General features: G+C 48.0%; 2 protein-coding genes and 2 pseudogenes across 2 annotated transcripts; all 4 read left to right on the forward strand.

Annotated features, from left to right (window-relative positions):
• The first annotated feature begins 19650 nt into the window (after positions 1-19650).
• LOC141161124 (histone H2A type 1-like) lies at positions 19651-20042 on the forward strand (annotated as a pseudogene).
• Positions 20043-36437: 16395 nt separating this feature from the next.
• Positions 36438-37136, forward strand: LOC141161125 (histone H1.01-like). The gene has a single exon (XM_073645898.1). It carries the CDS (start codon positions 36480-36482, stop codon positions 37134-37136), a length of 657 nt encoding a protein of 218 aa, XP_073501999.1. The 5' UTR covers positions 36438-36479.
• Positions 37137-38263: 1127 nt separating this feature from the next.
• Positions 38264-38666, forward strand: LOC141161126 (histone H3-like; annotated as a pseudogene).
• Positions 38667-40975: 2309 nt separating this feature from the next.
• On the forward strand, positions 40976-41375 carry LOC141161127 (histone H2B 1.1-like). The gene has a single exon (XM_073645899.1). The coding sequence runs from the start codon at positions 40995-40997 to the stop codon at positions 41373-41375; it is 381 nt and encodes a 126-aa protein (XP_073502000.1). The 5' UTR covers positions 40976-40994.
• Positions 41376-72089: the final 30714 nt, after the last annotated feature.

Below are 72089 nucleotides of genomic sequence, written 5' to 3' on the forward strand. Positions count from 1 at the left end.
GTGGCAATTCCTCTCCATCTGATGCCCGGTGGGATCCTCAGGGCCTAACCGGGCTTTCCCGTCCAGGACATAGAGTACAAGGTCGGATGTCGGAGGCCGGTACCCCTATTGCAGCCGGAATCCCTCTGAATAGATCAGGTAGGCAAGGACAGGTGGCGTGCTCCGCTCTGTCTGCATCCTCCCCGGGACCCATTTGCTGGGGAGCCACACTCTAAAGCTCCCAGGGCCTTCTTGATCCTGGTCCTTGGCCGGGTTGAGACTTTCCTTGTCTACAACCTACCTCTCGTCCCAATGCCAGGGTACGAGGGCTGCGTCCCTTACCGGCGCAGGCCCACACAGGAACTGCGCTCCCAGAGGGAGGTCACATTATACACAGTATTTTGACTGCACAGAGACTGTCGACAGACTAGCAAAGGCTAGACAAAGGACCAGAGAAGAACAACAGACCAAGATCAAAGATGGCTTTCTATTAAATAAGAAATTAAAGGTGTAACTAACTTGTAAGTCCTCCACCCACACCCACGAACTGGTTCCTACCACTTTGTGTTCCCCAGTCTCCCTGTAACCAGGGGAGCAACACCTAGTGCATACTAGCTCCCTCTGGTGGAGAAGTGAGGTGTTGGATACAAGGCTGGGTCGCGACCATCACACCGGGCTTACCTCAGAGGAGGAACACTACACTCCATTAGAGAAGTGCAGCATTCCTGAGGCCAGGTTCGGTCTGTGCTGGCGGGATACCGGGAATTTTCCCGGTGTGCCCCGCCCCCTGCTGCAGAGGAGAGGGGGGAGAAGAGAGCAAAAAAAAAAATCCTGCGGTTTTAAGGGGCACGGGCCCTTTAAAAGCACAGGCACAGTGTAAGCAGGGACGCGCGCAGGCGGCGTTCATTACCTGAACCACCGCAGCGCTCGTCCCAGTGAAGCAGCTGAAGCTGCGCGTCTCCCTTCGCCGGCCGGCATATGACGTCATCGTCATGCACCTGCTGTGATGGAGGCGCGCAACTCAGGAGAAGGAGGACACCGCACGGGAGCGCAGGAAGGTAAGAGGTGTGTGTGTGTGTGTGTAATGGTCTGGGCCCCTGGCTGGACACACAAGGGGGGCCCAGCTGGACACAGAAGGGGAAGCCCAGCTGGACACACAAGGGGGGCCCAGCTGGACAGACACACAAGGGGTTAGCCGACTGGACACAAAAGGGGGGGTCCTGGCTGGACACACAGGGGGGGAACCCTGGCTGGACACACAAGGGGGAACCCTGGCTGGACACACAAGGGGGACCCAGCTGGACACACAAGGGGGTAGCCTGGCTGGACACACAAGGGGGAGCCAAATGGACACAAAAGGGGGGGTCCTGTCTGGACACACAAGGCGAAACCCTGACTGGACACACAAGGGGGGCCCAGCTGGACACACGAGGGGGAACCCTGGCTGGACACACGAGGGGGGGCCAAGCTGGACACACGAGGGGGGGCCAAGCTGGACACATGAGGGGGGGCTAAGCTGGACACACGAGGGGGAGCCCTGGCTGAATACACGAGGCGGGAGCCCTGGCTGGATACACGAGGTGGGAGCCCTGGCTGGATACACAAGGGGGGCCCTGGCTGGACACGCAAGGGGGAACCCTGGCTGGACACACAAGGGGGGGCCCGGCTGGACACAAAAGGGGGGGCCTTGGCTGGACACACAAGGGGGGGCCCTGGCTGGGCACACAAGGGGGAGCCCTGGCTCGACACACAAGGGGAGGCCCTGGCTGGACACACAAGGGTGGACCCTGGCTAGACCCAGGTAAAGGGGGGTGGGCAGGATGCGTATATGGGGGGCAGGCTGGACACATGGAGGCCAGGATGGATATATGGGGGGGCTGGCTGGACACATGGAGGCCAGGATGGATATATGGGGGGGGCAGGCTGGACACAGGGAGGTCAGGATGGATATATGGGGGGGCATGCTGGACACATGGAGGCCAGGACGGATATATGGAGGGGCAGGCTGGACACATGGAGGCCAGGATGGATATATGGGGGGCAGGCTGGACTCATGGAGGCCAGGATGGATATATGGGGGGCAGGCTGGACATATGGAGGACAGAATGGATATATGGGGGGGCAGGCTGGACTCATGGAGGCCAGGATGGATATATGGTAGGGGGCAGGCTGGACACATGGAGGCCAGGATGGATATATGGGGGGGGGGCAGGCTGAACACAGAGGCCTGGATGGATATATGGGGGGGGCAGGCTGAACACATGGAGGCCAGGATGGATATATGGGGGGGCAGGCTGGACACATGGGGGCTAGGATGGCTATGTGGAGGGGCAGGCTCGATACACGTGGGCTAACATAAATATATGGAGGGGCACGCTGGATATATGGGGGTGTCAGGATGGATATATGCAGGGGGTAAGGGCAGGATGGATATATGAGGAGGCAGGCTGGACACATGAAGGCCAGGATGGATATGTAGGGGGAGCAGGCTGGACACATGGAGGCCAGGATGGATATATGGGGGGACAGACTGGACACATGGAGGCCAGGATGGATATATGGGTGGGGCAGGCTGGACACATGGAGTCCAGGATGGATATATGGGGGGGCAGGATGGATATATGGGGGGGGTGTCAGGATGGATATATGCAGGGGGAAGGGCAGGATGGATATATGGGGGGGAGGCTGGACACATGGAGTCCAGGATGGATATATGGGGGGGCAGGCTGGAAACATGGAGGCAAGGATGGATATGTGGGGGGGCAGGCTGGCCACATGGGGGCTAGGATGGGTATATAGGAGGGGGCAGGCTCGATACACGTGTGCTAGGATAAATATATGGAGGGGTCACACTGGACAAATGGGGGCCAGAAGGGATATATGCAGGGGGGTGTCAGGATGGATACATGGAGTCCAGGATGGATATATGGGGGGGCAGGCTGGAAACATGGAGGCAAGGATGGATATGTAGGGGGGGCAGTCTGGCCACATAGGGGCTAGGATGGATATATGGGGCGGAGGGCAGGCTCGATACATGTGGGCTAGGATAAATATATGGAGAGGCCACCCTGGATATATGGGGGCCAGAAGGGACATATGGGGGTGCCTGGCTGGACAAGGGACTTAATTACTGTTTGGGGGCCAGATTGAGGAACATACTTTATTAGTTTATGGTGGCCAGTGGGGAACATTATTACTTTAGATTCCAATTATTATTATTACATTATTACTTCTCTAATATAATTTACTTTTTAGGAAACTGTTTTCCATGGGATGGGACAAAAGAGGAGTCCTGTTACGGTGCAGGACGGCACTATGTTGCTTTTTTTCTACAACTGGTGTAGTGTAGAAATCGGGGGGGGGGGGAGTGGGAATATTCTCTAGAAGAGATCAATTATTGGTAACTGTGTGTTATTTTCTGCAGAGACGATTCCTGGCTGGAAGAAGTGATGGCCGTCTGTGCCAGATGAAGAAGAAAAGTGAAGATGAAGGACTTCACGTAGAGACATCACTGGTGAGTCAGTGTATTACATGTACACTTACACTACACACGTGGTCAAAATTGTTGGTACCCCTTGTTTCATGAAAGAAAAAACCACAATGGTCACACTAATAACTTGAATCTGATAAATTACAAATTTTTGAAAATGAACAAATGAAAGTCAGACATTGCTTTTCTGCTTCCACAGAATTTAAAAAAAAATTAACCTCATGAAATCGGCCTGGACAGAAATGATGGTTCTTCTTCTTCTTAACTTAATATTTTGTTGAACAACCTTTTTAGGCGATCACTGCAATCAAACGATTCCTGTAACTGTCAATGAGACTTCTGCACCTCTCAACAGGTATTTTGGCCCACTCCTCATGAGCAAACTGCTCCAGTTGTCTCATGTTTGAAGGTTGCCTTTTCCAGACGTCATGTTTCAGCTCTTTCCAAAGATGCTCAATAGGATTTAGGTCAGGGCTCATAGAAGGCCACTTCAGAATAGTCCAATGTTTTCCTCTTAGCCATTCTTGGGTCATTATCCTGTTGCAAGACCCATGACCTGCGACTGAGACCAAGCTTTCTGACTCTGGGCAGCACATTTCTCACTAGAATCCCTTGATAGTCTTGAGATTTCATTGTACCCTGCACAGATTCAAGACATCCTGTGCCAGATGCAGCAAAGCAGCCCCAGAACGTAACAGCCTCCCCCATGTTTCACAGTAGGGACAGTGTTCTTTTCTTCATATGCTTCATTTTTCCATCTGTGAACATAGAGCTGATGTGCCTTGCCAAAAACTTCCATTTTTGTCTCATCTATCCATAGTACATTCTCCCAGAAGCTTTGTGGCTTGTCAACATGTAGTTTGGCAAATTCCAGTCTGGCTTTTTTTTTTTTTTCAACAATGGTTGTCTCCTTGGTCGTCTCCCATGAAGTCCACTTTGGATCAAACAACGATGGATAGTACGATCTGACACTGATGTTCATTGAGCTTGAAGTTCACGTTTAATCTCTTTAGAAGTTTTTCTGGACTCTTCTGTTACCATTCATATTATCCGTCTCTTTGATTTGTCATCAATTTTCCTCCTGCGGCCACGTCCAGGGAGGTTGGCTACAGTCCCATGGATCTTAAGTTTCTGAATAATATGTGACACTGTAGTCAAAGGAACATAAAGCTGCTTGGAGATGGTCTTATAACCTTTACCTTTAACATGCTTTTCTATAATTTTCTTTGTAATCTCCTGAGACAACTCTTTCCTTTGCATCCTCTGGTTCATGTTAAGTGTGGTACACACCATGTCACCAAACAGCTCAGTGAGTACCTGTAGCCCTATATACAGGCCCACTGACTGATTACAAGATTGTAGACACCTGTGATGCTAATTAGTGGACACAACTTGATTTAACATGTCCCTTTTGTCACATTTTCAGGGGTACCATAATTTCTTTCCAGGCCTATTTCATGAGTTTAACTTTTTTTTAAATTCTGTGGAAGCAGAAAAGCAATGTCTGACTTTCATTTCTTCATTTTCATAGATTTTTAATTTATTATTACTTTTGTCAGATTCAAGTTATTTCTGTGACCATTGTGGGTTTTTCTTTCATTAAACGAGGGGTACCAACAATTCTGACCACGTGTGTATATAGTATATACAGAGCTCCTGTGAATGTCACTTGTGAACACTGTATTACGTATACACTATATACAGAGCTTCTGTGTATAATGTCACTGGTGATCACTGTGTTACCTGTACACTGACACTATATACAGAGCTCCTGTGTATAATATCACTGGTGATCACTGTATTACCTGTACAATGACACTATATACAGAGCTCCTGTGTATAATGTCACTGGTGATCACTGTGTTACCTGTACACTGACACTATACACAGAGCTCCTGTGTATAATGTCGCTGGTGGTAATAACAGTGTTGTTAGTATTGTGGTTTGTATTCATGATCAGTATTGTAGTATTTGGTCACTTTGGGGTGGTAATATGTGGTCTGGTCATGGTGTGGTGGTATTTGTTCCTTGTATGTGGTATTATTCGGTCACTATGTGGTGGTAATATGTGATCTAGTCATGGTGTGGCGATATTTGTCCCTTTTGTATGTGGTATTATTGGTGTTGATATAGTGAACTGTGTTGTGTATGGCGGTCATTTTGTTCTTGCTGATATTAACTAGGAAAAGATTTTTTTCCATTAGGCCACAGCCCCACCATTAGTATTTGGTTAGTATTTTTTCCAAGGAGTCGCTGCCAAAACAAGTAGTGGGTGATAAATGCAGAATTGGTGACTTGTTTCTATTCTACCTTTTCTCTGATTGTTCCTCACCTGGTTTTGGCTCCCACTCCTGAAAAATAATACTGACCGGATATTGACCAAATACTGATAGTGGGGCCGTGGCTTTAGAGATTAAATACTTGGACCAGAACGGCAGAGATGCACTTACAGGGGTTCTCCGGTGAAAACAAATAATCACCTCTCCACAGGATCAGTGATAATATTGATTGGTAGGGGTCTGACTGCTGGGACACAATTGGCAGAATGTGGAGCTTTTCTCCCCATTAGACTGGAGCGGCATGTGAGATGCGACCACTGATCCATTCATTCCCTCAGTGGCTGTGAGCGCTGCTCTTTTTTGGAAGCCCCCAAGAGAATGAATAGAGCTGCGGTCAGACGTCCCACCTGCTGCTGCATTTTAAAATAGGGATAAGTGTCCTGTCAGGGATAAAAGTTCCCCATTCTTCCATAGGTGCGTTTTCCAATGTTCGGACCCAAACGATCAATAAGTTATCACCTATTCTGTAGAGCCCATGGATCGGTGATAACTTGTTTTAACCAAAGAACCTCTTTAATGCAAACTACAGTAATTGTACGTCCCAGTTAGTGTCGCACAGTAGATGTGCAGGAGCCGCCAGTCAATGCTCCACTATAACAGGGATAGCGGATAATAGATATTTGCATATGGCTGTAGGTGGGCCCCTAGAGTCAGTTCTCCCTGTGGGCCCCAGACACCCCAGTCCGGCCCTGCCTGTGGCGGTCGAACCCTCAGGGGCGCCACACATGCATGGCACTGCATATTGTGGGGAATTGCATAGGGAAATTATGTTGCATGTTGGGGACTTGCATATATAAGTGGGTGATGTTGAGGGTCTAGCAGAGGGAAGGGCGTGATGCATGCATGGCACTGCATATTGTGGGGAATTGCATAGGGAAGTGATGTTGCATGTTGGGGACTTGCATATGTAAGTGGGTGATATTGAGGGTCTAGCACAGGGAAGGGGGTGATGCATGCATGTGTTGCATGTTGTGGGGGCTTTTACAGGGAATGAGTTATGTGCACACCATCTGTACTGTCAACGCTTTGAACGCAGTATACTTTATGCTGCGTCCAAAGCGCTGCACGCAGGTGAATCCGCATGTGTTCATTGAACCATGCGAATTCACCCCATCCTATACATTGCACTGATCTAATTTCTCTTGCGGAGACTAGCGACTCCGCAAGAGAAATTGACGGAAAGAAGCGCCGCATGTCCGTGTCCGCGGGTGATCCGCAGGTGCCTGGAGATGCATAGTGGGCATGGGATTTCTTCAAATCCCATCCACTTTGCTTGTATTGTCGAATGCTGTGGTTTGCACGCAGCGCAAGTGTGCTGCATCCAATCAGCAGTGTTTACTGACCGTGTGCACATACCCTTTATGTTTCATGTTGGCGCCTTGCATATGTAAGGGGGTGTTGTTGCATTTCATTCCTCTTGCATATAGAATTTGACTGATGCTGCATGTTGGGGGGCTTACACACTTAAGGGGTGCATCTGGAATCATAATATCTGTTAAAGGGGCCCAATGAGACTCTTTCGCCCGGGGCCCACAAAAACCTGGAGCCGGCCCTAGTGTGTATATACGATGAAGTGGGCGGATTAGCTTGATCCTGTGTTGGAGTTTGGGTTTCCTTTTTTATGTAATATTTTTTGAGAGCCAATTTTCTCATGAATTGTTTGATTCCAATAAAGGCCTGAAATTTGTTAAGGCCTATCGAGGGGGCAAACTTCAGGCCCTTATTAAGTAGGTTGATTTCATTGGGTTTTAGGTTGTGTTTACTTAGGTTAAAAATAGAGTCACCTTTACTGTTTATCTCTTCTGATTGTTTCTTCATTTTGGAGAATTGCCCTCCTCTACAGCCCCTTTGGCGCCTTTTCTTTGGGCCAACTGAAAAAAAATTGAGTTGCTGGCCCTTTTACTAATTTGTGGGTGTTGAGAGTTCGATCTTGTTCTCAAGCAGTTGTCTTGGGAGGCGGTAGGATATTGATTATTATTGCTAGGGTATTCATTAATTTTTTTCCAGTGGGTCAAAGCGGTTTTGTGTGTTAATGGGCGTAAGTATTGGGGCGGTAGCTTCAGTGGAAGGTTGAGGGCTGGTTGTTGTGCCTCTATGGCCATCCAGTTGTGTTTGATGATAATAGTCTGGTGTTGGATGGGTGGAAAATCTGTCCTCTGATATTTGGGTGTCCGATGGTGGTGGACTGGCTATGGCCTCGTCCACAACTTCAAAAACTAATCCTTCCCGTACGTGATATTGTGTGTTAATGTCTGGGATAGCGTGACGTCCAAATTTCCATCTTTTCAAATTTCTATACCGAGCAATGATTTTTAACTTCTTGTAACCTACATATTTAATAAAATTGGACATTTTTAACATCTTCATTGTTATTTCTTGCCACATACCCTATACACTAGCGCAAGTTGTTTTATATATTTTTTATACTAACAATACGTTAAATAACATCCGCCTGGAATATAATCATATACACCTCTTGTAGAAAAACGATGCCCCCTGGAATGTTTGGTGGCCAGTGTGAACATGGGCCTAGACAGTGCATGCACATGCATTTATTTTCCAGTTTTTCTCTTTAGGCTTCTGTTTCAGGATTTTTGCACTCTTTGCAAATAAAGGAGTGGTTTCCTTTTTCCTTGAGCTGGACATTACATTTGTATATTTCTCCATGGCTGGGTGTCCATTAGCCAGGTCTCAGGCCTTCTCATCCCTTATTAACATTACGTCACTTTACATACGTAAGGTTTTAATACTAGAGGTTAGGATTCCTTACCTTTCCATGGTTCCCAGGACGGCTTTAGCTCTGCTACATTGACATGACAGGCTGGATCGCAGCAGAACGCTGCCATCCAGTTTGCCATGCCGCAGACACTGAGAAGCTCCTCAGTGAAGCTCCTCAGTGTCTGGCTGTGACGGCATCCAGATGAGCCGAGTTCATGTCCCCCATTTTAATAGCTAGTAAAGGCTAGGTATTCAGCTGGGGGCTGATATTAGTAGCCTGTGAAGCTCCGTGGAAATTACCCCCTTCCCCGGCTTCAAACATCTGCCCCAGCCATCTGCTTAACCTCCGCTAGAGACTAAAATTACGGGGAATCCCACGCCAATTTTTTTTTAAATAAATCCTTTATTTTAACACTAAATGACAAGTACAGTAACCAACACTGTCACTGTACTTATTATATATGTGACTCACATGTTTCTATCTGTCTAATCTATGTGTGATGCTCTATTCTTTCTGTTCTAAATTGTCGGATACCGGTGTATGCCGCTGCTGAATTGCCGGCTTTTCATGTTTCACTGTGAGCACTGTTCCCATCGATTTGGGCAATCACTGTAATGCCACATCTACCATGGCTGTGACATTACAGTGAGTGGCAGACAATCCCTGTATGATTGGTGCTCTAAATAGCGCCAAACATGCAGTATTCGGTGAGCTCCCAGCATCTCGAGTACTGAGATGCTCGGGCGAGTACCGAGCAGTGGCAAGCATGCTCGCTCATCACTAGTGTTCCCACATTCCACTGAGGCTGAGATCACCGAGGCTGATCAGCTTATCTTCAGCTTATGAACCCAAGTGACCTCACTCTTGTAGCTGCAATGTATACTGGCAGTAGTGATTACACCCCTGTCAGTGTACATTGCTGTCTTCTACAGCAGTGACATCAGTGAATGCTGAAGTCACTGCTGTAGATGTGACCCGGATCGCCGAGGGACAATCTGGATTGCGTCATGATAGCGGACATGTGAGGGATATGGTTGTTTTTTATTTTTAGTTATTTTACAGACGATCCAGGGCTTCGAGGATTGAGCATATAATAAAAAAAAAATATTAAAACAGCTTTCAGATGCCCCAGAATTTACATTAATGGGAATGCTGATGAAAATTGGGTGAATTGGATTAGCTTACACCTAGCTCTTTTGTTTGGTGATGACAAAATGTCAATCAGACCCTGTCATTACCAAGAGAAACCAAAGACAAGAAAAATACCCAAATCATTAAAAGTAAATGTAAAAATCGCACAGTGCAAAAATAATAATAAATAATAAAGGGTATTTAGTTAACATAATTTTGATCAAAATAATGTAAAAGCTGTCCCGCCACGTCACGGCATCCCTTGTGGGACAGTCCTAACTCTAATATTAAAAACCTTACCATTTGTCAAGTGACATACATATGGACAAGGACAGAGAGACTGGATCCCTAGTGCAAGCATAAAACCGAGGCAGGATCAGCGTCCCAGCCCAGACAAAGGGCGGCCACACCCTTTTATATGCACTCAAGCATACTAACTGCAAAGAAAAAACCTGAAGGTGTGAACTGGAACATAAATTGATGTGCATGCAAAATGTAACTGCATGCTCACACAAGGCCATTAGACAAAGAGAAACCAAAGACAAGAAAAATACCCAAATCATTAAAAGTAAATGTAAAAATCGCACAGTGCAAAAATAATAATAAATAATAAAGGGTATTTAGTTAACATAATTTTGATCAAAATAATGTAAAAGCTGTCCCGCCACGTCACGGCATCCCTTGTGGGACAGTCCTGTCATTACCAAGCCTAAATAAAGTAAAGTAAAGAGTTAAATAAACACACAGACACAGAGTAAACACTTTATTTGAAATACAACAGACACATTCTGTTAAAGGAATCTGTCACCCCCTAGGAGATATCAGACCTCTACTATGAGCATACAGGTTGTAGAAAAGAAAATCTATACATACCTGTATGGCTCATAGTAGAGGCTTGATTGCAGAGAAAAGTGTTTTCATCTACTCTATTTTCCACAGGCTTGGCATCCCCCGGATGCCAATAAATCCCCACCTAACTATATTGTTCCCCAAAATATCCGCCTATATGGTTAGTTACCTTATTACCCCACTGCCCTACACGTCACACGGCCCTGTGATGTGCTCTGTTCTACCTCACTTCTCGGGCATGCGCAAAGTGCCGATCACATAAGGCGCGCTTTGCTTCATCCTGGCCCCGTCTCTCTCTGCACTGCGCCGCAGGGTTCCATTGCACAGGCACCGGGAAGTGATAGTTACTGCATACGCAATAACAGTATAGGACAGGGGTCTCAAACTCGGCTGGGTATATGGGCCGCACATGGAAAAAATTTGAATTTGGGGGGCCGCATTCTTTGTTCAATGTGACATTTTTAGTGATACCAATTTTTTTGTATACACCTTTTGAACATTTTTGCCGTGTTTATTTTTTTATGGCTTGGATCGTTATGGATGTGGCGATAATAAACGTGCACTTTTTTGTGTTTACTTTAGTTTACATATAAAACAGCATTTTTAGTGCCCAATATTTTTTCATGCTTTATTTTATTTTTTTTACAATTTTATTTCCCCCAATTGGCCACATACAGTAATATTGTCTTACAATTAGCATCATATAGTAATAATGGAAAACATCTTGTAGTAATGTTCCCCATCCAAGTCCCCATCTTGTACTAATGTGCCCCATCCAGGTCCCCATCCTGTGGCTATGTGCCCCATCCAGGTCCCCATCCTGTAGCAACGTTCCCCATCCTGGCGCCCATCTTGTACTAATGTGCCTCATCCAGGTCCCCATCTTGGGGCTATGTGCCCCATCCAGGTCCCCATCCTGTGGCAATGTTCCCCATCCAGGTCCCCATCCTGTGGCAATGTTCCCCATCCAGGTCCCCTCTTGTGGCTATGTGCCCCATCCAGGTCCCCATCCTGTGGCTATGTGCCCCATCCAGGTCCCCTCTTGTGGCTATGTGCCCCATCCAGGTCCCCATCCTGTGGCTATGTGCCCCATCCAGGTCCCCTCTTGTGGCTATGTGCCCCCTGTGTTGTTCTTCACACACATAAAATAGAAAAAAAAAAAGATTCTCACCTGTCCTCCGTTCCCTCGGCGTCCTTCCTGCAGATGTGGCCCGCAGGCACCACAGAGTCCGACCCCTTGACGATCCCGACCTGGTCCAGGAGGAGCTGCCGACAGCAGCGCTGAATTGCCACACAGAGACTGTCTCCCAGCACTGCATTTCCAATGCCAGCCGCTGGCCAATCAGAGGCCAGCAGCTGACATCTGCATATGGCAATGACGTCATACTCGCTGCGCCGACATGCAGATATAGGCTGCTGGCCTCTGATTGGCCAGCGGCTGGCACTGGAAATGCAGTGCTGGGAAACAGTCTCTGTGTGGCAATTCAGCGCTGCTGTCGGCGGCTCCTCCTGGACCAGGTCGGGATCGTCAAGGGGTCTGTCTTGCGGGCCGCATAAAGCAGCCTCAGGGGCCGCGTGCGGCCCGCGGGCCGCGTGTTTGAGACCCCTGGTATAGGAGAACCACTCTTTAATAATGGGAACAACAAAGCATAGCCGGCTGATGGCTGATTCACTGTTTATATCCATGAAAGGAAACCGAAGCATCCCTGACCCCGGGTCTTGTATTACAGAAAGCGGAGACTTCTCAACTAAAATCTCCAGACTCCTGTATGGGATGTAAATGACCAATGATCGCTGAACACAAGCTGCTTTCCCGATATAGGTCGGTTATAGAACCACGTGTTATATGGAGACAAAGAACAAACCAGGGATTGAAGCTTGAAGAGGACAATTTGCATATTCCAGGTGCCTTCTGGGAAAAGCGAAGAGTCTCCTTCAGCTAGAAGATCGTTGGGTACAGCCGGGACCAGCTGCTTGGAAAGCATCACCAAACCAGGGATTGAAGCTTGAAGAGGACAATTTGCATATTCCAGGTGCCTTCTGGGAAAAGTGAAGAGTCTCCTTCAGCTAGAAGATCGATGGGTACAGCCAGGACCAGCTGCTTGGAAAGCATCACCAAACCAGGGATTGAAGCTTGAAGAGGACAATTTGCATATTCCAGGTGCCTTCTGGGAAAAGCGAAGAGTCTCCTTCAGCTAGAAGATCGATGGGTACAGCCAGGACCAGCTGCTTGGAAAGCATCACCAAACCAGGGATTGAAGCTTGAAGAGGACAATTTGCATATTCCAGGTGCCTTCTGGAAAAAGTGAAGAGTCTCCTTCAGCTAGAAGATGGATGGGTACAGCCAGGACCAGCTGCTTGGAAAGCATCACCAAACCAGGGATTGAAGCTTGAAGAGGACAATTTGCATATTCCAGGTGCCTTCTGGGAAAAGCGAAGAGTCTCCTTCAGCTAGAAGATCGATGGGTACAGCCAGGACCAGCTGCTTGGAAAGCATCACCAAACCAGGGATTGAAGCTTGAAGAGGACAATTTGCATATTCCAGGTGCCTTCTGGGAAAAGCGAAGAGTCTCCTTCAGCTAGAAGATCGATGGGTACAGCCAGGACCAGCTGCTTGGAAAGCATCACCAAACCAGGGATTGAAGCTTGAAGAGGACAATTTGCATATTCCAGGTGCCTTCTGGGAAAAGCGAAGAGTCTCCTTCAGCTAGAAGATCGTTGGTTACAGCCGGGACCAGCTGCTTGGAAAGCATCGCCAAACCAGGGATTGAAGCTTGAAGAGGACAATTTGCATATTCCAGGTGCCTTCAGGGAAAAGCGAAGAGTCTCCTTCAGCTAGAAGATCGTTGGGTACAGCCGGGACCAGCTGCTTGGAAAGCATCACCAAACCAGGGATTGAAGCTTGAAGAGGACAATTTGCATATTCCAGGTGCCTTCTGGGAAAAGTGAAGAGTCTCCTTCAGCTAGAAGATCGATGGGTACAGCCAGGACCAGCTGCTTGGAAAGCATCACCAAACCAGGGATTGAAGCTTGAAGAGGACAATTTGCATATTCCAGGTGCCTTCTGGGAAAAGCGAAGAGTCTCCTTCAGCTAGAAGATCGATGGGTACAGCCAGGACCAGCTGCTTGGAAAGCATCACCAAACCAGGGATTGAAGCTTGAAGAGGAAAATTTGCATATTCCAGGTGCCTTCTGGGAAAAGCGAAGAGTCTCCCTCAGCTAGAAGATCGATGGGTACAGCCAGGACCAGCTGCTTGGAAAGCATCACCAAACCAGGGATTGAAGCTTGAAGAGGACAATTTGCATATTCCAGGTGCCTTCTGGGAAAAGCGAAGAGTCTCCTTCAGCTAAAAGATCGATGGGTACAGCCAGGACCAGCTGCTTGGAAAGCATCACCAAACCAGGGATTGAAGCTTGAAGAGGACAATTTGCATATTCCAGGTGCCTTCTGGGAAAAGCGAAGAGTCTCCTTCAGCTAGAAGATCGTTGGGTACAGCCGGGACCAGCTGCTTGGAAAGCATCACCAAACCAGGGATTGAAGCTTGAAGAGGACAATTTGCATATTCCAGGTGCCTTCTGGGAAAAGCGAAGTGTCTCCTTCAGCTAAAAGATCGATGGGTACAGCCAGGACCAGCTGCTTGGAAAGCATCACCAAACCAGGGATTGAAGCTTGAAGAGGACAATTTGCATATTCCAGGTGCCTTCTGGGAAAAGCGAAGAGTCTCCTTCAGCTAGAAGATCGTTGGGTACAGCCGGGACCAGCTGCTTGGAAAGCATCACCAAACCAGGGATTGAAGCTTGAAGAGGACAATTTGCATATTCCAGGTGCCTTCTGGGAAAAGCGAAGAGTCTCCTTCAGCTAGAAGATCGTTGGGTACAGCTGGGACCAGCTGCTTGGAAAGCATCGCCAAACCAGGGATTGAAGCTTGAAGAGGACAATTTGCATATTCCAGGTGCCTTCTGGGAAAAGTGAAGAGTCTCTTTCAGCTAGAAGATCGATGGGTACAGCCGGGACCAGCTGCTTGGAAAGCATCACCAAACCAGGGATTGAAGCTTGAAGAGGACAATTTGCATATTCCAGGTGCCTTCTGGGAAAAGCGAAGAGTCTCCTTCAGCTAGAAGATCGTTGGGTACAGCCGGGACCAGCTGCTTGGAAAGCATCGCCAAACCAGGGATTGAAGCTTGAAGAGGACAATTTGCATATTCCAGGTGCCTTCTGGGAAAAGTGAAGAGTCTCCTTCAGCTAGAAGATCGATGGGTACAGCCGGGACCAGCTGCTTGGAAAGCATCACCAAACCAGGGATTGAAGCTTGAAGAGGACAATTTGCATATTCCAGGTGCCTTCTGGGAAAAGCGAAGAGTCTCCTTCAGCTAGAAGATCGTTGGGTACAGCCGGGACCAGCTGCTTGGAAAGCATCGCCAAACCAGGGATTGAAGCTTGAAGAGGACAATTTGCATATTCCAGGTGCCTTCTGGGAAAAGTGAAGAGTCTCCTTCAGCTAGAAGATCGATGGGTACAGCCGGGACCAGCTGCTTGGAAAGCATCACCAAACCAGGGATTGAAGCTTGAAGAGGATAATTTGCATATTCCAGGTGCCTTCTGGGAAAAGCGAAGAGTCTCCTTCAGCTAGAAGATCGTTGGGTACAGCCGGGACCAGCTGCTTGGAAAGCATCGCCAAACCGCGCACCTGACGGCGCGCAAGTTTGTTTAATTTGTTTGTCCTAGGGTATCACAAGAAAGAAGACAGACATCAAGTCAGCAGGGACAAGGAGCAGCATGGCAGATGTGACAACCTACATGGTGAGCTGCAACATGTGCTACATGTTCACAGATCGACCAGAAGCTGAAACCAACTTCACCTGCCAGAAGTGTAGACTACTGGCTCTTTTAGAAGAAAAGGTGCGGGGACTGGAAGAAAGAATTGCGACATTAAAACTCATCAAGGAAAATGAAGACTTCCTGGACAGAACAGAAGCGTCACTACTGGTCACGGAAAGTCAAGGAAGCATCAGAGAACCTCCAGAGGCAGACAAGTGGAGGCAAGTGACCAAAAGAAGCAAGAAGACCATGGAGACACCACCAACCACACAACTGAGAAACAGATTCCAAGGACTAGTGGAGGACGAAGATGGCACACCTAAGGATGAGGAACTACCAGCAATCAAAAAAGGAAAGAGCACCCAGAAACACCCAGAAGCGACAAGAAAAAGGACAGCCAAGAAGGGAAGAAGAGTGGTGGTGGTGGGAGACTCACTACTGAGAGGAACAGAAGCAGCTATCTGCAGACCGGACATAACCGCAAGAGAAGTATGCTGCCTCCCATGGGCGAAGATCAAGGATGTTACCGATAGGATACCGAAGCTCATCAGTTCCAAGGATGTGCACCCATTTCTTCTGATACATGTTGGCACCAATGACACGGCAAAGAAGGACCTACCGACAATCTGCAAGGACTTTGAAGCATTGGGGAAGAAAGTAAAAGAACTGGATGCGCAGGTAGTTTTTTCTTCTATCCTTCCAGTAGACGGGCATGGCGTCAGGAGATGGAACAGGATCCTTGAGGTGAACAACTGGCTGAGACGATGGTGCAGACAACAAGGATTTGGATTCCTGGACCACGGTGTGAATTACCTCTATGACGGACTCCTTGCCAGAGACGGACTACACCTCAACAAACCCGGGAAACACACATTCGCCAGGAGACTCGCAACACTCATCAGGAGGGCGTTAAACTAGAAGAAGAGGGGATGGGAAGAAAAACGCCGGACACGAACATGCAACCAGAGAACATACTAATGAAAGATATGAAGTGCGACAAAGAAGGTCCAAGACAAGATACTTGGAAGGGAGGTAAGAAAATTTCTAATACAATCCACAGGGAGAAGATTGGAACAAAACAAAATCGTGTAAACTGCGTGCTAGCAAATGCCAGGAGCCTGACAAACAAGATGGATGAACTGGAAGCAGAAATATCTACAGGTAACTATGACATAGTGGGAATAACCGAGACATGGTTAGATGCAAGCTATGACTGGGCAGTTAACTTACAGGGTTACAGTCTGTTTAGAAGGGATCGAAGAAGTCGGAAAGGGGGTGGAGTCTGTCTATATGTAAAGACGTGTCTAAAGCCTACAATATGGGAGGATGTATGGGAGGGAAATGAGGAGGTCGAGTCCTTATGGGTGGAGATACATGGGGCAAAAAACAATAATAAAATTATCATAGGAGTCTGTTATAAACCACCAAATATAGCAGAAGCCACGGAAAGTCTATTAATGAGACAAATAGACGAAGTAGCAAAAAATAATGAGGTGCTTATTATGGGGGACTTCAACTACCCCGATATAGACTGGGAAACCGAAAGCTGTAGATCTCAGAAAGGAAACAGGTTTCTGTCAATTATCAAAGACAATTATTTGTCACAACTTGTGCAGGAACCAACTAGAGGGACGGCCCTTTTAGACTTAATATTAACTAACAGGCCAGACAGAATAACTGAGATGAAGGTCGGGGGGCACCTGGGAAATAGTGACCACAACATTATACAATTCCACATGTGCTTCAGTAGGGTGCCCAGCAAGGGAGTCACAAAAACACTGAACTTTAGGAGGGCAAAGTTTGATCAGCTAAGAGATGCCCTTCACCTTATAGACTGGGATAGTATCTTTAGTAATAGGAGCACGGATAGAAAATGGGACATTTTCAAAACAGTCCTACATAGTCACTGTAGAAGGTACATACCTTATGGGAATAAAAGGGCTAGGAATAGGAGGAAGCCAATGTGGCTAAATAAGGAAGTCAAGAGGGCAATGAAAAACAAAAAAAGGGCTTTCGGTAAACTTAAACAAGAAGGCAGCGAGGAAGCGCTAATATCTTATAGGGAAAAAAACAAAATCTGTAAGAAACAAATAAGAATAGCAAAAGAGGAGACAGAGAGATTAATTGCCAAGGAAAGTAAAACGAATCCCAAACTGTTCTTTAACTATATAAACAGTAAAAGGATTAAAACTGATGGCGTTGGCCCATTGAAAAATAACCTGGGTAAAATCATAGAGGGCGATGAGGGTAAAGCAAACCTACTCAATAGCTTCTTCTCCACTGTTTTCACAAAAGAAAACAATTTATCGGAGGAAATGCAGAGTGATAAAGTAAACCCTCTGCTAAATATCACCCACCTAACCCAGGAGGAAGTTCAGAAACGCCTAAATAATATCAAAATAGACAAGTCACCAGGCCCAGATGACATACACCCCCGGGTACTAAAAGAATTAAGTAATGTGATAGACAGGCCGCTGTATCTTATATTCAAGCACTCTTTATGGACAGGGACTGTCCCACTAGACTGGCGCCAAGCAAATGTGGTACTAATATTCAAAAAGGGGTCTAAAAGTGACCCTGGGAACTATAGACCAGTCAGCTTAATGTCTGTTGTGGGTAAATTGTTTGAAGGATTTCTTAGAGATGCTATTGTAGAATATCTTAATGATAATAACTGTCTAACTCCATATCAACATGGATTCATGAGGGATCGCTCCTGCCAAACAAACCTGATCGCCTTCTACGAGGAGGTGAGCTCACAGCTGGACCGGGGAGAGTCAGTGGATGTTGTATACCTTGACTTCTCCAAAGCGTTTGATACCGTGCCACACAAAAGGTTGGTATATAAAATGAGAATGCTTGGTCTGGGGGATAATGTGTGCAAGTGGGTAAATAGCTGGCTGAGTGATAGAAAGCAGAGGGTGGTTATCAATGGAGTAAGCTCAGGGTGTGTCAGGGTTACTAGCGGGGTGCCTCAAGGGTCTGTCTTGGGCCCTATATTATTTAATATATTTATTAATGATCTAGTGGAAGGGTTGCATAGTAAAATAGCAATATTTGCAGATGATACTAAACTTTGTAAAGTAGTTAATACAGATGAGGACAGGGCACAGCTACAGGAGGATTTAGATAAATTGGGGAGTTGGGCCAAAAAATGGCAAATGGGGTTCAATGCCGATAAATGTAAGGTCATGCACATGGGAAAGAAAAACAGCAGTCACCCATACATATTAAATGGGAAACCGTTGGGGAAATCTGACATGGAGAAGGACCTGGGCGTCTTGGTTAATAGCAAATTAAATTGGAGTGCCCAGTGTCAGGCAGCAGCTGCGAAGGCAAATAGAGTCATGGCATGCATCAGAAGAGGAATAGGGGCATATGATGAGAAGATTGTTCTTCCTCTGTATAAAGCGCTGGTAAGGCCGCACTTAGAATATTGTGCACAGTTCTGGGCTCCGGTGCTCAGGAAAGACATATTGGAGCTAGAGAGGGTACAAAGGAGGGCGACTAAGGTAATAAAGGGAATGGAGGGACTAGAATACCCAGAGAGGTTGTCAAAATTAGGCCTATTTACATTGGAAAAGAGAAGGCTTAGGGGAGACCTCATAAACATGTATAAATACATCAGGGGGCAGTACAGAGATCTCTCCCATGACCTGTTTATACCAAGGATGGTGACAAAGACGAGGGGGCACACTATGCGTCTGGAGGAAAGGAGGTTCCTGCACCAGCATAGAAGGGGATTCTTTACGGTCAGAGCCGTGAGACTCTGGAACTCTCTGGGAGAGGAAGTGGTGATGTCCAACTCACTTAATGAGTTCAAGAGAGGCCTGGACGCCTTTCTTGAGAACAATAAAATTACATCTTATGCTTAGTTAATTAATCCAGGGATTTAATCTTACTGCCAGATTGGTGTCGGGAAGTGAATTTTTCCTCAATGATGTAAATTGGCCTATACCTCATGGTTTTTTGTTGCCTTCCCCTGGATCAACGCTGCGGAATAGCTGCAGTGCACAAGAAATAGGCTGAACTGGATGGACGCTTGTCTTTTTTCGGCCTTATAAACTATGTAACTATGTAACAGAAAAGCCATCAGCCACTGAGCGGGAACTTCAAACTCATAAATCAAAAGTCACGCGACCTGTGTAAGCTTTGCCCGCTGCGTCTTATTGGTGTTTCAACACGTCTGCTCTCCATTGGCGGCTTCAGATCCATCCAATGATAAGGGGCAGCAGCGATAAAAAACGACTGGGGAGAAAGAAACGGTATCACAAGAGAGTATATTTCTTTCTGTGCTTTCCACTTTTTGGAGAAGATTACAGCGATGACTGGACGCGGCAAACAAGGAGGCAAAGTCCGTGCTAAGGCAAAGACCCGCTCATCCCGGGCAGGACTCCAGTTCCCAGTCGGCCGTGTGCACAGGCTTCTCCGCAAGGGCAATTATGCCGAGAGAGTCGGCGCCGGCGCTCCGGTCTATCTGGCCGCTGTGCTGGAGTATCTGACTGCTGAGATCCTGGAATTGGCCGGCAATGCCGCCCGGGACAACAAGAAGACCCGCATCATCCCCGTCACCTGCAGCTGGCGGTGCGCAATGACGAGGAGCTCAACAGGCTGCTGGGTGGGGTGACCATTGCCCAGGGAGGCGTCCTGCCCAGCATCCAGGCCGTGCTGCTGCCCAAGAAGACCGAGAGCAGCAAGGCGAGCAAGAGCAAGTGAGCGCCGCTCCTCCACATCTGTCCGAACAGCCAAAGGCTCTACTAAGAGCCACCACATCCTCCTCATAAATGAGAGCTGGCACCGCTGATAACAGGCGATGGTCCACACTTCTCTAAGGGCTTGATGTATAACGGAAATCAGGCGATAAATATATATAAATGCACGATCTATTCTATTTTCTACTGTATCATTTACTATAGATCGGAAATGTAAAGCATTGAATAGGTTGATTCGGCTACATTTCATAGCGCAGAGACTACTCTTACCATGCTGGACAGTGATGTGGTATATACAGTAAAGTACAAGGGATGACTGACATATTTCCTTGGAGAAGGGTGAGCACTAAGCCTTTGCTTGGTTGAGCTAACTCCATTTTTCATACAACTATAACACGTTATTTCATAAAGCCTAATTAGATAAATATTGTGGCCGTTGGTTCTACAACCTCCGTTCAGTCCTCAAGTAGGGGATGGCGGGAGTGCCATCAGTGCCGTTATCTGTATATTCAGCAGTGATCTGATGCTTCTACTCCGCTCCATCTACACATCCAGGAGGCTCCTCATTCACCCACTAATCTACATTGATTCCCTGTGGTGTTCGCGCTGATCCGATCACAGACTTAGGAGAAGTCTCACAGGTTCTACAAGGAGCCTGATCGCCTCCGGGTCTGGGGAAGACCCCGCTTCTGTAAAGCATGTGTAAGTGTGGAGGGGGCATCAGCAGACACACGGCTACTAAAGAGTTAAACGGTGGAAGAAATACTTCTATCCGGTAATGATCGGCGCCTGAGGATGTCTGTCTGTCATTGGCTGATCACAGATCCGTTGGTGGTTTTAAATTTCCTGCTCAATCGTTCTTTGGATTATTACCGGCTCCTCTGCTTGTAGGGAGATCGCAATCTGGTCTGGGGGAAGCTCTACCCCACTGTACAGCGCAGAGACGCTTGCCCCAGTCACGGTGATCGTAGAAAGGAGGGTGGGCCTCCATTATTAATTATTTTCGCGAGGTTATGAACCTTCCGAGGCCGCCATATGTATCGTACCCTGCAAATACACTGAGCCTGATACAAGCCCCATCCTCAATCACTGGATTTTGTTTCCATAGAGAACAATCTTCACCACCTTCATTCAAGGTTTTCTCCGAGCAGCACTCGGAACATCGCTACTGATGGGAGCAGTTATGTACCTTGAATTACAGAAAGCGGATACTGCTTCCATAACTCGGGAGATCTACAGATTCCTGTATAGGACGTAATCGGTGATTGACTAGAAATCATTCCAACCATAAGAAACTGTTAACCCGTCAGTGTCAGTATTCTCAGAGTTTGTTCTGAAAAATGAGTGAACATTTTAAATCCTTGTGAACAGCGTATAAAGCTCGCACTGACATTCACACAAGCACAAGGATTATTATTCCACAACAGGAAAGTGTAACCTCTCACTTAGAAGATGTGGTGGCTCTGAATAGAGCCTTTGGGTTGTCAGGATGGAGCAGAGAATACAATTAACCTCCGAAGCCGTAGAGAGTGCGGCCCTGGCGCTTGAGCGCGTACACCACGTCCATAGCGGTGACTGTCTTCCTCTTGGCGTGCTCGGTGTAGGTGACGGCGTCACGGATCACGTTCTCCAGGAAGACTTTCAGGACACCGCGAGTTTCTTCATAGATGAGGCCGGAGATTTGCTTGACGCCTCCTCTGCGAGCAAGACGGCGGATGGCAGGCTTGGTGATGCAATAAAACCGTCTTGTTAAGCTACTACGACCTCCACCACTTTTCCCAGGGGCATAGATATTGTCTTTTTATTCCACTGCGACCTCCACGTCTCTTCCAAGGAGCATTAAAACCGTCTTGCTTAGCTACTGCGACCTCCACCACTTTTCCCAGGGGCATTGATATTGTCTTTTTATTCTACTGCGACCTCCACGTCTCTTCCAAGGGGCATTAAAACCGTCTTGTTAAGCTACTGCGACCTCCACCACTTTTCCCAGGGGAGTTGATATTTTCCTTTTATTCCACTACGACCTCCACGTCTCTTCCAAGGGGTATTAAAACCATCTTGTTAAGCTACTGCGACCTCCACTTCTCTACCAAGGGGCATTAAAACAGTCTTGTGAAGCTACTGCGACCTCCACGTCTCTTCCAAGGGGCATTAAAACAGTCTTGTTAAGCTACTGCGACCTCCACGTCTCTTCCAAGGGGCATTAAAATCGTCTTGTTAACCTACAGCGACATCCACGTCTCTACCAAGGGGCATTAAACCCATCTTGTTAAGCTACTGCGACCTTCACGTCTCTTCCAAGGGGCATTGATATTGTCTTTTTATTCCACTGCGACCTCCACATCTCTTCCAAGGGGCATTAAAACCGTCTTGTTAAGCTACTGCGACCTCCATCACTTTTTCAAGGGGCATTGATATTGTCTTTTTATCCACTGCGAACTCCACCATTGTTCCAAGGGGCATTAAAACCATCTTGTTAAGCTACTGCGACCTCCACCACTTTTCCCAGGGGCATTAAAACCATCTTGTTAAGCTACTGCGACCTCCAAGTCTCTTCCAATGGGCATTAAAACCGTCTTGTTTAGCTACTGCGACCTCCACTTCTCTTCCAAGGGGCATTAAAACCGTCTTGTTAAGCTACTGCGACCTCCATGTCTCTTCCAAGGGGCGTTAAAACCGTCTTGTTAAGATACTGCGACTTCCACGTCTATTCCAAGGGGCATTGATATTGTCTTTTTATTCCACTGCAACCTCCGCGTCTCTTCCAAGGGGCATTAAAACCGTCATGTTAAGCTACTGCGACTTCCAACACTTTTCCCAGGGGCATAGATATTGTCTTTTTATTCCACTGCGACCTCCACGTCTCTTCCAAGGGGCATTAAAACTGTCATGTTGAGCTACTGCGACCTCCACCACTTTTTCAAGGGGCATTGATTTTGTCTTTTTATTCCACTGAGAACTCCACCATTCTTCCAAGGGGCATTAAAACCGTCTTGTTAAGTTACTGCGACCTCCATCACTTTTCCCAGGGGAATTGAAACCGTCTTGTTAAGCTACTGCGAACTCCATGTCTCTACCAAGGGGCATTAAAACCGTCTTTTTAAGCTACTGCGACCTCCACGTCTCTTCCAAGGGGCATTAAAACAGTCTTGTTAAGCTACTGCGACCTCGACGTCTCTTCCAAGGGGCATTAAAACCGTCTTGTTAAGCTTCTGCGACCTCCACGTCTCTTCCAAGGGGCATTAAAACCGTCTTGTTTAGCTACTGCGACCTCCACTTCTCTTCCAAGGGGCATTAAAACCGTCTTGTTAAGCTACTGCGACCTCCATGTCTCTTCCAAGGGGCATTAAAACCGTCTTAAGATACTGCGACCTCCACGTCTATTCCAAGGGGCATTGATATTGTCTTTTTATTCCACTGCAACCTCCGCGTCTCTTCCAAGGGGCATTAAAACCGTCATGTTAAGCTACTGCGACCTCCAACACTTTTCCCAGGGGCATAGATATTGTCTTTTTATTCCACTGCGACCTCCACGTCTCTTCCAAGGGGCATTAAAACAGTCTTGTTGAGCTACTGCGACCTCCACCACTTTTTCAAGGGGCATTGATATTGTCTTTTTATTCCTCTGAGAACTCCATCATTCTTCCAAGGGGCATTAAAACCGTCTTGTTAAGTTACTGCGACCTCCATCACTTTTCCCAGGGGTATTGAAACCGTCTTGTTAAGCTACTGCGACCTCCATGTCTCTACCAAGGGGCATTAAAACCGTCTTATTAAGCTACTGCGACCTCCACGTCTCTTCCAAGGGGCATTAAAACCGTCTTGTTAAGCTACTGCGAACTCCACGTCTCTTCCAAGGGGCATTAAAACCATCTTGTTAAGCTTCTGCGACCTCCACGTCTCTTCCAAGGGGCATTAAAACCGTCTTGTTAAGCTACTGCGACCTCCACGTCTCTTCCAAGAGGCATTAAAACCGTCTTGTTAAGATACTGCGACCTCCACGTCTCTTCCAAGGGGCATAGATATTGTCTTTTTATTCCACTGTCACCTCCACGTCTCTTCAAAGGGACATTAAAACCGTCTTGTTTAGCTACTGCGACCTCCAGCACTTTTCCCAGGGGCATTGATATTGTCTTTTTATTCCACTGCGACCTCCATGTCTCTTCCAAGGGGCATTAAAACTGTCTTGTTAAGCTAGTGCGACCTCCACCACTTTTTCAAGGGGTATTGATATTGTCTTTTTATTCCACTGCGAACTCCACAATTCTTGCAAGGGGCATTAAAACCGTCTTCTTAAGCTACTGCAACCTCCACCACTTTTCCCAGGGACATAGATATTGTCTTTTTATTCCACTGCGACCTCCACGTCTCTACCAAGGGGCATTAAAACTGTCTTGTTAAGCTCCTGCGACCTCCACCACTTTTTCAAGGGGCATTGATAATGTCTTTTTATTCCACTGCGAACTCCACCATTCTTCCAAGGGGAATTAAAACCGTCTTGTTAAGCTACTGCGATTTCCACCACTTTTCCCAGGGGCATTGAAACCGTCTTGTTAAGCTACTACGACCTCCACGTCTCTACCAAGGGGTATTAAAACCGTCTTGTGAAGCTGCTGCGACCTCCACGTCTCTTCCAAGGGGCATTAAAACCGTATTGTTAAGCTACTGCGACCTCCACGTCTCTTCCAAGTGGCATTAAACCGTCTTGTTAAGCTACTGCGACCTCCACGTCTCTTCCAAGGGGCATTAAAACCATCTTGTTAAGCTTCTGCGACCTCCACGTCTCTTCCAAGGGGCATTAAAACAGTCTTGTTAAGCTACTGCGACCTCCACGTCTCTTCCAAGGGGCATTGATATTATCTTTTTATTCCACTGCAACCTCCACGTCTGTTCCAAGGGGCATTAAAACCGTCTTGTTTAGCTACTGCGACCTCCACATCTCTTCCAAGGGGCATTGATATTGTCTTTTTATTCCACTGCAACCTCCACATCTCCTCCAAGGAGCTTTGATATTGTCTTTTTATTCCACTGCAACCTCCACGTCTCTTCCAAGTGTCATTAAAACCGTTTTGTTAAGCTACTGTTACCTCCTCCACTTTTCCCTGGGGCATAGATATTGTCTTTTTATTCCACTGCGACCTCCATGTCTCTTCCAAGGGGCATTAAAACCGTCTTGTTTAGCTACTGCCACCTCCGCCACTTTTACCAGGGGCTTTGATATTGTCTTTTTATTCCACTGCGACCTCCACGTCTCTTCCAAGGGGCATTAAAACTGTCTTGTTAAGCTACTGCGACCTCCACCATTTTTTCAAGGGGCATTGATATTGTCTTTTTATTCCACTGCGAACTCCACCATTCTTCCAAGGGGAATTAAAACCATCTTGTTAAGCTACTGCAACCTCCACGTCTCTACCAAGGGGCATTAAAACCGTCTTGTTAAGCTACTACGACCTCCACTTCTCTTCCAAGGGGCATTAAAACAGTCTTGTTAAGCTACTATGACCTCCACGTCTCTTCCAAGGGGCATTGAACCGTCTTGTTAATCTGCTGCGACCTCCACATCTCTTCCAAGGGGCATTGATATTGTCTTTTTATTCAACTACAACCTCCACGTCTCTTCCAAGTGTCATTAGAACCGTTTTGTTAAGCTACTGTTACCTCCTCCACTTTTCCCTGGGGCATAGATATTGTCTTTTTATTCCACTGCGACCTCCATGTCTCTTCCAAGGGGCATTAAAACTGTCTTGTTAAGCTACTGCGACCTCCACCACTTTTCCCAGGGGCATAGATATTGTCTTTTTATTCCACTGCGACCTACACGTCTCTACCAAGGGGCATTAAAATCGTCTTGTTTAGCTACTGCGACCTCCAACACTTTTCCCAGGGGCATAGATATTGTCTTTTTATTCCACTGCGACCTCCACGTCTCTTCCAAGGGGCATTAAAACAGTCTTGTTGAGCTACTGCGACCTCCACCACTTTTTCAAGGGGCATTGATATTGTCTTTTTATTCCTCTGAGAACTCCATCATTCTTCCAAGGGGCATTAAAACCGTCTTGTTAAGTTACTGCGACCTCCATCACTTTTCCCAGGGGTATTGAAACCGTCTTGTTAAGCTACTGCGACCTCCATGTCTCTACCAAGGGGCATTAAAACCGTCTTATTAAGCTACTGCGACCTCCACGTCTCTTCCAAGGGGCATTAAAACCGTCTTGTTAAGCTACTGCGAACTCCACGTCTCTTCCAAGGGGCATTAAAACCATCTTGTTAAGCTTCTGCGACCTCCACGTCTCTTCCAAGGGGCATTAAAACCGTCTTGTTAAGCTACTGCGACCTCCACGTCTCTTCCAAGAGGCATTAAAACTGTCTTGTTAAGATACTGCGACCTCCACGTCTCTTCCAAGGGGCATAGATATTGTCTTTTTATTCCACTGTCACCTCCACGTCTCTTCAAAGGGACATTAAAACCGTCTTGTTTAGCTACTGCGACCTCCAGCACTTTTCCCAGGGGCATTGATATTGTCTTTTTATTCCACTGCGACCTCCATGTCTCTTCCAAGGGGCATTAAAACTGTCTTGTTAAGCTAGTGCGACCTCCACCACTTTTTCAAGGGGTATTGATATTGTCTTTTTATTCCACTGCGAACTCCACAATTCTTGCAAGGGGCATTAAAACCGTCTTCTTAAGCTACTGCAACCTCCACCACTTTTCCCAGGGACATAGATATTGTCTTTTTATTCCACTGCGACCTCCACGTCTCTACCAAGGGGCATTAAAACTGTCTTGTTAAGCTCCTGCGACCTCCACCACTTTTTCAAGGGGCATTGATAATGTCTTTTTATTCCACTGCGAACTCCACCATTCTTCCAAGGGGAATTAAAACCGTCTTGTTAAGCTACTGCGATTTCCACCACTTTTCCCAGGGGCATTGAAACCGTCTTGTTAAGCTACTACGACCTCCACGTCTCTACCAAGGGGTATTAAAACCGTCTTGTGAAGCTGCTGCGACCTCCACGTCTCTTCCAAGGGGCATTAAAACCGTATTGTTAAGCTACTGCGACCTCCACGTCTCTTCCAAGTGGCATTAAACCGTCTTGTTAAGCTACTGCGACCTCCACGTCTCTTCCAAGGGGCATTAAAACCATCTTGTTAAGCTTCTGCGACCTCCACGTCTCTTCCAAGGGGCATTAAAACAGTCTTGTTAAGCTACTGCGACCTCCACGTCTCTTCCAAGGGGCATTGATATTATCTTTTTATTCCACTGCAACCTCCACGTCTGTTCCAAGGGGCATTAAAACCGTCTTGTTTAGCTACTGCGACCTCCACATCTCTTCCAAGGGGCATTGATATTGTCTTTTTATTCCACTGCAACCTCCACATCTCCTCCAAGGAGCTTTGATATTGTCTTTTTATTCCACTGCAACCTCCACGTCTCTTCCAAGTGTCATTAAAACCGTTTTGTTAAGCTACTGTTACCTCCTCCACTTTTCCCTGGGGCATAGATATTGTCTTTTTATTCCACTGCGACCTCCATGTCTCTTCCAAGGGGCATTAAAACCGTCTTGTTTAGCTACTGCCACCTCCGCCACTTTTACCAGGGGCTTTGATATTGTCTTTTTATTCCACTGCGACCTCCACGTCTCTTCCAAGGGGCATTAAAACTGTCTTGTTAAGCTACTGCGACCTCCACCATTTTTTCAAGGGGCATTGATATTGTCTTTTTATTCCACTGCGAACTCCACCATTCTTCCAAGGGGAATTAAAACCATCTTGTTAAGCTACTGCAACCTCCACGTCTCTACCAAGGGGCATTAAAACCGTCTTGTTAAGCTACTGCGACCTCCACTTCTCTTCCAAGGGGCATTAAAACAGTCTTGTTAAGCTACTATGACCTCCACGTCTCTTCCAAGGGGCATTGAACCGTCTTGTTAATCTGCTGCGACCTCCACATCTCTTCCAAGGGGCATTGATATTGTCTTTTTATTCAACTACAACCTCCACGTCTCTTCCAAGTGTCATTAGAACCGTTTTGTTAAGCTACTGTTACCTCCTCCACTTTTCCCTGGGGCATAGATATTGTCTTTTTATTCCACTGCGACCTCCATGTCTCTTCCAAGGGGCATTAAAACTGTCTTGTTAAGCTACTGCGACCTCCACCACTTTTCCCAGGGGCATAGATATTGTCTTTTTATTCCACTGCGACCTACACGTCTCTACCAAGGGGCATTAAAATCGTCTTGTTTAGCTACTGCGACCTCCACCACTTTTACCATTGGCATTGATATTGTCTTTTTATTCCACTGCGACCTCCAAGTCTCTTCCAAGGGGCATTAAAACTGTCTTGTTAAGCTACTGCGACCTCCACCACTGTTTCAAGGGGCATTGATATTGTCTTTTTATTCCACTGCGAACTCCACCATTCTTCCAACGGGCTTTGCATTTCCTCCTAATTTTAGTCAGCTTTTCCTTTTCAATGCATAGGCGAACACTAAGGCAGAACCACTCTCCAATAATGGGTAGAAGGTTTTTAGTATGCTGTAATCCACATCTGTTTCAAGGGGCATTGCAGTTCCTCATAATTTTTGGAAAGCCTTCCATTCACTGCTTAGGCCAACAGTGCACAGGAGACCCAGTTGCTATAAAATGAAAAAACGGTTTAGTTGGTGCCCTCTGACCTCCATGTCACTACCAAGGGGCATTGGAGTGCCTCGAAATTTTTGGTAGGCATTGCACTCACTGCATGCCCTATAACTGTGCAGCCGAACCGCTCCTTTTGGTACAGAAACATATCCTACAAGACATGTGTGGTTAACTGGCTTGATGTTGATGTGAATGGTCCCTGTTCCTCCTGCTCTTTCTCCTTTGCCACCACCTCATCCATCATTCATCACCTGAAGCTTTGTTTTAATGGGAGTCATAGAACTGGGACAGTAGCAGGAAACCATCCAGCAATCCTCGGAGGAAGTAGGATATACGCCAAAACGCTGACCACCTCAGGCCTAGCTGTTACTACATACATGCGCTTGCATTCCAAGAAAACAGCAGATGCTAACTTCTTTCATCATCATCATGCTCCTCACCTTGGCACTCTCAACTCCATGATGGAGCGTGGACACCCGGACGTGGGGCGGCTGGGGACCGAGTGTGGACACACGGCTGCTGGGCGGCTGGGGACTGGGTATGGATACCAGGCCGCAGACGCAGCCATGACATGGTGACCGGCGTCTGCCTCCACATACCTAAAACGCCCAATTTCAATTGCAAGCAAGCTAGCAGTATGGTATTGCAGCCTGGGGGTGGGTGGGTGGCACGTTGCACACTTACGCTTGCATTCCAAGAAAACAAAGCAGAAGCTAACTTCTTTCATCATCATCATGCTCCTCACCTTGGCACTCTCAACTCCACAGATGGAGAAGCCAGGGCACACCGGAGGAGTCTTGTTCTCTGGTGGGCTCGTCCAATGCTGCCCTAAAACAGGCCGGGCTAAGAAAAGTGTGGGGGGAAGTTCCAAGGAGAAATAGGGGCGGCTGGGGACCGTTTATGGACACCTGGCCACCCCCCAGGCGGCTGGGGACCGTGTGTGGACACCCGGCCGCGGGGCGTCTGGGGACCGAGTATGGACACCTGGCCGCCCCCTGACGGCTGGGGACCGAGCGTGGACACACGGCCGCCAGGCGGCTGGGGACTGAGTATGGATACCCGGCCGCCGACGCAGCCATGACATGGTGGCCAGCGTCTGCCTCCACTTACCTAAAAGGCCCAATTTCAATTGCAAGCAAGCTAGCAGTATGGTATAACAGCCTGGGGGTGGGTGTGTGGCAGGTTGAACACTTACGCTTGCATTCCAAGAAAACAAAGCAGATGCTAACTTCTATCATCATCATCATGCTCCTCACCTTGGCACTCTCAACTCCCCTGATGGAGAAATAGGGGCGGCTGGGGACCAAGCGTGGACACCCGGCCGCCGGGCTGCTGGGGACTGAGTATTGATACCTCGCTGCCAAAGCAGCCAGGAGGTAGTGGCCAGCTTCGTCCTCCTTCAAACTAACTGGCCCTATTTCAAGTGCAAGCTAGCAGTATGGAATAGAAAAAAAGGAAAAGGAAGTCTTAACAGTTGGTACAAAAATATAACAACTTTATTGATACAAAAAATACACATTTAAAAGTCTGCAAGTGCAAGGGATGTGTGTACAAAGGAATGGCAATACCGAAAAGCAGCAGGGACACATAGAGGTAGAGAATCGATCGATCAATCCTGCGTTTATCAGAATGCATGGGACTCAATAGGGATAGATGGAGAGGAACAGTAGTATATCACAAGAGATGAATATATAAACAATATTGTAAAGCTTAGTGCTCTATCTCCTGCATGATATAGTGCAATCATATAGGCAGTAATGCTCGTCTCCTAGAGCCCACAGCTCAATGATATAGCTGTGCCTTATCATAATCGATCCCCCTAAGTACCCCATGAACATCCATGTATATCTACAAAATAATTACCTCAAAGTATAAAAATGTGCTCCACCAGGTGGTAGGAAGGACTAGTGTCTATCCCTCCCGACGCACGTTTCGCAGGGAACACGTCCAGCTTTCTCAAGGGAATTGCAGCCTGGGGGTGGGTGGCAGGTTGCATACTTGCGCTTGCACTGCAAGGAATGGGGAAGGTACAATTGAACAGTGCCCTGGGACAAGGACTTGCATGGGGATAGTTGCAAGTCTGCATCTTCTGATGCTGCAAGGATTACTTCTGATGGACACACTTTTAGGCAGTGACCTGGGTGTCAGAGATGCTTCCAGGGGTCTTCCCAATGCTGTTCCCATGTCTTTTCAGCACTGTATGCATATGTCACACAGCACATGGCCAGATAATATTGTAAAATGTTAAATGACATTTCCCGGTGAATGCATTTGTCACGGTTGAAAGCAATACAAAAGTGCAAAACCGCATAAAAAATGCTACTTGTGAACATAGCCCAATGTGAGGAGGAGTATTTTTGTTTTTGTTTTTTTATTTTACATTATACACAAGTCTTTACCCTGGAAAGGAAGTTCCTAAACATATTTCACAGGAAAACTGTTTCAGTTTCGTTTTTGAACGTTTTATTGTGAGCCCGTAAAAGTGGCTTAATACCTTTGACCACATTGTTGACAGCAGTGACCTGGGGCGATGTCCAAGGTGTCCCCATGCCTTTTGAGCACTGTCACTATCGTTTTGTGCACTTTTTAGGCTTTCTACAGACTGCCGGCGGTGCCGCTGCAAAAATGCTCAGGCCTCCCATAGACTAACATTGGACTCGTTGCTTGGGTCGAGCACCCGAGTATCACGGTGAGCTCTGCCTGAGCATCGAGCACCCGAGCATTTTAGTGCTCGCTCAACACTAATGTGTATATATATATATATGTATATATATATATGTAAATATATATATATATATATTTGTGTATGGACTTGATAAAGACTTAGTTTTCTAGCATCCTGTAGTGTGAACTGTGCTTTACAGACTTCTCTGCTGATTGCATTTCGCCCTGAGTGTTTATGGACTTTGAGTTTTCGTCTGCGCTTGTTTGAAACACCGTGTGTTTATAATATAAACTTTGACACCTATAAACTTTGTTCTGTAGTATCTTTGTTCCACTCAAAGAGACTCCTGGGGTATCCATTATAATTATTACAAGCTGTCTGCTTTGCCTAAGCTGATTTAAAAAAAATGAGGGGGACAACACGCCATTTTTTTCTTTCTTTATTAGCTAAACACATGTACAGTAAGCTACACATGCACTAACTATATCAAGGGGCTCTGATATATACCATGGACTTGTGGCGTATATATGCCAAGTGACTTGATGCTAACATTGATGGCATTAGAGTCTCACTTCAGCCTCATTTGATACTACTGTTCTGACTTCTACAGCATTGATCATTTTATGAACTAGAGTTATATGATATTTGTATCATCTGATCTCAGTCAGCTTATATGCACATGCCTTATACATATGTGGTTGTTGTTCGGGGCGGCTTATAGGGATATTGTCTCCTTCTTTTGCTTTTTTTCCATCTGCCTTATCTAGTTGTGCTTCTCACGGAAAACACTTTTTACTAGTAGCAATTTTATACTTTGATACCTGTTCTATTTAAGATTCAATAAATTGTATAATTATTTAATGGCTTCTTTCTCTGGCTGCCTTTTCTTGGGATTGGGTATTTACCATTTGGCTTGTTGATATTTTTCCCATACAATCCCCTTTTTCTTGGTTCTATGTTCTCATTAAGAGAAAAATTTAATAGGTGTTGCACTGCGCGAATTATATATCTCACTGACATCTTTCTATCTTTTCTATTCTGACGGGTCACACTGTGCATATACACTCATGGTCTGTGTGCCATGAGATTTTTTTTCTCACACGCATTGCTTTGCATTGCTGAGTCTCGTCCGATATATGCGGCCACTCGCAGCATGCTGCGATTTTTTTTTTTTCTCAGTCCGATTCGAGCTGAGAAAAAAATTGCAGATGAACACAATCATTCAATAACATTAGTCAGAGTGCAATCCAATTTTTTTATTGGATTGCACTCGTCCAATTTAAATGCAGGTGAGTATGAGCCCTTTGGGTTCGCTCACATCTGTGTATAAATCCGGCGAGTCCAATGTGAGAAAAAAAAAAATCGCATCGCATTGCACTTGCACTAATGTTATTCAATAAGGCAGTGTTCATCTGTGAGATTTTTTCCTCAGGTGCAAATGGGCTGAGTAAAAAAATTGCAGCATGCGAACACCTGAGACTCACCAATGCAAGTCAATGAGTGCGAGGAAAAAAAACGGACGGCACACGGACCATGCGCACTCCATCCTGTTTTTTCTCGCAAACATCTCAGTAAAGATAGGAAATGTCATCAGCCAAGTACAATAAATCCACAGCAAAACCCTTAGAATAGAAAGATATCCTGTAGATATTTAATGTCACAAGCACCCTACATATAATAAACTAGCACTCTTTAGTGCTTTTCATATGATACTAAAGGGTGTCTAGGCTTATTTAACCTATTTAATAAAAAAAATAGTCTAAAATTAAAGGCCGTTGGGCCTCCCTATTTGTAATAACCAGCCAAGTGACAGCAGACAGCTGTGAGCTGGTCTTATTAAGTTGGGAAGGGGACAATTTCCATGCACCTTTCCAGCCTATTAATATCAGCCCCCAGCTGTCTTCTTTGCCTCTGCTGGTTGTTAAAAATGGGGTAAACCTAAAAGAATGATGTGGGGTCCCCCTATTTTTAATAACCAGCTAAGGCAAAGCAGACTCCTGGGGGCTGAAATTAATAGGCTGCGAAGGGTCAATGGATATTGGAGCTGGCTGTGGAGATAATATGGGGGAGCTGGCTGTGGGGACATTGAGGGGCTGAATGTATTGGTATTGCTGTGCAGAGAGCTTGACTCTGCGCGGCAATACATTTCAATTGAATGTGTCCAGTGCGCTGACGTCGGCGGACCCCTGGACCTCGCTGCAATCATCAAGGGGTCTAGTATGCATGTAGGCCGCAAGTGCAAAAAGGACATCAAGGGAATGGAGGGCAGGTGTGAACAATATTTTTGTTTTTCTTTTATGTGTATGTGAACAACAGTACAATAGGGGACATTACTACAATATAGGGACAAGAATGGGGTAATACTACAAGATGAAGACGAGGATGAGCACATTATTGCAAGAAGGTGACCAGGATGGGGCATTACTACAAGAAGGTTGTACCATCCATTCCCTGTGCCCTCGCATAGTTCCCCTGCACTCTTCATGAGGGATGCTGACAAACTCACTGCCCCGGCCACGGTAGCATCCTCACGCTCCTCTGCCCCCTTATCCTGAGCACACCTCACTGACACGTGCTCCCATGCTCTTAAAGGGGCAGCGTGCGCACCTGCAAAGATTCTCCAGCCAACAGCTGGGAGTCATCTTGTATAAAAGGCACCCTCCCCAATAGGGAGGTGCCTGAACAACCCCTACAGTTGCTTTTTGTTTGTGCAACTGTATGTTGCCAGGTATATAATGTACACATAGCTCCCAACCATCCTGTTTTCGGCGGGACTGTCCCGCTCCCCGTCACGGCTCAGCTGTTCTCCCGGCTGTGGAGGGTGGTGTTGTGGCGGTGGAGCAGCGGGCACAGGTAGTAGCCAGCAGCCACAGCTATCATGTGTGCCTGCTGCTAAACAAAATGAATATTTACTCTTCTCCATGCCCATGGGAGTGGAGAGGAGTGAAGATTCATTCTCTTTAGTAGCGGTCATGGAGTCGCAGCAGGAGCTGCGTCCTTGCTGACAGTGCGCGCTATTAAGGAGAATGACTATTCACTCCTCTCCACGCCCATAGTCCCGGCGTGGAGAGGAGTGAATATCCCCGCAACTCACTTTGACATCTGAGAGCGAATGGCAGTCATGTCATGCGCTGATCAGCTGCTGAGATCAGCTACTGACAGACAGGACACAGCGCTGGAGCAGAGGGGAGGAAGGAAGGTGAACAGAAGTGTTTATTTTTTTCATGTGTGCAGTGATGGGGTGCCATGCACACTAGGATAGTGGGGCCATACATACCAGGATTGGGGATGAGGGTGGCCATGCACACCAGGATTGGGGATGAGGGGGGCCATGCATACCAGGAATGGGGATGAGGGGGGCCATGCACACCAGGAATGGGGATGAGGGGGCCATGCACTCCAGGATTGGGGAGGAGAGGGCCACACATGCCAGGATAGGGATGATTGGGCCATGCATACCAGGAATGGAGATGAGGGCCATCTGCTGAATGCCCATCATTACCAGCGCCCCTTTGACAACTCCTCCTGCCAGGGGAGAAAGAAATGGGTAAATGGGCGTGTGGCCAAAATTTGCCTGCTCTATATACTTTGCCTGCTCTATATATTGAACACACAGCTCTATATGCTATACAGACTGCTCTATACACTGTACACGCTGCTCTATACACTGTATATGCTGCTCTATATACTGTACACATTGCTCTACATACTGTACAGGCTGCTCTATATACTGTACACACTGCTCTATATACTGTACACGCTGCTCTATATATTGAACACACAGCTCTATATGCTATACAGACTGCTCTATACACTGTACACGCTGCTCTATACACTGTACACGCTGCTCTATACACTGTATATGCTGCTCTATATACTGTACACATTGCTCTACATACTGTACAGGCTGCTCTATATACTGTACACATTGCTCTAGATACTGTACAGGCTGCTCTATATACTGTACACACTGCTCTATATACTGTACACGCTGCTCTATATACTGTACAGACTGCTCTATATACTATACAGACTGCTCTATATACTGTACAGGCTGCTCTATATACTATACAGACTGCTCTATATACTGTACACATTGCTCTACATACTGTACAGGCTGCTCTATATACTGTACACACTGCTCTATTATCAGTGACACTTATAAGGCTGCTGATCTGGGCTGTACAGATGTGGAGTTGTGCAGTCTGTGCACTATATACAGCTGTGCTCTGTGTGTAGACGCTGCATTTTGTGTCTTCTCTCAGTATTTCAAATTTTACACAATAGTGGGGTCACATAAATACATTAATATCTCACAGTTATCTCACCGGAGATGTTTATGTGTTTGGTTGGGGGATGAGTCGCATTGTGAAGCTGGCGCCTTATCAGAGCTCTTCCCTCCTTTACCAGCCGCAGCGTCACAGCTTCACACAGGGTCAGACACGATATTACACAGGTGATTGCAATCAGCCCCCTATGTGGATCATCTACTGATGTGGATACGAGTTCACCCCCCAATACTCTGCACATTCGGGGTGTACTTATATTACAGGTCAGGGAGGTGGCAGTCAGCGGAGGCCATCGCCTGTGTTACCCTTCTAGGCTCTCAGCAGCTCCAGGTCGTCCCCACATCGTACAATCCGCTTCCTGTACGATGGATATTGTAGTAAAGATCCCTGTGATGGTGACAAGAGCCGGGAATAGGAGGAACGAGCTCCCGCAGCAGTTTTATCTCCCCGGATACACAGTGATGCGCAGATCGGGAGGACGGCGGCGATGATCCCGGGACCTCCTCTCGGCTCTTTTCCGGCATCTCTGCAGGTGACGGCTACAAACGGTCAGTGGAGATGATGGAGAAGAGGAAGCGACGGAGAAAGAGCGCTCTGCTGTCCGGTGTTAGCCGGTAAAGGGCTTTTATCCCGGGCAGGGAAGCACAAGGGGAGAGCGGAGCTCCACTCGGGCTCAGCTGGGAGGAGGCGGGGCCTGTGCTCAGTGTCAGCCAATAGATGCTCAGGACGATGCAGCTCAGCAGCCAATCAGTGCGCAGTAAGCCTGTACATATAACAGGCGCCTCCAGCTCCGGCCTCAGCGTTTTCCTATTAGGAGATATTTGTGTTCTAGTTCTGCAGCACACGATGGCAGAGACCGCACCAGCCGCCGCTCAACCTCCCGCAGAACCGGCCGCCAAATCCAAGAAGCAGCCGAAGAAATCCGCCGCCGGGGGCGCCAAGAAAAGCAAGAAACCCTCCGGTCCCGGCGTCTCCGATCTGATCGTGAAAGCCGTGTCCGCCTCTAAGGAGCGCAGTGGGGTGTCTCTGGCCGCCCTGAAGAAGGCTCTGTCTGCCGGAGGATACGATGTAGAGAAGAACAACAGTCGCCTGAAGCTGGCCGTCAAGTCTCTGGTCACCAAGGGCGCCCTCCTCCAGGTGAAGGGCAGCGGCGCCTCCGGGTCCTTCAAGCTGAACAAGAAGCAGCAGGAGACTAAGGACAAAGCGGCCAAGAAGAAGTCAGCAGCTGCGACCAAGCCCAAGAAACCCGCTGCAGCCAAGAAAGCCGCCAAGTCTCCGAAGAAGCCCAAGAAGGCTCCGACCGCGGCCAAGAAGAGCCCGAAAAAGGCCAAGAAGCCCCCAGCAGCTGCCAAGAAGGCGGCCAAGAGCCCCAAGAAGCCAAAGGCCGCTCCGAAGCCCAAGAAGGTGACGAAGAGTCCGGCTAAGAAAGCTGCTAAACCCAAAGCTGCCAAGAGTCCTGCTAAGAAGGCAGCTAAAGCCAAGAAGCCCGCAGCTAAGAAATAAGCCGAAGCCGCCCTGTTATTACACCACAAAGGCTCTTTTCAGAGCCACCACCTTCTCCCCTGCAGAGCTGTATGATCAGTGCCACCACCTTGTCCCCTGCAGAGCTGTATTATCAGTGCCATCACTTTGTCCTCGGCAGAGCTGTATAATCAGTGCCACCACCTTGTACCCTGCAGAGCTGTATAATCAGTGCCATCACCTTGTCCCCGGCAGAGCTGTATAAACAGAGCCACCATCTTGTCTCTGGCAGAACAGTTTTTCTATAAAGAGGGTCTTTTCTACTAATCTGCAGCGCTCCCGGAGCTGCGCTGTATCCCGACCACAGGTGTCACTTGTCTTCCAGGCAGCGCTCCCTCTGGTGTCTGTACATCAGGAGTGATGTGTAATGGAGGGACTGGAAGAAGCCGATCTCCTACCTAAGCTTTGTCACATCTTCACCACTTGATATGGCTGTGATCCTTGTAACTACTTTCGATTAAGGAAGGTGTGTGTGGTTCTAACTCCAATGTGATACCTATAAAACCAGCGTCTCCCTGCATGTGACTGATGACTACTGTACAGGTCCGTGAACTGGGGACAGGATTGTATGGATGGACTGCAGAACGATAGGCTACAGCGCAAGAAGGGAAGGGGCCGATGTGTTACAGCAATCTTGTCACTCGTCCCATCAATCCTTACTGCAGACTTCTGCTGCGACCCTTATAACCTGCGTCTGAATTAGTAAAGGGGGGATTATTCCTATGGGAGACCAAGAAGATCAGTATAGCCCGGAATGAGAGTGAAGGCTGCGGAGCTATAGTCCAGTTCCGTGTATGGAGAACATGGGAATACGGAGACATCGGCGGCTCCTGCTCTAGAAGCCGCATGTTGATCAGAGCAGCTGGTAATTTGTGTGAACTGGACAGACCCCGCTCCCTCTTTTGGAGGATGGGGTTACTGAGTTCTAGGCTGAGTTTCTGAACGATGATTGATCGCGGATATCGCACACTATTTGTCGGTTTGTTCTACAAAATGACCAATGCAGTGCAGGGGGCGTGTTCACATGACGCGGTAACAGGAGCAGAGGCGTATAAATATCCCGCTCTCTCCGCTCCTCTCATCACTTCTATTCTCCTCTATACAGAGCTATGGCCAGAACTAAGCAGACCGCTCGTAAATCCACTGGAGGGAAAGCTCCCCGCAAGCAGCTGGCCACTAAGGCCGCCAGGAAAAGCGCTCCCGCCACTGGCGGAGTGAAGAAGCCTCACCGCTACCGGCCAGGGACAGTCGCTCTCCGTGAGATCCGCCGTTACCAGAAGTCCACCGAGCTGCTGATCCGTAAGCTTCCCTTCCAGCGCCTGGTGAGAGAGATCGCCCAGGACTTCAAGACCGATCTCCGCTTCCAGAGCTCGGCCGTCATGGCGCTGCAGGAGGCCAGCGAGGCTTATCTGGTGGGGCTGTTTGAGGACACAAATCTGTGCGCGATCCACGCTAAGAGGGTCACCCAAAGACATCCAGCTGGCCCGCCGGATCCGTGGGGAGAGAGCTTAGATCCGTCCTACACGTCTAACTATAACAAAGGCTCTTCTCAGAGCCACCAAATCCTCCATAATAACGAGCTAATCCCTCACATGCCATTATCGTTTGCCACCACATCTTCTAAATGAGAGGCTACAATCTCCTGTTGCTGTGCCGGGAGCTGATCTCTACTGTGCACTGGTGATCTCTGTATTCTGGCTGGTAGATCGCTCAGGTGTCCGGTTCTCATCAGTGTAAGTTTTGTTCTTCCCATATTGGGGAGAACGGCGGACAGTAATTCTATCACTAGTGAGATAACACTGATCCGCGGTTACTACAGAACATTGGATCCAGGTCCTGCAGAATGTGATTCTGCTACATATTTCCACATCAGATCCGTGTGGGTTCCAGTGGGAAGCAAATATTCACTAAATATCGATGTATGAGGCAGCTGGATGGGTAGATAGACGCTCTGTGTACCCGGTATGTAGATTCATATGTGATGACCGCGTTCTGGGATGGATGGCGGCTTCTGAAAGTTCTCACCAGAAAAATAAAGGCGGCTTATCCTTCACCGGCCGATCAGGAGAACGGTCACCGTGTTTGGGGGGGACAGACGGCTCCGGAGAGCAGGACCCTGTATTCTCAGTGGGGTACAGCTGCCCCCCGACCTGATTGTTCAGATTGCAATCTCCACTACAGATCAGAGTTAACCCATTATTGTTAATGTAAACAGTTGTATAGGACGATCTTTGTTTTGATTGTAACGATCTCTAGCTCCAGTGACTCCACATTCTCTAGGTTTCCCGGACTAGGGGAGCAGTATTCACTGATGGAAGACTCGGGGTTCAGCGACGCTCTGGTCACTGGTTGATGCATATAGTGTAGTCGCTCTATCCAGATGCTGGGATGTGCCCTGTGTGATCTGGAGACTGGTAACCTTTTCGGCAGATTGCAGCACATTCAGTTGTGTGGACGAAGATATCCTGACCAGGGAAGACTAACCTGCCTTTCCAATTGGATCCCTTTCTTGATTTACGCCCCCACTCCCAATGGGGAGTTCGGGCGTTTTTCTAAATCTGTTACTATTCTGTATTAAAAACCTAAGATTCTGCAGTTATTGGGCCCTGATTAGCACCAGGCTCAGTGTATATGCAGGGTACGAGATCCTTTGTGCGGCTGCCTGTAATATTGGTAGCTGCTACAGCCTGGGACGTGTCTGTTATACACTCCTGACATGTACTGGTGTGTCTGCTCCGCAGTCTTTCACTTCTAGAGCTGACACCGCTGACTTTGGGTGATGTGATGTGTCTTCTTATGGATCTATAACATAAATATTACACACAGTGGATGCGGGGGAGTGGTGATACATATAGCTCTGTTCATACAGTGTTGTGATGCGGTTATTACAGAACAGAAATCCAAGTCTTGCCATGAGATGAATGTGTTGATTCTGCTACATGATATTTTTTTCAGATCAGTGTAGGACGCAGGGGCAGCGAATATTCACTGCATGAGGCAGCTGGATAGATGGCCGCCCTGTGTACCCGGTATGTAGACTCCAATGTGATGACCGCTGATCTGTTTAGCCAATGAGTAGTAACCAGATATAGGGGTTTCCTCCTCCGTTTAACTCCTTAGTGGCCGTGTGTCTGCTGATCACACACATGCTTTACACAAGCGGCTCCTTCCCCCACTACAGACCCGCAGCGCTCACATCAGGCTCCTGGTAGAACATGAGAGACTTGTCTTAGTCTGTGGTGTGATCGGCGCTGACACCACAGGGAATCCGCAAAGAATAATACGTGGGTGAGTGAGGAGCCTCCTGCACGTGTAGATGGAGCGGAGAAGCATCAGATCACTGCTGAATATACAGATAACGGCACTGAATGGAATTAACCCCCTCTCCCCTTACATGAGGATTGTGTGGAGCTCAGAAAACCCAGGCAAAATAATCGTCCGATTTTTAGGTTTTATGGAATAAAAAAATGACTGGACTCCATGCTTAATCTTCCCCTATGCAAATATTTGCCAGTCATCCCTTGTATACTGTGCTGAATATACTAGATCACTGCACCATCACCACACCAGTAACAAGTAGCAGGATCGACCTGTGCATTTAATGCTTTTAAGTTTCTACTCTATAGTAAACAATAGACAAGCCGCCAATGGAGAGCAGACTTATGGAAACACCAATAAGACTCAGCGGGTGCAGCTTACACAGGTCACATGACTTTCTTACCCAGTAGGAGAGGAGCAGGCAGCATTGCTCATTTGCATGTGTGGCTATAAATACCGCTGCGCTGGAGGAGCAGGAACATTGTTCTCTCTTCTCGGAGTTGTGATCGCTGTATACTCACCATGCCTGATCCCGCCAAGTCTGCGCCAGCGCCCAGGAAGGGCTCCAAGAAAGCCGTCACTAAGACTCAGAAGAAGGACGGCAAGAAACGTAGGAAGAGCAGGAAGGAGAGCTACGCCATCTACGTGTACAAGGTGCTGAAGCAGGTCCACCCCGACACCGGCATCTCCTCCAAGGCCATGGGCATCATGAACTCCTTCGTCAACGACATCTTTGAGCGCATCGCAGGGGAATCCTCCCGCCTGGCTCACTACAACAAGCGCTCCACCATCACCTCCCGGGAGATCCAGACCGCCGTGCGCCTGCTGCTGCCCGGAGAGCTGGCCAAGCACGCCGTGTCCGAGGGCACCAAGGCCGTCACCAAGTACACCAGCGCCAAGTGATCTGCTCCGTCTGCTGCTCCGCCATCACCCCAAAGGCTCTTCTAAGAGCCACCACCCCGTCTACATCAGAGCTGTGGCTGCTCCTGTGTCCTCTCCCGTCTATATCAGCTGTGGCTGCTCCTGTGTCCTCCAGTCTACATCAGAGCGGTGGCTGCTCCTGTGTCCTCTCCCGTCTACATCAGAGCTGTGGCTGCTCCTGTGTCCTCTCCCGTCTATATCAGAGCTGTGGCTGCTCCTGTGTCCTCCAGTCTACATCAGAGCGGTGGCTGCTCCTGTGTCCTCTCCCGTCTACATCAGAGCTGTGGCTGCTCCTGTGTCCTCTCCCGTCTACATCGGAGCTGTGGCTGCTCCTGTGTCCTCTCCCGTCTACATCAGAGCTGTGGCTGCTCCTGTGTCCTCTCCCGTCTACATCAGAGCTGTGGCTGCTCCTGTGTCCTCTCCCGTCTACATAAGAGCTGTGGCTGCTCCTGTGTCCTCTCCCGTCTACATCAGAGCTGTGGCTGCTCCTGTGTCCTCTCCCGTCTACATCAGAGCTGTGGCTGCTCCTGTGTCCTCTCCCGTCTACATCAGAGCGGTGGCTGCTCCTGTGTCCTCTCCCGTCTACATCAGAGCGGTGGCTGCTCCTGTGTCCTCTCCCGTCTACATCAGAGCTGTGGCTGCTCCTGTGTCCTCTCCCGTCTACATCAGAGCTGTGGCTGCTCCTGTGTCCTCTCCCGTCTACATCAGAGCTGTGGCTGCTCCTGTGTCCTCTCCCGTCTACATCGGAGCTGTGGCTGCTCCTGTGTCCTCTCCCGTCTACATCAGAGCGGTGGCTGCTCCTGTGTCCTCTCCCGTCTACATCAGAGCGGTGGCTGCTCCTGTGTCCTCTCCCGTCTACATCAGAGCTGTGGCTGCTCCTGTGTCCTCTCCCGTCTACATCAGAGCTGTGGCTGCTCCTGTGTCCTCTCCCGTCTACATCAGAGCTGTGGCTGCTCCTGTGTCCTCTCCCGTCTACATCAGAGCTGTGGCTGCTCCTGTGTCCTCCCGTCTACATCAGAGCTGTGGCTGCTCCTGTGTCCTCTCCCGTCTACATCAGAGCTGTGGCTGCTCCTGTGTCCTCTCCCGTCTACATCGGAGCTGTGGCTGCTCCTGGGTCCTCTCCCGTCTACATCAGAGCTGTGGCTGCTCCTGTGTCCTCTCCCGTCTACATCAGAGCTGTGGCTGCTCCTGTGTCCTCTCCCGTCTCCATCAGAGCTGTGGCTGCTCCTGTGTCCTCTCCCGTCTACATCGGAGCTGTGGCTGCTCCTGGGTCCTCTCCCGTCTACATCAGAGCTGTGGCTGCTCCTGTGTCCTCTCCCGTCTACATCAGAGCTGTGGCTGCTCCTGTGTCCTCCCGTCTACATCAGAGCTGTGGCTGCTCCTGTGTCCTCTCCCGTCTCCATCAGAGCTGTGGCTGCTCCTGTGTCCTCTCCCGTCTACATCGGAGCTGTGGCTGCTCCTGGGTCCTCTCCCGTCTACATCAGAGCTGTGGCTGCTCCTGTGTCCTCTCCCGTCTACATCAGAGCTGTGGCTGCTCCTGTGTTCTGTCTATTCACAGGGTAAATGGCAGGGGGCGCTAGTAGAGCCGATTAACCCTTTCTAGACTGATAGTGAAACCTATGAATGAGTCCTTCACAGCTCTGATCCTTTCAATAATCTTATGAGCGAGTTGTCCTGTGTTCAGTGGCTTTTTACTCCACCCCTTGCTCCCCAGATCTGATATTCCGGGGTCTCCTTCATCCTGTATAACATGATTCGTTTAGTTCATGTTTCTCCGAATAACATGAGACATTTGTGTAGATTTTATCTATAATTCCGGACACTTCTTTTCACAGCGGAAGAAATTACATCATTACATTTAGAAGTTGTGGAAACTACAATGAGCGGGAAATTCATAATCCGCAGAGGAAGAGGAGGAGCTAATGTTACCAATGGGTGAATTCCCGCTCAGTGCTTGATGGATTTTCTGTTCTTTGTCTTCATATAACACGTGGTCCTATGTCGGGCCGATATCGGGAACACCTGCATGTGTGCCGCGATTATTCCTCGTTTACATCATACAGGAGTCTGTAGAGTTTCGGGATTAGGGCAGCAGATATTTCTCTTCAGTACATTGCATCACAATCACTATTGTGGAGGACTATATACTGATCGGGGATTTATCCTACAAGAGACATTTCTAGAAAGATCAATTCTACTTTCCCATGCAGATCTCATTATGTCTCCCCGATCATCTCCTCAGCAGTTTTTCTCAATTCTACAGCTAAAGGCAGGTTTGTGACAGGACACGTACGATTGTGTATTGCAGATTGCTGAGAGTCAGGCATGCAGTATAGGTCGGGCATGCAGTATAGGTCAGGCATGCAGTATAGGTCAGGCATGCAGTATAGGTCGGGCATGCAGTATAGGTCAGGCATGCAGTATAGGTCAGGCATGCAGTATAGGTCAGGCATGCAGTATAGGTCAGGCATGCAGTATAGGTCGGGCATGCAGTATAGGTCAGGCATGCAGTATAGGTCGGGCATGCAGTATAGGTCAGGCATGCAGTATAGGTCAGGCATGCAGTATAGGTCAGGCATGCAGTATAGGTCGGGCATGCAGTATAGGTCAGGCATGCAGTATAGGTCGGGCATGCAGTATAGGTCGGGCATGCAGTATAGGTCAGGCATGCAGTATAGGTCAGGCATGCAGTATAGGTCGGGCATGCAGTATAGGTCAGGCATGCAGTATAGGTCAGGCATGCAGTATAGGTCAGGCATGCAGTATAGGTCAGGCATGCAGTATAGGTCAGGCATGCAGTATAGGTCAGGCATGCAGTTAGATCCTCAGTCATCACATCCTCCTCAGGAGATTCTTTCCTGCTCAGGTACTGATCGCTCTTCTGCTCTTTCTCTTGTCCTCTCCCTCTTTATCCACTGACACTGAACATGGGCCCCGTCTCCTCCCAACCGAGAGAAGCTCCGCACTCCAGTTGTGCTTCCCTGCCCGGATAATGTCTGTCGTACAGAAAGCGGATTGTACGATGTGGAGACGATGTGGAACACACAGTACCAAACGCGTCACATACTATGCTGTTTAGAGCATCGTTTTAACATGAACTCTTTTTAAATATGATTAAATACATTTCCAGTTTTTAATTATTTCCATGGATTTTGTGCTGGATAATCTCTCTTTCCTACAGCTATGTGTACAGTATATAGATCAGTGTGTATAGTATATAGAGCAGTGTGTATAGTATATAGAGCAGCCTGTACAGTATATAGAGCAGTGTGTACAGTATATAGATCAGTGTGTATAGTATATAGAGCAGTATATACAGTATATAGATACAGTGTGTTTAGTATATAGAACATTGTGTAGAGTATATATAGCAGTATATACAGTATATAGAGCAGTGTAGAGAATATAGAGCATTGTATAAAGTACATAGAGCAGTGTGTTCAGTATATAGAGCAGCCTGTACAGTATATAGAGCAGCCTGTACAGTATATAGAGCAGTGTGTTTAGTATATAGAGCAGTCTGTCCAGTATATAAAGTAGCCTGTACAGTATATGAAGTTATCTGTACCGTGTATACAGTATTGTTTTCAATATATACAGTAGTAAGTACACTGGATGTAGCAGATTGTACAGTTTATACAGCAGTCAGTACAGTATAGAGAGAATGTGTACCTTATATACATGAGTTTTTACACTATATGCAGCAGTGTATAACAGGGGAGATGTAATAAAGTCCCATTTGATATACAGTATATTGCAGTACTGTTTGTTCTCTCCATAATTTCTTTATGAGCATTAAGCCTCTCATGGACATATCCTTACACTCATACGTGAATACTGTCTTTATTTCTTTTTCACGGATCTCACTGACACATTTGTCAATTTCACGGGTATATCTAATTTAGACACCGCCATGTCACATTTCTCCTTTGTATCCCAGGAGTCTTTTTGTTGTATTTGTATACTCAATCTCCAATTAATTTCCTTCCATTTACATACTTTTCTTCACAGACACATCACACTTTCAATATATATTTTTTCATTAAGAATTAGTAAATTATTCACGTTAATATCTATTTTTTATATTTCCACTAATTGTCTTTTAATTCTCATGCAAAACATTTTTTTCAGTCACAATGATTAAAAACTAATCTTACCTTTTATAGAGACACCATTTTTTTTATTTGTGATAACTGTGGTTTTGCTATTCCACGGTAAAAAAATCTCTATTATCCTGCTTTTCGCATTTTTTGCAGTAAAAAAAAAACAGTAGTGTCTCCTGATTGTTGTGACACAAAAATATATCTGGGATGCTGGGGGTTGTAGTCACCGTGGCGATGACCCGGTCCCGTGGCTCAGGGTGGTCAAACCAGTGGCAGTCTATTGATATGGTTTTCATTATTTTCAAATGTCCAACTACGCCACCCGTGGAATGCGGTCAGGTCAGGGCAGACCGCTGGGGCAGCACAGGGATGGTATAACTCCCCACAGGAAGAGTGTAGCCCCAGGGCAGTGTAGGTGGATGATGGGGGTGATGGTGCGTGGGAATAATGACTCAGAGTCTCTGTAATGCAGTACAGGGTCTTTACTCACAGTTCGTTATTCCACATTACTCCGGCCGGCTGTAACTTCCCGCGTCGCACCATGTTCACCAGGTGAGGGGGCTCGGCCAACTCCCAGATGATTTTGGAGCGCTTCGCAGGAACCCCTTTGCGTATCCTTCCTCTGGCCTATCATACCCCACCAATGACCACGCTTCTCTCCGGCTGCCTCGGGCCTTCTCTGGGTAAACTTCGGTGCCAGTTTCCCTGACCCTATGTGGGGACCGGTCTCCCCCTTGGCCTGACCCCACTACTAAGGTAGATGCGGGCGTATGGTGGCTACCAGCCGGTCCACACCCCTGGCGTCCCTTCTTTCCTCAGTGTTCCTGGAGCCTCCTCCGCTCTTCTTCATCTCTTCTCCCCTACACTCTCTCCCTCCTTTCAGTGCTGATTGGGTCTCACAGACTAGACCCGCGCCCGGAGCAGAGCTCCACAGAGTCCTGCTCTGTCACATCCTCTCTCTGACTCCACTGAACCGACTTCTCTCTGAACTAAGATGGTGCCCACCTTTTGTACCTCCCTCTAGGTGTACCCAGGAACTGCTTCCTCCCGGCTCCTGCACTACAGGGTTCCCCCTTTCCTAGGTGTTCCCTCCCCCCACTCTAGCCAGGGACAGGGACTGTCGTGCTCTACTTGGAGTATATCAGTCGCCCTGCCCCCCGGAAATGTGGTGTAATGCATGCAGGTGTCTGGGTCCTGGTCCACACTCCATCCTTACCTAAGAGTGAGATATCGCACGTCTGGGTGAGATGCAATACCTCTGTTGCAACCGAACCCCCAGGGTGCTACACAGTTCTATGGGTAAAATCTCTGTAGTATCCAGTTTTGGGCCTTTGGTATCTTAAAAACACCAGTTTGAGTGTGTCGCTCACTGTTCAGCCGCAGATCTATATATTTAAAAAAGTCTGGTATATACACCAGTAAATTAAAACTGTGTTTTTGCTGTTTCACGGTAAAAAATCTCTATTATCCTGCTTTTCGCCTTTTTTGCAGTAAAAAAAAAACAGTAGTGCCTCCTGATTGTTGTGACACAAAAATATATCTGTTGAAAATAGTCTGGTGTAGGCCCGACAAATCCCAGTGTGGTTTTGCATTTCAATGGGTAAAATCTCTGTAGTATCCAGATTTGGGCCTTTGGTATCTAAAAAAAAACAGTTTGCGTGTGTCGCTCACTGTTCAGCCTCAAATCTATATATTTAAAAAAGTCTAGTATATACACCAGTAAATTAAAACTGTGGTTTTGCTGTTCCACGGTAGGAAATCTCTATTATCTTTCTTTTCGCATTTTTTGCAGTAAAAAAAAAACAGTAGTGTCTCCTGATTGTTGTGACACAAGAATATATGTGTTGAAAATAGTCTGGTGTAGGCCCGACAAATCCCAGTGTGGTTTTGCAGTTCTACGGGTAAAATCTCTGTAGTATCCAGTTTTGAGCCTTTGGTATCTAAAAAAAAACAGTTTGAGTGTGTCGCTCACTGTTCTGCCACAAATCTATATTTTGAAAAAAGTCTGGTATACATCAGTAAACAATATCTGTGGTTTTGCCATTTCACGGTAAAAAATCTCTATTATTCAAGTTTTGGTATTTTTCCGTAAAGATAAACAGTAATAGTTTCTCCCTGATTGTTCTGATTGTTTAAAAGAGTCAGGTGTAGGCCAGAGAAATAGAACTGTGGTTTTCCTCTTCCACGATTCTAATCTACTTTTTATTACCCTTTTTCCATTGATAGTGCGAGTGTAAGCTATTTGACTTCCTTTACAATGGGCTAGGCGCGTTGCAAGGGACGTGGAACTGGACATTCTGGTGATGGTGCGTGCAGAGGACGGGGCCGTGGCCAAGGTAAAAATGTGCCACAACCAACAGCCACGTCTTCTCGCTCCCACTTCTTGACCGAATTACTAGGGAAACACAGAACAACACAAGTATTGCGAACTGAACAGTGTGAACAGGTTATTAATTGGATAGCAGATAATATTTCCAGTTACCTGGGCACCACCACCTCCGGTCTGTCTTCCACACGGTCAACTCTTAGTAGCCGTGAGTCTCAACCGCATACTCCTCCTCACCCTGATGCTACTTCCTCCCACTATGCCGAGTGTCGTCAGACAGCAATTGATCACACACTTGAACACTCTGAAGAGCTGTTCACTGGTCCATTTACATATTTGTGCCCCTCACCTGCTACGCTTGAAGTGGTGGAGAAGGAGATCCCATGTAGCGATGCCCAAATTTGTCACAAGAGGTGGACGATGACGAGACACAATTGCCTGGAAGTGAGGAGGAGCATCGTGGTGCGCAAGTCGAAGAGGAGGAGTGGTGGATGATCTAGTAACTGACACAACGTGGCAGGAGGACATGCAGAGTGAGGCCAGCAGCACACAGGGGGAGGGAGGCAGAGTACCCTAACAGGCAGGAAGAAGCAGTGTGGTGGCCGCAGACAGAAGGCAGGCAACCTTTCCCCGTAACACCAACACGAAGGACATTGCCAGTACAAGCGGTAGGTCTTCCAGAGTCTGGAATTTTTTTAAAGACTCTGCTGATAACCCCAAAAAGGCCATTTGTACCACTTGCCATGCCAGCATCAGCAGGGGTGACAAAACTACCAGCCTGACCACCACCAGCATGATCAGGCACATGGCAGCAAAGCACCCGACTTTGTGGGGCGAAACCCAGGGTCCACGACCATTGTCAGCGGGTGTCACCACTGCTTCTTCCGCTGTTGTGCGTGCAATAGAACCCCCTGTTGTGTGTGCAAGGCAATCCCCTGTCCATACTGCATGTAAAGATGCCCCCTCCTCTCAGTCTTCACTTGTTATGGCAGTTTCTCAAGAAACAGCATCAACGTCCACGTCCATGTCCCACCGCAGCGTTCAATTGTCCATATCCCAGACCTTTGAACAAAAGCGGAAATTCGCAGCTAACGCCCCACAGGACACAGTCTTAAATTCGCACATTTCACGACTGCTTGCTTTGGAAATGCTGCTTTTTAGGCTGGTGGAGACAGAATCCTTCCGCAACTTTATGGCGGTGACAGTCCCTCGGTACTCGGTCCCCAGCTGACACTATTTTGCCCGGTGTGCCATCCCCGCACTACACAAGCACGTGGCCCAAAACATCTGCCGTGCCCTTAACAACGCAGTTACTAGGAGAGTCCACCTGACAACGGACACGTGGACAAGTGCTTGTGGCCAGGGACGGTCAATCTCCCTGACGGCACACTGGGTAAACATAGTGAAAGCTGGGACCCAGTCGGACCTTGGGACGGAACACATCCTCCCCACACCGAGGATTGCGGGCCCTATGTCAGTCAGAGTTGCCCCCACAGTGTACAGCTCCTGCGCATCATCCTCCTCCTCCTCCTCATGTTCAGCCTCCATCTCAGATATCACCACAACAGTTACAAGCTGGAAGCACTGCAGTACTGCCTCCGCCAAGCGGCAACAGCCTGTGCTGAAACTCATAAGCTTAGGTGATAAACCTCACACTGCTTGTGAGCTGTTGACAGCTGTGAAAGAGCAGGCAGATCTGTGGCTGAGACCGCTGAACCTACATCCAGGCATGGTCGTGTGTGACAATGGCCTTAACCTGGTGGCAGCCCTAAGGCGAGATCACACACGTACCATGCCTGGCTCATGTGCTTAACCTCTTGGTTCAGCGGTTTCTTAAATTGTACCCCGAGTTGCCAGATCTGCTCGAGAAAGTACGCCGCCTGTCAGCTCATTTTCGCAAGTCGACTACAGCTTCCGTCGCCCTTGCTGTGTTGCAGCAGCGTTTGCAGCTTCCGGCACACCGACTGGTGTGTGATGTCCCCACACGTTGGAACTCTACCCTCCACATGTTGCAAAGGATTTGTGAGCAGAAGAGAGCAGTTGTGGAGTACCAGCTGCAACAAGGCCGTCGATATTCAGGTCAGACTCCACACATAAGACCTCAGGAGTGGACCTGGATGTCTGACATATGTACCATCCTGACAAAGTTTGAGGAGGCCACCAAGATGGTGAGTGGCGATGATGCCATCATTAGTGTCAGCATCCCACTTGTCTATCTTTTGCAACGCTCTCTGCAGAGAATTAAAGAGGAGGCATTGCAGCCAGAGTATGATGAGATGGATCAAGAAGCCATAGTGGGCGATTACACACAGCCCAGCCTCATCTTATCCCAACGTGCATTGGGGGACAATGAGGGAGAGGAGGAGGAGGAGGAGGAAGAACAAGAGCTGGTCTCATGTGCTGTAGACTGTAGTACCTGTACAAATGTCATACCGTCGGTTCTGCGTGGGTGGCCTGAGGACAGGGGGGAGGAGGAGGAGGAGAGCATGGTCAGTCGTCATCTTGGTGAGGACACGGATATCTTGCCCGTTACCAGTCTGGCACGCATGGCTGACTTTATGTTACGCTGTATTAACCGTGACGCTCGCGTTGTCGAAATGTTGGGTGACAGTCATTACTGGTTGGTGACACTTGTAGACCCCCGCTACAAGGAGAACTTTCACTCTCTTATTTCTGAGGTGGAGAGGTCTACAAAAATGGGCCAGTACCAGAAGGCCCTTGCTGCAGAACTGTTAAAAAAATTCCCATCTGAACACGCTAGCGGCAGAGGTCACAGTTCGTTGACCAACCAAAGCGTACAAGCGAGAGAGAGGCAACTCCAATCCAGCAGAGGCAGGGGAACACTGTCAACGTTCTGGGACTGTTTTCTCAGACCCTCCCTTCGGACAGACCCTGAGGCGCGGGGTACTCTCACAATGAGTGAAAAGTTTCAAAAGATGGTGAGGGAGTACCTTGCCGACCGTACCAGCGTCCTCCATGATTGCTTTGTGCCTTTTAATTATTGGGTATCCAAGCTGGACACTTGGAATGAACTCGCTCTGTACGCCTTGGAGGTCCTGGCCTGCCCTGCCGCTAGCGTGTTATCGGAGCGTGTTTTTAGTGCCGCTGGGGGAATTATAACTGATAAGCGCACTCGCCTGTCAACTGACAAGCTGACCCTTATCAAAATGAACAAGGGCTGGATTGGGCCCGACTTCTCATCACCACCAAATGACAGCAGAGTAACATAAAGTCAAATCCACTGTGTTATTTTGGGAGGTGTATTCACATGCACCGCTTCACACCCACACATGGGTATATGCTTCCTCATTTCCGCTGTTTTATGTTCTTCTCCTTATCCTCAGCCTCCACCACCACTATACCACCAGGGTGACCATGGTCCGTGTTGCCATTATTGAAACTTCCTTCGTCCTTTTTTTTGTCAGCTTTTGCTTGCAAGGCATAAACAAAGACTGTAGGAGACCCACTCCCCAATAATGGGAATAATATTTTTAAGATGCTGAACTGTATGGCTCTAGTAAGGGGCATTAAAAGCATCTTGTTATACCACTCTGATCTCCACGTCTCTTGCAAGGGGCATTAAAAGCGTCTTGTTACAACACTCTGACCTCCACGTCTCTTGCAAGAGGCATTAAAACCGTCTTGTTATACCACTCTGACCTCCACGTCTCTTGTAAGGGGCATTAAAACCGCCTTGTTATACCACTCTGACCTCCACGTCTCTTGTAAGGGGCATTAAAACCGTCTTGTTATACCACTCTGACCTCCACGTCTCTTGAAAGGGGCATTAAAACTATCTTGTTATACCACTCTGACCTCCACGTCTCTTGTAAGGGGCATTAAAAGCGTGTTGTTATACCACTCTGACCTCCACGTCTCTTGTAAGGGGCATTAAAAGCTGCTTGTTATACCACTCTGACCTCCATGTCTCTTGTAAGGGGCATTAAAATCGTCTTCTTATACCACTCTGACCTCCACGTCTCTTCTGAGGGGCATTAAAACCGTATTGTTATACCACTCTGACCTCCACGTCTCTTGTAAGGGGCATTAAAATCGTCTTGTTATACCACTCTGACATCCACGTCTCTCCTGAGGGGCATTAAACCCGTCTTGTTATACTACTCTGACCTCCACGTCTCCTGTATGGGGCATTAAAAGCGTCTTGTTATACCACTCTGACCTCCACGTTTCTAGTAAGGGGCATTAAAAGCGTCTTGTTATACCACTCTGACCTCCACGTCTCTTGTAATGGGCATTAAAACCATCTTATTATTCCACTCTGACCTCCACGTCTCTTGTAAGGGGCATTAAAAGCGTCTTGTTATACCACTCTGACCTCCATGTCTTTTCTGAGGGGCATTAAAACCGTCTTGTTATACCACTCTGACCTTCAAGTTTCTTTTAAGGGGCATTAAAACCGTCTAGTTATACCACTCTGACCTCCACATCTCTTGTAAGGGGCATTAAAAGCGTCTTGTTATACCACTCTGACCTCCACGTCTCATATGAAGGGCATTTAAACCATCTTGTTATACCACTCTGACCTCCACGTCTCTTGTAAGGGGCATAAAAAGCGTCTTGTTATTCCACTCTGACATCCACGTCTCTTGTAAGGGGCATTAAAAGCGTCTTGTTATACCACTCTGACCTCCACGTCTCTTGTAAGGGGCATTAAAAGCGTCTTGTTATATCACTCTGACCTCCACGTCTCTTGTAAGGGGCATTAAAAGCATCTTGTTATACCACTCTGACCTCCACATCTCTTGTATGTGGCATTAAAACCATCTTTTTATACCACTCTGACCTCCACGTCTCTTGTAAGGGGCATTAAAAGCTTCTTGTTATACCACTCTGATCTCCACGTCTCTTCTGAGGGACAATAAAACCGTCTTGTTATACCACTCTGACCTCCACGTCTCTTTTAAGGGGCATAAAAAGCGTCCTGTTATACCACTCTGACATCCACGTCTCTTGTTAGGGGCATTAAAACCGTCTTTTTATACCACTCTGACCTCCACGTCTCTTGTAAGGGGCATTAAAAGCTTCTTGTTATACCACTCTGACCTCCACGTCTCTTCTGAGGGTAATTAAAACCGTCTTGTTATACCACTCTGACCTCAACATCTCTTGTAAGGGGCATTAAAAGCATCATGTTATACCACTCTGACCTCCACGTCTCTTCTGAGGGGCATTAAAACAGTCTTGTTATTGCACTCTGACATCCTCGTCTCTTGTAAGGGGCATTAAAAGCGTCTTGTTATACCACTCTGACCTCCACGTCTCTTCTGATGGACATTAAAACCGTCTTGCTATACCACTCTGACCTCCACGTCTCTTGTAAGGGGCATTAAAAGCGTCTTGTTATACCACTCTGACCTCCACGTCTCTTGTAAGGGGCATTAAAAGCATCTTGTTATACCACTCTGACCTCCACGTCTCTTCTGATGGGTATTAAAACCGTCTTTTTATACCACTCTGACCTCCTCGTCTCTTGTAAGGGGCATTAAAAGCATCTTGTTATACCACTCTGACCTCCACGTCTCTTCTGAGGGTCATTAAAACCGTCTTGTTATACCACTCTGACCTCAACATCTCTTGTAAGGGGCATTAAAAGCATCATGTTATACCACTCTGACCTCCACGTCTCTTCTGAGGGGCATTAAAACCGTCTTGTTATACCACTCTGACCTCCACGTCTCTTGTAAGGGGCATTAAAAGCGTCTTGTTATACCACTCTCACCTCCACGTCTCTTCTGATGGGCATTAAAACTGTCTTGTTATACCACTCTGACCTCCACGTCTCTTGTAAGGGGCATTAAAAGCGTCTTGTTATACCACTCTGACCTCCTTGTCTCTTGTAAGGGGCATTAAAAGCGTCTTGTTATACCACTCTGACCTCCACGTCTCTTCTGATGGGCATTAAAACCGTCTTGTTATACAACTCTGACCTCCACGTCTCTTGTAAGGGGCATTAAAAGCATCTTGTTATACCACTCTGACCTCCTTGTCTCTCGTAAGGGGCATTAAAAGCGTCTTGTTATACCACTCTGACCTCCACGTCTCTTGTAAGGGGCATTAAAAGCATCTTGTTATACCACTCTGACCTCCACGTCTCTTTTAAGGGGCATTAAGACCGTCTTCTTATACCACTCTGACCTCCACTTCTCTTGTAAGGGGCATTAAAAGCTTCTTGTTATACCACTCTGATCTCCACGTCTCTTCTGAGGGGCATTAAAAGCATCTTCTTATACCACTCTGACCTCCACGTCTCTTTTAAGGGGCATTAAAACCGTCTTGTTATACCACTCTGACCTCCACGTTTCTTGTAAGGGGCATTAAAACCGTCTATTTATACCACTCTGACCTCCACGTCTCTTGTAAGGGGCAATAAAACCGTCTTGTTATACCACTCTGACCTCCACGTCTCTTGTAAGGGGCATTAAAAGTGTCTTGTTATACCATTCTGACATCCACGTCTCTTCTGAGGGGCATTAAAACCGTCTTTTTATACCACTCTGACCTCCACTTCTCTTGGAGGTTTTTAGTACGCTGTAATCCACGTCTGTTTCAAGGGGCATTGCAGTTCCTCATAATTTTTGGAAAGCCTTCCATTCACTGCTTAGGCCAACAGTGCACAGGAGACCCAGTTGCTATAAATGGAAAAAAAGGTTTAGTTAAGGCCCTCTGACCTCCATGTCATTTCCAAGGGGCCTTGGAGTGCCTCAAAATTTTTGGTAGGCATTGCACTCACTGTATGCCTTATAACTGTGTAGCCAAACCGCTCCTTTTGTTACAGAAACTTATCCTACAAGACATATGTGGTTGTCTGGCCTTATATTGATGCGAATCGTCCCTGTTCCTCCTGCTCTTTCTCCTTTGCCACTACCTCATCCATCATTTATCACCTGAAGCTTTGTTTTAAAGGGAGTCATAGAACTTGGATAGTAGCAGGAAAACATCCAGCAATCCTCGGAGGAGGTAGGATATGCGCCAAAACGCTGACCACCTCAGGCCTAGCCGCTACTACATACATGCACTTGCATTCCTTGAAAACAAAGCAGATGCTAACAACTATCATCCTCATCATGCTCCTCACCTTGGCACTCTCAACTCCCCTGATGGAGAAGCCAGGGCCCACCGGAGGAGTCGGGTTCTCTGGTGGGCTCGTCCAATGCTACCCTAAAGCCGGCCAGTCTAAGAAAAGTGTGTGGGGATGTTCCGCGGAGAAATCGGGGTGGCTGGGGACCGAATGTGGACACCCGGCCACCCCCTGGCGACTGGGGACCGAGCGTGGACACCCGGCCGCCGGACAGCTGCAGACTGAGTATGGATACCTCGCTGCCCAAGCAGCCATGAGGTAGTGGCCATCTTCGGCCTCCACATGCCTAAAAGGCCCAATTTCAAGTGCAAGCAAGCTAGCAGTATGGTATTGCAGCCTGGGGGTGGGTGGGTGTCAGGTTGCACACTTACCCTTGCATTCCTTGAAAACAAAGCAGATGCTAACTTCTATCATCCTCATCATGCTCCTCACCTTGGCACTTATCAACTCCCCTGATGGAGAATCCAGGGCCCACCGGAGGAGTCTGGTTCTCTGGTGGGCTCGTCCAATGCTGCCCTAAAGCAGGCCAGTCTAAGAAAAGACAGGGGCAGCTGGGGACCGTTTATGGACACCCGGCCGCCCCCAGGCGGCTGGTGACCGTGCGTGGACCCCCGGCCGCGGGGCGGCTGGGGACCGAGTGTGGACACCCGGCCGCCCCCTGGTGGCTGGGGACCGAGCGTGGACACCCGGCTGCCGGGCGGCTGGGGACTGAGTATGGATACCTCGCTGCCCAAGCAGCCATGAGATAGTGGCCAGCTTCGGCCTCCACATGCCTAAAAGGCCCAATTTCAAGTGCAAGCAAGCTAGCAGTATGGTATTGCAGCCTGGGGGTGGGTGGGTGGTTGGCTGCATATTTGCGTTGCATTGCAAGGAATGGAGGTACAATTGAACAGTGCCCTGGGACAAGAACTTGCACGGGGATAGTTGCAAGTCTGCATTTTCTGATGCGGCAAGGATGACTTCTGATGAGCACACTTTTAGGCAGTGACAGGGGAGTCAGAGATGCTTCCAGGGGTCTTCCCCATGCTGTCCCCATGTCTTTTCAGCACTGTATGCATGTGTCACACAGCACATGGCCAGATAAGGTTGTAGAATGTTAAAATGACATTTCCCGGTGAATGCATTTGTCACGGTTGAAAGCAATACAAAAGCGCAAAAACGCATAAAAAATGCTACTTGTGAACATAGCCCAATGTGTGGAGTAGTATTTTTATTTTTGGTCATTTATTTTACCTTATACACAAGTCTTTACCCTGGAAAATAAATTCCTTAACATATTTCACAGGAAAAATGTTTCACTTTCGTTTTTGAACGTTTTATTATGAGCCTGTAAAAGTGGCTTAATACCTCTGAACACGTTGTTGACAACAGTGACCTGGGGGTCAGAAATGATTCCTGGGGCGATCCCCATGCTGTCCCCAGGTCATTTGTGCACTCTCACTATCGTTTTGGGCACTTTTTAGGCTTTCTACAGACTGCCGGGGGTGCCACCGCAATAATGTTCGGGTCTCCCATAGACTAACATTGGGCTCGTTGCTCGGGTCGAGCACCCGAGTATCATGGCGAGCTCGGGCCGAGCTTCGAGCTCCCGAGCATTTAAGTGCTCACTCAACACTATTCTCTATACAATATAATGCACCCCTTATGGTTCTCCATACAATATACTGCATCCCCCATGGTTCTCTATACAATATAATGCACTTGTAATGGTCCGCCATAGAATATGATGCATCCCGCATGGTCCTCCATACAATATATTGCACTCCCACATGGTCATCCATACAAAATAATGCACCCCTAATGGTCCACCATACAATATAATGCACTCCCCATGGTCCTTCATACAGTATAATGCACCCCCCATGGTCATCCATAAAGTACAATGCACCCCCTATGGTCCTCCATACAATATAATGAACCCCCCATTGTCCTCCATACAATATAATGCATCCCCATGTTCCTCCATACAGCATAATGCACCCCCATGGTGCCCAAAACAATATAATGGACTCCCCATGGTCCTCCATACAATATAATGCACCCGTAATGGTCCTGCATACAATATAATGCACCCCTAATGGTCCTAATTGTCCTCCATACAATGTAATGCACTCCTCATTGTACTCCATACAGTTTAATGCACCCCCCATGGTCATCCATAAAGCATAATGCACCCCCCATGGTCCTCCATAAAATATAATGAACCCCCATGGAACTCCATACACTATAATGCAACCCCATGGTCCTCCATACAATATAATGCACCCGCATGGTGCTCCATACAATACAATGCACCCCCATGATCCTCTATACAATATAATGCATTCCTAATGGTCCTCCATATAACATAACGCATCTACCATGGTCCTCCATACAATATCATGCATCCCCATCATCCTCTATACAATATAATGCACCCCCTTGGTCCTTCATACAATATATTGCACCCTCCATGGTCCTCCATACAATATAATGCACCCCCATGGTCCTTCATACAATATAATGCACTCCCATAGTCCTACATACAATATAATGCATTCCCCATGGTCATCCATACAGTATGATGCACCTCCCATGGCCCTCCATACAATAAAATGCATCCCATGGTCCTCCATACAATATAATGTGTCTCCCATGGTCCTCCATACTGTATAATGCACCCTCATGTTCATCCATACAGTATAATGCACCCCTATGGTCCTCTATACAATATAATGCACTCCCCATGGTCCTCCATACAATATAATGTACCCCCATGGTCCTTCATACAATATAATGCACCCCTAATGGTCCTTCATATAATATAATGCACTAACCATGATCCTTCAATCAGTATCTGCACCCCTCATGGTCATCCATAAAGTATAATGCACCCTCCATGGTCCTCCATGAAATTTAATGCATCCCCCATAGTCCTCCATAAAATTTAATGCACCCCCCTTGGTCCTACATACACTGTAATTCAAACCCCATTGTCCTCCATACACTATAATTCACTCCCCATGGTACTCCATAAAATGTAATACACCCCCATCGTCCTCCATACAATATAGTGCACCCCCCGTGGTCCTCCATACAATACAATGCATTCCCCATGATCTTCTATACAATATAATGCACCCTCATGGTCCTCCATACACTTTAATGCACTCCCCATGGCCCCCCATACAGTATAATACACCCCACGGTCCTCCATACAATATAATGCACCCCCATGGTCCTCCATACAATATAATGTACCCCCCATGGTCCCTTATACAATATAATGCACCCCTAATGGTCCTCTATACAATATAATGTATCTCCCATGGTCCTCTATACCATATTATGCATCACCATGGTCCTCTATACAGTATAATGCACTCCCTTGGTCCTCCATACAATATAATGCACTCCCCATAGTCCTCCATACAATATAATGCATCCGCATGGACCTTCATACAATATAATGCACTCCCCTTGGTACTCCATACAGTATAATTCACCCTCCATGGTCCTCCATACAATATCATGCACTCCCCATGGTCCTGCATGCAATATATTGCACCCCCACATAGTCATCCATACAAAATAATGCACCCCTAATGGTCCTCCATACAATATAATCCACCCCCAATGGTCCTCCATACAATATAATGCACTCCCCATGGTCCTCCATACAGTATAATGCACCCCCATGGTCATCCATAAAGTATAATGCACCCCCCATGATCCTCCATAAAATATAATGAACCCCCATGGTCCTCTATACAATATAATGCACCCCTAATGGTCCTCCATACAATATAATGCATCTCCCATGGTCCTCCATACAATATAATGCATCCCCATTGTCCTCTATACAATATAATGCACCCCATGGTCCTCCATACAATATATTACGCCCCCCATGGTCCTCCATACAATATATACCATACCTATTGCTCCTAGGACTCTTCTAAATCTTTCTACCTTTTCTTTTATACTCTTTGTCATGTGACCCACGTCACAAACTGTCACTCTACGTGGTCCCCTCTACCTTCAGTCCTTCCTTGTTTGCTCCCCTAAACTACTTCCTCCACCCACCTCCTCTACCTAGTTCCCCCCTCCAGACTGGGACAGGGACTGTGCTCTTCCTCAGGAGAAATCTCGTCCTTCCCTACTGGAGTGATGTGGTGTTGGATGTGGGTGTGTGGGTCCCGGGTAGTGCTCCCTCCTTACCCGAGAGTGGGGTACCACATCTCTGGCTGAGATGCAGTACATTTGTGGCGACTTGGCCCGCAGGGGCGCCACATCCCTCCCCCCCGTTAAACACAGCACGTCCGCGTGGTGGAGCAGAGTACAAAACAAGAATTTAAGACATGCAAAATTTTATAATGCTTTAACAGATAAAAACAGGAAATAAATAACTTTTCTTCCCATTATGGAAGGCACTTTTTCTTAAACGTTACATATAACTACCGGGTATATAAAACAATATTAGATTACATGATTTACTCTCATGTTTCTCTCCTCCATGGCCTGTCATCGGGTCTGCCGCTCCTTTTCCTCCGCCTCCCACTTCTGAATTTGTTGCCGACAGAACTACTCTCTTTTCAGGGCTTCCTCCCGGGTCTCTCTTACTTGGGCCTCACCAGGGAATCCCATCAGGTCTCCTCCCGGGTTCTCCCATCTGCACTCTACTCTTCCTGTACAGACAGCCCGGGACATTGGCGCAGGTATTAATGGGATCGCTAGCCTACCCTCCTCTTGTGCTGACCAGTCCCATACAACGTTGAAATTCACCCAGCCGGGTGTAGGGACTGTTGGGGGATCTAGGGGTCCAATTAGAGTGTCTTCAGCTACCGGGGCAGGGGTGTTACCTGCGGCAGCTGTGTCTCCAGTGCCGCATGTCTCCTTCTCATCTCCCTCCTTGGCTGGAGTTGAAAAAGCAAGCCGTAACTCTGACCACTGCCGGGAGATCTTCTCCAGCAGCGTGTCCTTCCATCTCTCCACCGCATCCATCTGGGCCTGCTTCATCTGCTGACCCAGTTCCTGTATCTCGGCCTGCAGAAACTTCGGAACTCTTTGGGGTATTTGCAACAAAGCTCCTGGGGGAGTCCTCCACGTCCACTCCACGCACCAGAGCCTTTCTATTTTCTTTCTCCATAACGCTTACAGGGTTTGCTGTGACTCCTCCGCAGCTGCCCTTGTATCTGCCCTTCTCCTAGGGCTTCTTCCTCCCTCTCCCCTTTCCTGAGTGGATCTTTTCCATTCCGCTGTCGGCCACACCAGGAGACGGATGGACAAGTCTATTGATATGGCCGTCGTTGCAAAGGGCGTGCATGGCTTTTCGCTCCATTCGGTAACCCAGCCAACTATGGGAGGCTGCTTAATTTCCTTGGACATACACATGGCGTCTGCTCTTTCTTGGCTGGCGCCACTACTCATTCTCAAACACAATTTCTGGGCGCACGAGACCCGGGGTAACTGGTCGGTACATCCTGTTCGTGACGCCAAATTGACGTGCCCCCTGGGGCCGTGGGGTTCTCGGAAGCCAGGCTGGTTGGTTCTTTTAGGATAGTCATGGTGGTGTGACCCAGTCCGTGGCCCAGGGCGGTCAAGAAATAAAGTAAACAGAGGAATAAAGTTTTAGGGATAAAGTTTTGTGACGCCACCCGTGGTATGCGGCTATAGGTGGCCGCCGCTGCTGTTCAGATTCACTGGGGCCGTTGGTGACGCAGCAGAGATGGTTCAGCTCTTCACGGGTAGAGCTAGGTCTCAGGGCAGTTAAATAGGTAATTTTTGATGTTGGTAGTGTAGTGCAAGGCAGGTGATGCAGCAATTAAGTCAAGGACACAGCGGGGTGCAGTCTTCAAGTTTTTACTCACAGTTTTTACGGTGCTCCAGGTTACAACTGCTAGCCATGTTATTACAGCCCACCGAGTCCTGTGTCCTCCTGGGAAGTGATCCAGCCAACTCTCAGATAACTTGGGTGCACTTGATCGGGACCCCCTTCTTGTGTACCTTTCCCGGGTCGTCTCTTTCTGCACTGGCTCTCGCCCTCCTGCCCTGCGCCTCACACACAGTGTCCCGAGACAGTGGCCGCGGGCCTTGTCGGGCGACGTCCTCTCTGTCCTCTTGGTCCCATATGGCCACCTTTTCAGCGAATGTGTGTAGTTTTGGCTTCGGCACTTAGAGATACCACAATCTCCGCTTTGTAGCTGAGTCTTGCAGTCCTCCACTAGTCTGGCGCCGGTCTCCTACTGTGACCTGATCCATTCACGGTCAGCGTGAACTCGGGCGCACGGGTGGACTCCGCATTTAACATGCCCCGAAGATCCTTTCTCACTCTCTGGAGCCTCTCACTGCTCCGGTCGTCTCTCTTCACTCCCTGTGACAGACTCCTGTCACCAACTGCTCTGACTGACTAACTCTCTCACTCACTGCGCTCTTGCTCCTAGGACTCTTCTAGATCTTTCTACCTTTCCTTTTATACTCTCTGTCATGTGACCCACGTCACTAACTGTCAACCTATGTGGTCCCCTCTACCTTCAGTCCTTCCTTGTGTGCTCCCCTAAACTACTTCCTCCACCCTCCTCCTCTACCTAGTCCCCCCCCCCCCCGGAAAGGGACACGGACTGTGCTTTCCCTCAGGAACAATCTCGCCCTTCCCTACTGGAGTGATGTGTAGTGTTGAGCGAGCATGCTCAACACTGCTCGGTACTCGCCCGAGCATCTCACTACTCGGGATGTTCGGCGAGCACCGAGCATTTCCGGGTTACTCGGGCGGGAGCTCGGGTCTCCGCCCTGCACGTTTGGCGCTCTTTACAGAGCCGATGTGACTCCCTGCTGTGCATTGGTGCCACAGAACCCAGAAGGGTGCGTGGATGGACTTCTCCACAAGAGGCCCCCACACATTCACACACCTCCACCCTACCACCTCAAACCACCAGAGGGAGCATGTTATGGACTTATATAGGGAGGGTGGAGCCAGGCGGCTCAGTTTCAGTTTAGTTTAGTCAGTGAGAAGGGAGCGTGCTGACTCTAAGAGAGCAGCGAAGAGGCAGCACGCTGGCTGCTGTGCTTAGGCGAGCTAAGGCCTACAGCACACTGAAGGCCTAGTGGGGTCCCTGAGTGTGGCCGAAGGTGAGAGGAGAAGGAAGAAGTAGTGAGGGGGCAGAGGAGCATACCAGGCTCACCCTGAGATATATACCGGACACCGGGTCCGCGCCTACGGGGTCCCTTATACCCAGTAGGGACCACCGGAACCCCTGGAGGACTACAGGTCACAGGATAGACAAACGCTGACTACAGTACCAGGGCTAGGAGTCACGGAGGCCCCAGCGACCAGGGAGCGTGATCGCCAGCAGAAGGCCCTACCACCATGTCAGCCGGTGCAAAAGAGAGACAGTAACTAAGCTAGGCCTAGCTCCAGGCAGGCCAGAAGCTTAGCGAGTAAAGCCACGGATCAGGAGGCCCTATACCCACTCACTGGGGAGAGTCCAAAAGTGCGCCCTTCGTCCGGAGTGCCATGGACCGTGCCTGCATCTTCACCAGTAAAGGTACTGAAGCTTACCACCATGTGAGATGTGAGTGTCCGTCTTTCCTCCGGGACCGTCCTGCCGTCTCTCTCCCCTGCACCACCACCCATTACATCCCACGCTGCCCTGAGGCCCTCTCCACCTGTGGGGAGCCGTTCCATCACAAGCTGCCCTACCATCTGCCTCAGAGGACTGCTCCGTAGCGGCAGCCCCCCTTTTTCCGCATTCCACAGGTGGCATCACGAACTTTCCAAATTCCCTATAAATAATTCCCCTTTTTATTGACTGCCCTTTTTAACGGACTGGGCCCGCCACCATGATATCCCCCCCATACCGGCATCCATAAGCCCAGCTGCCGAGTACCCCACGGCCCTGGGGGCGTGTCAACCTTGGCGTCACGAACAGGATTCCGAGCCCATTGCCATCAGGTACTGTGCGCCTTAAGAGACTGTAGTACTCACTGTGGTGAATGTTTCCCGCCATTCCCGAGATTTCCTGCCATTGTTCGCCATCTTCCTGTTGCCGCGCGGGAAGAAGCGGGGCATAACCGCGGGAATCAGCGAGGCGTAACCGCTGGAAGCGCGTGAAGCCCAGGACATGCCCTGCCCCAGATCTCGAACCAGGAAGCGTCAGGTCCTGGAAGGAGTCCAGAGGACACTCTGACGTCAGACGCGAGCGACGCAAGGTCCTGGAAGAAGACCATCGCCCACAGAGCTGTGGCCTACCTGATAAAAAGTGAAGAAGGTAGGCTCCGGTTCACTAGGGGGGCACAACCATGGCCGACGACCAGCAAGCCGCCGGAGCACCGGTTAACGCTCCCGATGCCCAACCTGCGCCCGGCGCTGCACAGGCAGGAGCGCCCGCTCCTCCAGCAGGGGTCGTGACTCCGTTGATACCCATGGCCCTGCCGTATATCCCTGGAGCGAAATGGCTTCCCCAGTATAATGGCAAACCAGACTCCCTGTCTGGATTCAAGAGAAAAATATGTGGTGTAGTGGACATGTTTTCTATCACTGCCAAGCAGAGAGCCGCTGTTGTGTTAGAACAATTGACTGGTGCCACAGAGCGGGAAGTTGAAACCTGGCCAGCCGCAGACCAGGAATCAGTATCCATAATCTTTAAAAGACTGCAAACTGTGTTTGAAAACCGCACTGAGATGGATCTCCGGATGAGGTTCTACCACTGTGTCCAGAAACCTGAGGACAGTATCCGGGACTACGCCTGGTGCTTACAGGAGGCCCTGCGGGCCCTGAAACAGGTTAGTCAAGCCAGCATACAAGATGAAAATAAAATGCTGACGGAACATTTCATCCGTGGGTTGAGGTCCCAAGAGGAGAGCAGAACTGTACGGTGGTGGGCCTTAGATCATCCAGATGCCACCTTTGACACCCTTAAGGACATGGCTATAAAGGGTCTGCAGCCTGGAAACAACAGATACTGCTATCCAGCGTTACCAGGGTGTGGCCACCCCAATGCCCGCAGCACCCACTGCACCTTCATTAACGGCTGAAACAAAAATGCAAACAGTGTCTCCTAGTGAGCTGGACAGCCTACGCTCTGAAGTGCGCCAGTTAAGTAAAACCCTGGCCACTGTCCTGAGCACCCTGCAGCTACAGACGGAGCCGGAAGGAAGGATCCTACTGGCCGACAGCCCTGAGGATGTCCCCTGGATAAGGAAAAGAAGGAGGACAACGCCACCCCATTGGAGGACAACGCCACCCCGGAGGAGGACAACGCCACCCCGTGGGAGGACCAACGACCAACGTCGCCCTCCAGGAGACTTTGTCTGCTACCGCTGTCACAAGGCAGGCCACACAGCGCGGAACTGTCCTTTAAACGAGCAAACCCTGGGGCCGAGGGCCAACAACCAGGACTAAATCAACCAGGCCCATCAAGCTGGTATCACCGGTTCATAGGAGGAAGGCCTTTCCTGTCCATCGTGCTGGACGGGATAGCAACACCTGCATTACTGGACACCGGCTCGCAGGTAGCCATCATACCTGATGTCCTCTACAAAAGGTACTGGCCCGTAGATGAACTCCAGCCGCCAGCCCCGAACCTCTCTGTGTATGCCTCTAACGGCCTTCCTCTTAACCTAGTAGGGGTTAAGAACGTGACAGTGGAGTTGGGGAGAGCGGAACTAAAGGACCAAGGACTGATTGTAGTGGAGTCTAACCCTGGAGATACACACTTGTATATGATACTAGGTACAAATATTGTCGGTAACTGTTTGGGAGAAGTGTTGTTTTTGCTCCAACAGATTGCTGACATCGCCAAACCAGGGCAGAGGAAGGTGCTCCAGAGAGAGATACGAGCCCTCCTGTACCAGCAACAGGTAAAGCTAACTGGTGGTGAGATTGGTAGTCTACGGGTGATAGACCGATACCCATTGTGATTCCCCCAATGAGTGAAATGCTGATTTGATGTAGGGCATCAATAGGTCTCAAAGGACAGAACTACCAGGCGGTAGTGGAGCCCATTAGCTCAGAGCACAGACCTACACTCTTAACTGCAAGGGGGGTGGTTGATGTACGCAATGGGAGGGTACCCGCGTCTCCTAAATTGTGGGGAGGATGAAGTTAAGCTACCAAGATACGCCACTGTTGCCAGGTTGTATACTGTGAATGATGATGCCATCCATACAGTGGAATCCATGACCCCACCAGATACTGTGGAGGACAATGACTCCGAAATCCAGGTGGAGGATTGGTGTCAACAGCTCCATGTTGGGAATGACGCCACTCCTGTCCATCAAAAACAAGGTGTACACAGGGTGGTCCAGGAATACGAACAGGTATTCAGCAAACACCCACTTGATTTTGGGAGGATTAAAGGGGTACAACACCATATACCCACAGGTGACCATCCACCCATCAAAGAACGTTACAGGCCCATACCACCAGCACACTACCAGAAAGCGAAGGAAATGTTGCATGATATGAAGAGATAGCTGTAGCCCCTGGGCAGCTCCCCTGGTCCTGGTCAGGAAAAAGGATGGAAGCATGAGGATGTGTGTAGATTACAGACAAGTAAATCGCATAACACTTAAAGATTAGTGTTGAGCAAGTATGTTCTGTCCGAGTACGCTCGGGTCGAGCACCGAGTATTTATAGCTGCTCGGTGATATGGTTGATGCTTGTGCTCCTCAGTGTCTGGCTCTGACGGCATCCAGATGAGCCGAGTTCATGTGCAGGAGAATTCTCCCACGATGGGATTACATTGAGATGACAGGCTGGATGGCAGCTGAGCGCTGCCATCGTGCATGCCCTCCTTCATAGACACTGCAGAGCGCAGGCTTGCTTGCGCTCTGCAGTGTCTCTGAAGGATGACAAGCTGGATGGCAACGCTCAGCTGCGATCCAGTCTGTCATCTCAATGCCATGCCAGCGTGGGAGAATTCTCCTGCGCTCACCGCATGCACAGGAGAATTCTCCCACGCTGTCAGTGACGTGCATGAGGTGAGCTGAGTTCATTGGACATGAAGTCGGCTCATCTGGATGCCGTCACAGCCAGACACTGAGGAGCTTCACTGAGGAGCTTCTCAGTGTCTGCGGCATAGCAAGCTGGATGGCAGCATTCTGCTGCGGTCCAGCCTGTTATCTCAATGTAGCAGAGCTGAAGCTGTCCTGGGAACCATGGAAAGGTAAGGATGAGATTGGTTTATTATTTTATTTTTATTGCAGGAGATCGTTGGCTTCAGCTGGAATGGACATGATGGTAAGTAAGGTTTAATTTAGAACATTAAAGAATTGTGTGTTTATTTCAATTAAAGGACTTTATTCTGGGTGTTTGTGTTTTTTTTAACTTTGACTATGGGGTTAGCAATGGGGGTGTCTTATAGAAGCCTCTCCATTACTAACCTGGGCTTGATGTCAGCTGGCATTATAAGCTGACATCAACCCCAACCCTATTACCCCAATGCCACCGCTACAGGGCAGTGGGAAGAGCGAGGCTAAGTGCCAGAATTGGCGCATCCTATAGATGCGCCATTTCTGGGGCGGCTGATGGCTGGTGTTTCTAGCCTGGGAGGGGGCAAATATTCATGGCAACCTTCCTGGGCTATTAATATCAGCCCCCAGCTGTCTGCCTAGCCTTTGCTAGCTATTAAAATAGGGGGGACCCCACGTCATTTTTTTTTTCGGGTCCCCCATTTTAATAGCTAGTAAAGGCTAGGTATTCAGCTGGGGGCTGATATTAGTAGCCTGGGAAGCTCCGTTGGTATTACCCCCTTCCCAGGCTTCAAACATCTGCCCCAGCCATCTGCTTAATCTCCGCTAGAGACTAAAATTTCGGGGAACCCACGACAATTTTTTTTTTTAATAAATCCTTAATTTTAACACTAAATGACAAGTACAGTAACCCACACTATCACTGTACTTATTATATAAGTGAAAAAACCAGACAATGTGAACTGAGGTCTAAGATGGCAGACATACAAGAAACAGAGGCATGTTCACACTAGCAAAAAAGAAGCAAGACAAAAATATATCTCATACCCTACCATAATTATATATAAATGTAAAGCAAAATTGCATAATAAATATAGGGTACTTAGTGAACTATTTTTGATCAAAAAAAGTATACAAGCCGTCCCACCAGCGGCAAGGTGACCCTAAATTGGGACGGTACCTATACTGCCTATATTAAAAACCTTACTGTATATCAAAGTTGAAGTAATGCATATAAAAGGGTAGACAAATAGGACCGGGTCCCAACTCCAGACCACCTAGGCCCGTGGTAAGCTACATATATACCAATCAGCTCAACAAAGGGCATGCCACACCCTTAAATTGCACAGAATGCAAACAAGTCAAAAAACCAGACAATGTGAACTGAGGTCTAAGATGGCAGACATACAAGAAACAGAGGCATGTTCACACTAGCAAAAAAGAAGCAAGACAAAAATATATCTCATACCCTACCATAATTATATATAAATGTAAAGCAAAATTGCATAATAAATATAGGGTACTTAGTGAACTATTTTTGATCAAAAAAAGTATACAAGCCGTCCCACCAGCGGCAAGGTGACCCTAAATTGGGACGGTACCTATACTGCCTATATTAAAAACCTTACTGTATATCAAAGTTGAAGTAATGCATATAAAAGGGTAGACAAATAGGACCGGGTCCCAACTCCAGACCACCTAGGCCCGTGGTAAGCTACATATATACCAATCAGCTCAACAAAGGGCATGCCACACCCTTTAGGGTCACCTTGCCGCTGGTGGGACGGCTTGTATACTTTTTTTGATCAAAAATAGTTCACTAAGTACCCTATATTTATTATGCAATTTTGCTTTACATTTATATATAATTATGGTAGGGTATGAGATATATTTTTGTCTTGCTTCTTTTTTGCTAGTGTGAACATGCCTCTGTTTCTTGTATGTCTGCCATCTTAGACCTCAGTTCACATTGTCTGGTTTTTTGACTTGTTTGCATTCTGTGCAATTTAAGGGTGTGGCATGCCCTTTGTTGAGCTGATTGGTATATATGTAGCTTACCACGGGCCTAGGTGGTCTGGAGTTGGGACCCGGTCCTATTTGTCTACCCTTTTATATGCATTACTTCAACTTTGATATACAGTAAGGTTTTTAATATAGGCAGTATAGGTACCGTCCCAATTTAGGGTCACCTTGCCGCTGGTGGGACGGCTTGTATACTTTTTTTGATCAAAAATAGTTCACTAAGTACCCTATATTTATTATGCAATTTTGCTTTACATCTATATATAATTATGGTAGGGTATGAGATATATTTTTGTCTTGCTTCTTTTTTGTTATTATATAAGTGACTGACATGTTTCTATCTATCTAATCTATGTGTGATGCTCTATTCTTTCTGTTCTAAATTGTCGGGTACCGATGAGGAATTGCCGGCCGGCTTTTTTAAAGAGACAGGTGCATGAAAACACTATTATTTTTTTTTAATAAATCCTTTAACAGTAAATGACAAGTACAGTAACCAACACTGTCACTGTACTTCTTATATAAGTAACTGACATGTTTCTATCTATGTAATCTATGTGTGATGCTCTATTCTTTCTGTTCTAAATTGTCGGGTACCGGTGAATGCCGCTGATGAATTGCTGGCCGGCTTTTTTAAAGAGACGGGTGCATGAAAATCGGAGGGCACTAGTGTGTTCCAAGTACCCTGCTATGTTTTTCATGCACCCTCCTATATACCCTGCCTGCCTGTCTGCCTATATATTCTGCCTGCCTGACGTTTAATTGAGTTATTTTTGACCTTCTGAAGACCGCCGGGGGGACCGCTAGAAAAATGCTTGAGTTTCCCATAGACTTACATTGGGCTCGTTGCTCGGGTCGAGCACCCGAGTATTCCAATGTGCTCGACTCAAGCTTCGAGCACCCGAGCATTTTAGTGCTCACTCATCACTAATGAGGACTAGTGTTGAGCGAGCATGCTCGACACTGCTCGGTACTCTCCCAAGCATCACGCTACTCGGCATGTTCGGCGAGCACCGAGCATTTCTGGGTTACTCGGGCGGGAGCTCGGGTCTCCGCCCTGCATGTTTGGCGCTCTTTACAGAGCCAATGAACATGCAGGGATTGCCAGCCAGTCACTGTAATGCCGCAGCCATGTTGTTTGTGGGCAATACAGTGATTGGCTGGCCGCACAGCGTCATCTCGAGTATTTAAAACCGGGTGCCGCCATCTTGGACACAGTCACTCCGGATCAGACAGTGTAGGGACAGCGTGTCACGCTGTCTCTGTATACTGGAGGTAGGGGGCCTAAGCTGACCCTAAGCTGGGGCCCTGACTAATCCCTCAACCTGGAGGTACTGTTAAAGGTACAGAGGTCCAGGCCGCCAGCGTAACCCCTACCTCCTGAGGATCCCTGCACCTAAGTAATCTAGTCCTGAGAAGGACCCCGATCACAACAAAAGGGGACAAATAATAATATGCCCACACACAGTACTTAGACGAACGAGACAGTACAAGGGAAAAACCAAAACCACCTTGCATACAAAAACTACACAACTACAACAGAGGGAACACCAACGGGAAAGGAGATAAATGATAAAGCGAGGAAGGGAAAAAACACTTCAAATACACTTATCTCTGAAACTCCAAATACCACGATCCGCTCTGTTAGTCTGCATGAAATGCTTTCACTGACACTTCCCTAACAGACCAGCAGGCATTTGAAGGAGTCTCACTACAGCAGCATTGATTGCAGCTGGGTGAGGCTGGACCTTGTCTAGCACAGAGAGAGAGAGAATTAACTCCCTCACTGCCGAAAAACACAAAGCACCAAAAAGTCAGCTGCGAGAAGTCAGGCTGTGTAATCGTGACGATCTTCGTGGCGACACACCCGTGACAGTACCCCCCCTTCTACGAGGGACCTCCGGACCCTCAGGGCCAGGTTTATCCGGGTGAGTCGTGTGGAAGGCCCGAACTAATCGGTCTGCGTTAATATCCGACGCAGGAACCCACATCCTCTCCTCAGGACCATACCCTTTCCAATGAACCAGGTACTGAAGGGACCGGCGATTAAAGCGTGAATCGATGACCCTCGATACCTGGAACTCCAAGTTACCCTTGACCACCACTGGAGGGGGAGGTAAAGGTGACGGTACCACCGGCGCCACATACCTCTTAAGCAACGATCTGTGGAACACGTTGTGAATTTTAAACGTAGGGGGGAGGTCAAGACGGAATGCCACCGGATTAATAATAGAACTGATTCTGTACGGCCCGATGAACCTGGGACCCAGTTTCCAGGAGGGAACCTTAAGTTTTATATTCCTGGTAGACAACCATACCCGATCGTTCACACTTAGGTCCGGACCAGACACTCTCCTCCTATCAGCCATACGTTTGTATCGGTTCCCCATAGTATTCAGATTCTTCAGCACCCCTCTCCATACTGAAGCGAGTGATGAGGAAAATCGTTCCTCCTCAGGAACCCCCGAAGAGCCCCCCCTACTGAAAGTACAAAACTGGGGGTGAAAACTATATGCCCCAAAAAACGGGGACTTACCAGTGGACTCGCTCCGCCTATTATTAAGAGCAAACTCTGCCAGAGGTAAGAAAGAAGCCCAGTCCTCCTGGTTCTCTGACACAAAACACCGGAGATATGTCTCCAAGCTCTGGTTCATACGTTCCGTCTGACCATTGGTCTGAGGATGAAAAGCCGATGAGAACGACAAATGCATCCCCCGCCGTGCACAAAACGCCTTCCAGAACTTGGACACAAACTGAGACCCCCGATCAGACACCACCTCGGAGGGTACCCCGTGAAGCCTCACAATCTCCCCAATGAACACCTGCGCAAGAGTTTTAGCATTAGGGAGAGCCGGAAGAGCGATAAAATGTGCCATCTTGCTGAACCTGTCCACTACAACGAGTATGACCGTTTTACCCGAAGACGGAGGGAGGTCCGTAATAAAGTCCATAGACAGATGAGTCCAAGGACGCTCCGGGATCTTCAAAGGTAAGAGGGCCCCAGACGGACGGGTATGTGAGGTCTTAGAGCGCGCACAAACCCCACAGGACGCGACAAAAGTTACCACCTCCTTATGTAAGTTAGGCCACCAAAACCGACGCGAGAGGAGATCCACAGTTGCTTTACTCCCCGGGTGTCCTGCAAAAACTGAGTTATGGTGTGCCTCGATCACCTTTTGTCGCAACTGATCTGGAACAAACAGTCTCCCCGGAGGTCCAACAGGGGCGTCCCCCTGAGCCTCCAATACCTCCTCCTCCAGCTCAGAGCATACTGCCGAAACCACCACCCCCTCCTGAAGGATAGGAATCGGGTCGTCCGTATTCCCGGCCCCAGGGAAACTACGAGATAAGGCATCCGCCTTTACATTTTTTGACCCAGGACGATATGTAACGACAAAATTAAACCTGGTAAAAAACAATGACCACCTAGCTTGTCTGGGATTCAGACGTTTCGCGGACTCCAGATATAGCAGGTTCTTGTGATCGGTGATGACGGTGACCGGATGGACTGCCCCCTCCAAAAAATGGCGCCACTCCTCAAAAGCTAACTTAATGGCCAAGAGTTCCCTATTGCCGACATCGTAATTCCTCTCAGCGGACGACAATTTTTTAGAGAAAAAGGCGCACGGATGCCACTTACCAGGGGACGAACCTTGTGACAATACTGCTCCCACCCCTACCTCGGAAGCGTCTACCTCTACAATGAATGGCTGTGACGCATCAGGTTGAATGAGTATGGGTGCCGAGGCAAAACATTTTTTCAAGGAGGAGAATGCTTGACAAGCCTTGTCAGACCACCTAGAAAAATCCGTCCCCTTTTTAGTCATGTCTGTGAGAGGCTTAACCATGGACGAGAAATTACGAATGAACTTCCGGTAATAATTAGCAAACCCCAGGAAACGTTGTAGTGCCTTAAGATTCTCTGGCCGATCCCACTCAAGAACTGCCCGCACTTTCCCAGGGTCCATACGAAAACCGGACGCTGAAACCAGGAAGCCTAAAAACTGGAGTTCCTGTACGGCGAACACACACTTTTCCCATTTGGCATACAGTTTATTATCCCGCAAGATCTGTAACACCTGCCTAACGTGCTCCTGATGAGACACCAGATCCGGCGAGTAAATTAAGATATCATCCAGATATATGACAACAAACTGTCCCACCAGGCGGCGAAAAATGTCATTAACAAAGTGTTG

Source organism: Phyllobates terribilis, unplaced genomic scaffold, assembly GCF_046119375.1.
Source record: "Phyllobates terribilis strain yellow unplaced genomic scaffold, ASM4611937v1 Scaffold_9__5_contigs__length_417890890, whole genome shotgun sequence".
Lineage (NCBI taxonomy): Eukaryota > Metazoa > Chordata > Amphibia > Anura > Dendrobatidae > Phyllobates > Phyllobates terribilis.

Bases quoted from the DNA above. Each gene is read 5' to 3' on its own strand.
- LOC141161125 (XM_073645898.1), top strand. From the start codon at position 36,480: ATGGCAGAGACCGCACCAGCCGCCGCTCAACCTCCCGCAGAACCGGCC.
- LOC141161127 (XM_073645899.1), top strand. From the start codon at position 40,995: ATGCCTGATCCCGCCAAGTCTGCGCCAGCGCCCAGGAAGGGCTCCAAG.